Here is a 72,089-nt window from a genome sequence, read left to right on the forward strand (position 1 = left end):
TATAATACACAAAAATCAGCTCTCACAATGTCTGATTTCTACGATAAAAACAAACGTCACGTAAATCAGATAACTGACATTATGATTACGATTTTTTAACATTACCAAAAGCACAGGCCCTTCATTGTACGAACAGATGGGAATCACCGCGTAGAGGAAATTTGTAGTATAAAAGGTAGTGAACATGTACAACGAGTTTGTTCCTCTTTCATTTAAACATCCTGCGTGTCCCATTCAATGCAAAGTTCCTCTTTCATTTAAACATCCTGCGTGTCCCATTCAATGCAAAGTTGTACACCTCACATCGTATGGGGAAACTATAATGTCGCTTAAAATCTTGTCAATCGTTAGGTAAGTCTTTCACTTTGAACATGTCTCATAGACATGTCTACCTTTTTTTTAAGATTTAAAAATACTTAGTATAATTTAAGCGCAGGTTTCTTTTATTTTCTTTTCAATTATAAATCTTTTCCGTTATATATCTTAAATTATTAGTCAATCGTTAGGTAAGTCTTTCACTTTGAACATGTCTCATAGACATGTCTACCTTTTTTAAAATGTAAAGATACTTAGTATAACCTAAGCGCAGGGAAGTGTTTTTTCTTTTGAATAATAGATCATTTTCGTTGACTGACACTTGGCCAATATATGACGGAGTACGGGTCTCTCCTAAGTAGACAGCCTATTATACTGCTCTTGGATTTTACAATGAAATCAGCTATGTTAGTCATCTTGATCGTTTGTCTGTTCACGTCGTCCGTTGTTGGTCAAACATTTAATGGCCGTGGTAATGACGGAATAGATCACTGTAATGAATGGACTTTAGGCAGTGACAATGTTTGGGGGCAATGCAAGGGCAGGTGTCTTAAAGATGAATACAGGTTTGGCAGATGTTCAATATCGCTGACTTGCCCCGCTGAAGGGCCCTATCAGTGTCGATTTCATTCATTTGTTGCCTCAAACTATTTATTTTAGCTGGAAAGTAAAAGTCTAAACTTAAAAAAAAATAACGTTGCGATGTGAAATGATCGTGCCATATATATTTCTTTTGTATAATAAGTCTCACCTGTACAGTTAGATGGACAGGGCCGGAGTAACTAGGCGGCGGTCCAGGGCTTGGTCGTTAATGGTAGTCTCAACAAACTCAAAATTAAAAGCTGTTTTTTTTTTTGTTGTTGACCAAAATATGCATTGTAAAAAATAAAAGTACTAAAAGAAATTAATTTAAATTTACAAGTACTCAATACACAAGTACTCAATTTACAAGCACTATTTATCTTTGAAATTATTTTAGATTTTTTATTATATTTACCTTTTTTACCTTTACCTATCCCTTAGTCTGTTGGACCGTTGGGGCACCAAGCAAGATTTGTCGACCGTCTTTCTCCATTCCTCCCTTTTTTTTGCCTTGTTTAGAACCTCTCTCAATGGCAAGCCCGTCCAATCTTTAATGTTGTCCTCCCATCGCTTTTCTCTGTCTGCCTCTTCTTCTTTTCCCTGGTACTGTTCCCTGAAGGAATGTCTTTGCGAGCCCCGTAGATCTTGTAATGTGGCCAAAGGTTTTAAGCTTTCGTCTTTTCACAATAGTTAGCAGGTCGTCATGGGCTCCGATCGCTACAGTAACCCTGTCTCTGATTTCTTGGTTTGTGATGCGGTCTTTGAATGTGATGCCTAGGATCCTTCTGTAGCATCTCAATTCCATTGCTAGGATCCTCCTCTCAAGCTCTACATTCAACGTCCACGACTCGCAGGCATATAAAAATGTGGCCATGACCAGAGAGCGCATCAGTCTGATTTTGGTGCCGAGGGCTAAGCCCTTATCTTTCCATATTATTTTAAGTTTTGAAAGGGCTGCTGTGGACTGTGCTATTCGGGCCAATAATTCGGGTTTTGTTCCCTCATCTGAGACAATAGCTCCGAGGTATTTGTAGCTATTAACACTAGTTAGCTTTTCACCTCCAATACTGATGCCTCTTTTAAAGCCCTGATGGCTATTGGTCATAATTTGAGTTTTTTCGGCATTTATTTACATAACAAATGCTGCGGAAGTCTTGTCAATGCGCATCACCAGGTCAGCTAGTTCTTCTTCTGTCCCTGCTAGGCCGTCAATGTCATCTGCGAAGCGCAAGTTAGTAATAGTAATTCTTCTTCCTCCAATGCTAACAGTACCTTCATAGCCCTCGAGGGCATCTTCCATTATCCTTTCAAGGAAGATATTGAAGAGTGTTGGTGACAGTAGGCAGCCTTGTCTTACTCCAACTGTGGTTTTGAACCAGTCCCCAATATTATTGTTGAAGTACACCGCACTGGTGGCATCCTTGTAGAGGTTAAATATTATATTTAGTGCATTTATATTGAAACTTTCGAATGATGGTAAGTGCTTCCACTAAGATCCTGTCCAGGGCTTCCACTTACTAAAATCAAACACTGTGGATCACAATAAATCAAAAGTTGAGTCTGTAAAATAATCGTTACTATTTGAAATAATGTAGATATACTTTTTACATTTACTATACCGGTATATACATATTTTCGAAAAAAAAAATTTTTTTTTCCTTTTCAGATACATACTTGATACCGAGCATGTTTTACCAATTATTTAATTTGAAAATATTCTTTCAATATTACTTGTTACTGGGATGTATTTTTGGAGTCATACAAACGGATGAGGTTGAGGCAACACTTCTGATAAGATGGGAAACAACGTCTATAAATTATAGGTTATGTCTGATAAGGACAAAGTTATATCAAACGTAAGTAGAAAACAAACAGGACACAAATATCTTTGAAAGCTCTTTAATTTAAAATATTTCAATAGATAAATATATATGTAGGCCTATACAAACAACATAGTGTAGGATTTTACGATGACCGTGTTAAGTCACAGAAAATTTACCATTGTAGAACGGAAAATAAATTGTCTATGACAGTTCCAAGCGTGTATACATTTTTCTGACGCACCCTGTACATGCAAGCAAATCTTTTATTACATTATTATTTTGTTTTATTGTTTGTAATTATTACTATAGCTTTTATATAGCGCTACTTTAATGCGTATAGAATTCTCAGAGCGCTATGGTCCATTTACATTTGTTTCCGTGCTGCCTTTAGGTGCTCAGTAAACACAGCTCAACTCGAGTCGGGTGTCGAGCCTCGAGCCTCCTTCATAGGTAGCCAAGCCAAGCCAAGTTTAAGCGTACTCAGCCTCTAGATCACGCTTCCCACAAACTATTCTAATTTACTATATCAGTAACAAGCATATTCAGACCCGCGGGCCGCGGGTAAAGTAACATATGGCTAGTTTTAGTATAAATTAAGTAAATGCTTGACTAACCATGCCAGTGTGTCATTTTCACTCAAGACACAAAAACACTAGTTAATAACCGTTAAACGCGCAAGGAAAAAAAAACGAGGTGTGTAATTGTCATCACTACAGTACACTAGGCCTGCATGAGTCGGTCTATCTAACCAGGCTGTTAAAATCAGTTGGACACACAGGCATATTGGGCAAGAAGGGTGTGTATCTATTTCTGTGTAAAGACAGATCTACATGTATGCTTGACTAACCATGCTAATGTGTTATTTTCATGTCTGACATACAACAAACATTATTGCATAACGCGCAAATTAAAAAAAAATCGCATGGTGGTCTTGCAATCATCGACTACACACGTACAGTACACTAGGCCTACATGTGGAGCACTGTCCGTCCAGGTTGTTAAAATAAGTCCGACACACTCTTCTTACTTTTTGGGCTGGGAGGGTGTGGATTAAAATGTTGTTTTTTTCTAGAGTTAGTCATCCTAATGCTTTTAGATCTGTTTAGGCCAAACTGTAGATTTAGACCTAGATCAAAATAATAACTCTAAAGACTTGAGTCTATTAAACACTTAATAAATTATTGTTAGCCGCAAATGAATTGATTAAAACCACTAAATATTGACATAACACTCTTACCAGATTCCCGGTGAACACAACCACATGACTCAGAAATAATTCGGAACAACCCCATTTAGAATATTGCATAGAAGCTTTTGGAAAAAAAAAAGTGTTTAACAACATTTTATGATGCTACTACTTTCCAGTGCAGATATTGACTCCCAATAACTTCTACCAGCATCTTACTTTACCCTCTTCAAATGAAGACTGACAAAATAATTGTTAATTGCATCATTTTTTGTTGTTCTTCATAACACATGACCAACAAAACAGGGATGGGCGCTTCAACTGCTACCCAATGTTGAAAAGTTTTACAACTTTGTAACTAAAAAAAATAATTAAACAACTATTTTAACTAAACATATTTTTAGTTAAACTTTCGCCTTCATTAATTTTTACTAGTTTAACTTTGGCACTAGATTATTTTTTTCTAGCTAAAATCTGGTCTTACATATTTTTTTAAATTAAACTTTGGCTTTAATTATTTGTTTTAGTTAAACTTTGGCTTTAATTAATTTTTCTAGTCAAACTTTGTCCCTAATAAATTTTTGTAATAAACTTTGGCTTTATTTAATTTTAAATTAAACTTTGACCTTTATTAATTTCTTTAGTTCAACTTAAAGTTTCTTACTTTTTAGTTAACTTTGCCCATCACTATGTTTGACCCGCAAAAAAATTTAAACCATTTGACCATTTGATAACAATAAAGGAGAGTGTATGTTTAATGTCCCTCACACAACCGGAGAGCCATACAAATAATTTTTAAAAAATACCTAAGTATAATCTCTGTTAAAAGAACGAGACTTTTTAGTGAATCGGGTTAACCTGTTTCACGGTATTTTATATTTGATATGAATGTGTCGCTGAACGGGTTAACCAATATTCAGAGTCTACTTTTATTTTCGTTGCCGAATAAATAAAAAATAGTGAAAGGAACATTCTCCATGTTTGACATAGATCTAAATCCAATCCACTAGATCAGTAATGTCCAATTTAAGGCACGAAGGCCGGGGGTCGAATCCGTCTAGTATAAAAATATATCTTTGCATTTAAAGAAGTAGCCCTCTTTAGGAGTGAGGCCATTAGTGGCCTGGCAGTCTTGCACTACAGTGAATCAGGCCCTGATTTCCTTTACCTTTGCCTATCCCTTAGTCTGATGGACCGTTGGGGCACCATGCAAAATTTGATGACTGTCTTTCTCCATTCTTCTCTTTCTTTTGCCTTAGTTAGAGCCTCCATCAATGGCAGGCCCGTCCATTCTTTTATGTTGTCTTCCCATCGCTTTTACTGTCTGCCTCTTCTTCTTTTTCCTGGTACTGTTCCCTGAAGGAAGGTCTTTGAAAGCCCCTAAGACATTTTAACATGGCCATAGATTTTTAGCTTTCGTTATTTTACGATAGTTAGCAGGTCATCATGGGGACCAATCGCTGCAGTAACCCTGTCTCAAATCTCTTGGTTTGTAATGCGGTCGGGCCCTGATAGTGACTGTCTAAATAAAATACAGTACGACCTGGCTGCCATGTCACTTTGAGCCTGTTACGTTATAATTATGGGAAGTAATGTATTTTGTTTTCCCTTCAACGAATATCAATCCAACAGCGCCTTAAAATGAAACTTTTTTCATTTCAATTGAAATAATAATATTAATGTAACCTAGTCAACAGCTTAATTAAATAACCTTAACGAAAGGATTGTATAATAACCATCGCTTAAATATCATAACAACAGTTGTTTAATAACAAGTACTCAAAAAGAGTAATCAGTAATACCAACACAACTTTTTTGTTTACATCCTAATTATTGGCTATTTGCATCTTCCTTTATCTTTCACCAGTCTCTCCAAAAATTATTTTGGCTGCGCAAATTGTATGAATGAAAGTGCTTTGAATGACGTCAATGGAAAAATTGACACCGCCTACGTCACTAGGCGTAGTGCAGTACACTAAAACATTTCATTGCAAACATGAACAGCTTTTAATGAAACAATAGATCTAATTAAACATTTTCGCACCATCTTATTGTAGGCTCTATTAGTTTTTTTGTTTTTTTTTCAAAGTTAAAACCCCTTACACGACTCTCCGCAATAAAGTGTAAACAATGTATGAATATCTATAATAAGACCTCTGCAAATTTTGTTTTATTTTTTTTTCCCACAATTAATCAATCAACCTAAGTGTTTGTAAGAGTTTAATAGAGCCAAAAATAGAATACTCATATATTTCACAAGCTGAAATACAAAAAATAAGGGTAGAAAAAATATGTTAGTAGAATTTGGAAGAGCAATTCAATTTTTTAGACATTATTAAAGTACAAATTAAATTCTACGAATATTTATGAATTGTCCTTTAACAGATATATCGTGAATACCCAGTATTTCCCATGGCTACGCAGCCCCAGCTGCGACCTACATCTTAGGCCACAAACAGCGCAGACATAGCCATTGTCCGTATGTGGTCGATTTAGATTCTCTTTTCGCCAACTACATCTGTCCTCACTAGTGGATTTTCTTGTGGTCTGAAATTTGTATTCCGCGACTTCGTAAGTGACCTCCAGTTGTCTCGTCTCGCTGGTCTTTAAAGCGTTAACGTGGGGGTCCTCTGTTACGCCGACCACCTTTCAGCTCACCAAAAAACACTGGCGTAAGTTCGTCCCCACTACGGGATAAGTGCTCTGCCCAGCGTAACTATTGAATAATAAGAAATCCCTCTATACTGTCCATAGCGTTTTTTTCAAAGACATCGCTGTTTTTAGTGCGGTCTCCCCATCATATATTCCCAGTTTAGAAAGCTTTGTATAAAACAGGTTGATATTTTATTTTGCTGGTAATTTATTACAATTTATATATATATATCCACATTTTAAAATAAATATTACATTTTATATCTACACTTTACTGCTCTGACTTTTTTGATCCAAAAATGGATTTGATGAAACCTTCATTAGAATACTAGCGCTCTGTTTTTACGTCTAAGAAGGAAAGTCCGCCATTGTTACATGGTCCAAGGTCTACCCTATAACCTAAAGATTTTGTATCATCTGATGTTTCGTACTAAAGCCATTATGAATATACTAACTTCAATATAAATGTCAGAACGAAACCATTTCAGAAGTTACACTGCAAAGATTTTCTTCCAGGCCGATAATAGGCCGATAGTTTTACTCAAAAGATACTATGTTGTGATTTTTCTAGACTGTAGGAGGAATTAAGAGACGTTCTAATCTAATCACCATGTACATTTAGAGGTAACACAACATACTAGCAATCCTTCGAATTGGTAGTCGCTTTCCGACCGCTCATTTTCGTCTTTACAATAATGTTTCCAAATTGAGTTCCGGTAAATATCTTTCCAATATCAATTAAACCGAGCGAGGCTCGTCGCCTGGTACTACCAAGATAAATATAGAAACGGTAACAGGAATGTGTACGGCGGACTCACTTTTTATTGTTGGCTGGATAGGGGGGATAAGTAAAAGTGCTACTAAAATCAACGGACCCAAAATAGGAAAGTGTGTATGTGTCGGGTGGCGCTTTATGAAGCGGGTCTTCCCAAATCAAGTGGTTGTTGGAGGTTTAAAAAACATTGGGGGGGGGGGGTTCCAGATAACGAAAAAGAATAAAAAAAGCGAGCGGAACGTAAAATTTCATTGTAACAGATACAGTAAATCACGGACAAAAAAATGTGTTAGGTTAGGGGGTGTTCCGGACATAAAAACCAAAATAAAGCATAGGAACAAATCCGGCAATAATATACAAAAGAAAGCCTAGGAACAATTCCGGCAATAATAAGCAATAGAAAGCCTAGGAACAAATCCGGCAATAATAAGCAATAGAAAGCCTAGGAACAAATCAACTGGCGCAGCCGGTGCAAACTGCTAGTAACAATATATACACATAGTTATAATTTATATTTGAATAATTTCTATATTACAATTTTTTGATTTCATGTTATTCAGTTTTACGATTCTATATTAAGTATTCTTTCTTTATTTCACAGATTTCAAGACTCATTATTTAACTTAAAAACTACAACAATTACTATAAGTTATGACTTTCTTGTTAATGATATAGTTGCGAACGCTATTAATAGCAGAGTTTCATTATCGAAAAGTAATGATACTTATATCAGTTGTGACAACGATCAATTTAATAGAACCATTGTTTGCAATAGAAAAAGTAACAGTAATTTAAATTGTACTAATGAAACAGTCATACTATGGACATATGAAGATGAATACCTAAATTCCGTACATTTAAAAAATACAACAAAAGATTGTGTCAGTGGGAAGAGGACATTTATATACACATTACAAGACAGTGGTCAGTCAACAAGCTATTTACCTACGGCTGTAGGAAGCTCATCAAATTTAGCATCAACAAATGTAAACAGTCAACCAGAAAACTCGCAGTCTGATTCTTCAGGCATTATAGCGGGCGTTGTAGTCAGCATCGTATTAGTCATTCTTATAACTATTATTGTAGTCTACATAAAGAAACGGCGTGAAAAGGAGTCGCCTCGTCTCAGTGCATCTAATATTAATAACTCTAGGACTGGGAATGAATATCAGCGAAAGATATGTAACAAGCCTAACAGCTCATCAAATATAACTTCAGATATATCAACCCTTTCTACACACACCTCTCAGCAGTATGTGAACACACAACATATATCACCTAACAAGGGAGCATATTCACTATCAGAGGCTGAGTACACAGGAATAGACGACGATCTACAAAGTACCCCAGCGCCAGAAGACGACTATAACTATATTGATGATTTCCACTCTGATGCAGAGAAAGATGTGGCAATGCCTGTTGAAGACGGGTACTCAAACATAGATCCGACGACGAACGATTACAATGAAATAGACGACGGTGTAGAGATCAGGCACACTGAAGATAACTCTAGCAATAGTCTACCAGAAAGAAGGAAAGACGTGTACTCAAAACTAGGTGAGAAACTACGGTCGTTTCAAAACACGTATGGTGTTGGGGTTGATATTTGTGAAGAAGAGAATGTTGAAGATGAACTGAAAGAAAGTGAGGCGTACTTTAGTCTAGAAAGTGCGCAGCAAGACTATAATTTAGATGAAACTGTAGATAATTGTATCGATAAAGAACAAGTAGATAATGTTGTAGACGAAGTAGAAGAAGTATTAGAATGAAATGATTGACAGGAGAAGCTTTACATTTTTAAAACAATTGTTTAATGAAAGAGTGTGTGAGCGATAGATAGATAGATAGATAGATAGATAGATAGATAGATAGAGAGAGAGAGAGAGAGAGAGAGAGAGAGAGTTAAATAAACGAAAATGTTAAAATATACGTTGGACTTTTTTCTGTTCTTATAATCTTATAACTGAAATGGAAAATACATGCCCATATAGGACTCTATGAATACATATATATATGTATGTATGTAATCAATAATATTGAAGCAAACACTAAAAAGTTGATAACTTGGCGTTGTTCCAGACAGACCGACTTGGCAGAATTTAACTCATTGATTAACAAGCATGATTAGATTGAGGTACACGCTTAGGACGTAATCGTCTTCTTTTTTGAACTGACGTCTATATTTCATAAGATAAGATAAGATAAGATAGACAAAGTGAGTTGTTATAATCTTTGTAAAAACAACAGAAACAGTGTAAACATGCAGACATAACAATGCAGAGTAATAGAAATATACATTAACTTCCTAACGTGTAATAATAGATAATGGCCTTATAGAGATTGGTTTTATTCTTAACCTTAACCTTCACCTATCCCTTATTCTGTTGAACCATTTGGGGCACCACACAAGATGTTTTGACCGTCCTTCTCTATTTCCCTTTTTCTTTTGGATAGAATCTATTGCAATGGCAGGCCCGTCCATTCTTTGACGTTTTTTTCGCAACGCTTTCTCTGTCTGCCTCTTCTTCTTTTTTCTGGTACTGTTCCCTGAAGGAAGGTCTTAGTAAGCCCTGAGAACCTTGTGATATGGCCATATGTTTTATTATTTACAGTAGTTAGCAGGTCATCGTTGGGTCCAATCGCTGTACTAGTCCCTAATTTCTTCGTTTAAGGTGCGGTCTTTGCATTTATTGGTTTCATTACAAATTCATTTTATTGCAAATCCATCGGCTGAAAATCGTGGGTGAAAAAAAAAACCTGGACACAGGACCTTGAAAACGGCTCTTACAAACTGAGACCATCAAGACGACATTCGAGTGCGAATGCAGACGATAAAGTGTGTGTTTAGTTTCTGTTGGAAACGTTTTTAGATGTAAGAAAAATCTGGGGAAAAAAAGATATATCAAAAGTACAAAACGGAGATACATTATTTGGCAAAGTAAAGTAAAGTAAAGTAAAGTAAAGTAAAGTAAAGTAAAGTAAAGTAAAGTAAAGTTCCTCTATCAGACCATGCGGTCTACAGGACAGATGGTGTTAAGGTTTAGGACATCTGTTTCTTTGGCCAACGCTGAACGATCAGGGTGTCATGTGGCTAGCACAACGATCAACTGTTTTTACTTTCCTCAAGTAATGTCAGGTACCCATAAAAAATGGGTGGACTCATGGGCGCCCTAAAAATTCCGAAATTCAAAATCTCAGTCTTCACCGAGATTCGAACACAGGACCCCAGAACTGAAAGCCACTTACTTCTATTTAGACAACAAGGAACGCCTCAATCTTAAGAAGATAAAGTGTAAGGCAAAACTTATAAAGGAAACAACAAAAAAATAATTTTGATGATTATTATTAGAAAAAATATAAAGAATTAAAATGATAAGATTTAGAATTTATGCTCAAGTGTTATAACCATTTATACTTCATACTGTGGTGACAAGGCTACTATGTGTGGTCAACCCTTACACATGTGCATACTGCTAATACCAGGGAGTGAAGTGACTTGCGGGAAGTGACGAGTGTGTTGTAAACAAGAAGAAGGAAGTCATCTAGTGGAGTGGTTCTGTATATAATGTTAGCCTTGTATATTGGTTATGTTGAAATGCTTGACAATTAAAAAGGCACTTTATACTTAAAGGGACTTGTTTCTTCACACATACACTATGAAATGTTGTTGAATTGTGCGAAGAAGTTATATATGGCTATATGTACGTAAAGCCCGCTGTATCAAGTTACCCAATCAGACCTGCAATCTATAGGGTAGATGATGTAAATAGCATCTTTTTCCTCTCCCTCTCTTTTCTCTCCCTCTTTTTCTTTCTCTCTTACACACAAACACTCACATGTCGCATAAAAGTGTATCATTATGTTGAAAAACTTATTAAATTTCAAATAAAAAAAAGGCTATAACTCAATTCATTCCAATACAAATTTCATGACAAAAGATGAAGTGAAAATGTAAGGCCGTGACAAAAATGACAAGGAAGTAAATTGTCAACCAACTGCAAGCTTTTGACACCTTTATTCAAATGAAGTAAATCTAAAAATTAACAACAAAAGCATACAATTAGATTTTCTTTAAAAACTACAATACCTCCATAACACAAAGTGATAATAAGAATTGCCTTCGATTAATGAGGCAGGCAACATATCTCGTGGCTACGCAATCCCAGCTGTATACATACATATTTTGAAACTTCGAGGGCAAGCATAACCACAACTTAATGTAAAATAAAATACAAAAAAAAAGGTTTGCTCAAGAAATATATATAAAAGCTAGACACTAGACCAAAGCTACAATCGTGTAAAAGAATAATTATTTATTGTTACTTTTATTATATAGAACTAGATCTAGACTCTAGACATGCCTAAACTTCAGATTTAAACTTTACTATTTTAACTGTGAATAGACCTTGTTTTTAATGATTTAACTGTATGGAATTTAGCCCTTGTTATATAAAGGAAGAGTGATTCTTAAAGGATTACGGGCACGACATGGCCTAAATTATGCCGATGTGCCTAAACTAAAAACTCAAACTCAACTCTAGAATCGAGATGTCATCTAGATTAGAATGACGTAAAAATATAAGCAAAGCTTAAAGGAAAAATCAATAAACTGAAAGCAGCATTAAATTTCATAAACAACTCAGTACACAACGGCGAGCATGCCATGTTTTACAGCCAAATATAAATTAAGTTCATTTTGCTTTGAAAACGTATAACGGTCAAACTAGAGTTTTACCAGTGTGGCTAACAAGAAAAGTATTTAAAAATAGTCTCACAAACAGACAATACCTCCTTTAATACAACGTTTAGTGCGATTCTTTTTCTCTTTACTAATGAATGCTACCTTAAAAACAAGAGAAGATTCAAACATTGTTTGGTTCAATTCGATTATCGAACCCGTGACACCGTCAGCTGCTAGAAAATATTCATCTTCTGATTCGGCCAGTGAGGAAGGTCTATTATTCGATTATTCATTGTTATGCTTATTATATTCACATTTAGATCTAACACTAGACCTAAAGTTTTGATTTAGAACTCTAAGACCTATTCTAGATCTTCTTCTAGACCTATTCTAGATCTACTTCTAGGCCTATTCTAGACATACTTCTAGACTTATTCTAGATATACTTCTAGGCCTATTCTAGACATACTTCTAGACCTATTCTAGATCTACTTCTAGACCTATTCTAGACATACTTCTAGACCTATTCTAGATCTACTTCTAGACCTATTCTAGACATACTTCTAGACCTATTCTAGATATACTTCTAGATCTAGAATCTGGATGTAATCTATAATAGATTTACGTAAAAATATCGGCAAGGCTTATATACTTGAATAAAATTAACAACTTTAAATTTACTTAGTTATGTAATAATTACGGTAATACTTCTGACTCCGCAAATATTGGCTCTAGAGTCTAGACCTAGACGTAGTCTCCAGCCAAATTAATTTATTTTTTACTTTAAAAAATTAAAACGGTCAAACTAGAGTTTTCCCCGTGTGTCCAACGAGCTAGTAATTTTTTTCTCAGCAATATAAATATAATGTTAAATTTCTAGAAAAATCGGTAGAGCCGTTTTTGAGATCAGCTGTCCAGGTTCCTAAATCCAGGTTCCATGAAGTTTGAACTCCAATAAAGGTATAATAAAAAGAACGTCGAGATTTAATGCAGACGAAATCTTATTAACAACAACAGCTGAAATTTATTTCAATAATTTTAATCTTAAATCATTGAAGAAGTTGTCATCGTAATAAATAGAGTTGCGTGAACATGACATTTGAACAATCATTTTACACGAAGAAGAGTCGTGACACTAACATTATGTATGAAAGAGATTTCTTTTTATAAAGAAATGAATATTGATAAAAACGCAAGACTGTACTTTAAAATCAGGCGATGCAACATAGAACTTTTTGCAAGGAACATAAGCAGAAAAAAAAAAAGAATGCGAGACAGATATGATGGGAAGACACATTCAAGAGAACGCCTAGCCTGTCAATGACTCGAAATGTGTCCAAAACAATGGAGAGAAATGGAACCAGATGATCAATAGATCATCAGGCAAGTGAAGGTGAATATAGATGGAATCTTTACTTACTAAAAGAACTCTACAAGATATAGTAAATCTTAACATCTTAAATGGTATTCCCCATGGTTTTATAGAAATAACAAAAAGGTAACAAAGAGAGGTAATAAGAGCAAGTAATAAGTATGGGTTACAAATAGAAGTAGCAGATAGAAGTTACAAGTATGGGTTACAAATAGAAGCAGCAGATAGAAGTAACGAGAAAAGTAAGATAAAGTAACAGGTAGAGGTAACAGGTATAAGTATATAATAAAAGTAACAAGAAAAAGTAACTGATGCAAGAAACAGGTAGAAGTAATAGGTAATAGTAACAGTAACAGTTATAAGTATTAAGTGGAAGTATCAAATAAAAGTAAAAAAAAAAGTAACAATAGAAATAACAATGTAAGTAATAAACAGAAGCAACAGATAGAATTAACAAGGAGAAGAAAAGTTAAGGGGGATGCACAGTGAGAAAACATAGATTTAGGTCAAAAATATCGATATTTTAAAATTAATTGATTTTAATAGTTTAAAATGTCTAGAATACGAATTCCCTATCAGAATACTAAAAAAAATACGTTTTATACATCAATTTTGTATTTTAAATGTAGATATATAAGCAAAATTTTGATGTTTTGGTGAAAAATCAACATTTTGTAAGCTATAGTTGATAAGCTAATGTACGCTCTCATCCCTAACAGATGGTATCGATACAAAGGTCTACTTTTCTAGTTCCGATTATGTGCATGGTTTCTCATTCTATAAATAAATAGTACTGCAATGAACTTTCAAAATACGTCACTACCTCTTTTTTTCCCCTATATCCTCATATACACACCCACAAAGCCATATTTACGCATGCGCACCATCAAAGCTTCTATAGTTACTGTAATTACACGCATGCGCACTGAAAAAGCTTCCGTAACTACAAAGTATGCACGCATGCGCACATGACGTGAACCGGTCCTTCTTCTGTAAACTTCCATCACATCAACAATCGATTCATTATTGAAACTCAGAAATGCCAACAAAAGGTTATATGTTTGGAAAGAAAAAACGTTACTGTAAGCCCAGAGGACGACATGCTTCAAAGACAAATGCACAATTACAAAGGTAAGTCTAGATCTAGAGTTTGCTTTTTTTTTTATTTACTAGACAAGCGTGTGCTGACACATAAAATAATGACTATGAAACCTTGGCTCTTTGAGTTCGACAACGTGTTTATCCAATGAATCACATCTAGATCTAGATCTAGAATCTAGATTCTATAGACATTAAATAAATATCATGAAAATGATTGCAAACATAGAGATCTATCCTTTTATAGATCTAGTCTATATTAGGAGCATAGATCACATTAGAACTAGATAATCTCTAGAGATTAGATTATCTGATTATCGTGTATGATGATGTATTGAACAGTATTGTAGGACTTCAACTTCAACTCAAGTCTTGGTCTTAGTTGTTTTTTTTTAGATCTAGTACATATTGTCATATATAGATCTATATTACATGTAACATGTCTCTATACATTCTTTACTTTTTATGATTTCTAAAATGCATTATAAAATTTAAAATAATCTTCATGTTGTGATAGATGTGACGTGTACTTTCATACTATTGAATTTTTTTTTAAAGACCCTCTAATTTATTTTTTATTTGTTTGCAGCTCTGTTTTGGATACAGCTGGATCTGAAGCAGCAACAACACAGCCTGCAAGTGCAGCTGAGCGAAAAATATCCCTAACTGCAGTTACTAACGCTGATAACACCAATAAGAGGCTGCCTGAAGATTTCATATACGTCATGATGAATTCAATGCAATTGACCACAATGGTCTCCTTGTTGTGCTGTCCACATTGCTTTGACAACAAATTAACTATGTGCATCACACAATCAAAAGGCATGGCTCATTTGATTAAAATCAAATGCCTAAATTGTGAAACATATTTGTGGTCCGACTGGACCTCAAAAAAAAGTAATGATGTTCATCTGGATATTAATGTCCGCGCTGTCGCTGCATTAAAAGAATCTGGAATCTCGCATTCTAAATTTGATAGGTTTTGTGGACTTATGAGTATGCCCTGCATGCACAGAAATACTTATAACAATCTAGCTAACATAGTCAATACCGCTATAATTGAAGCTGGTGAAGAATGTATGATTAGGGCATCTGCTGTTGTGCATGGAAGAAACATTTCACAACCTCTAACTACAGATGAAAGAATAAGTTCAACAGGCTGTCCTGTTATTACAGTTTCTTTCGATGGGACTTGGCATAAAAGGGGCCACTCATCTCATTCAGGAATTGGCACAGTTATTGATTTTGATACTGGACTCGTCATCGACACCGAAGTCCTATCAAATTATTGCCATGTTTGTGATTCAAACTCTGCAGAACTAAACTTTGATGCCTCTAAGCATATGTGTCAAAAAAACTTCAGTGGCTCAGCAAATGCAATGGAGGCCGCAGCAGCATCCAAAATCTTTTCGCGCTCTGTGGCATCCAGAAAACTTGTTTATGGCACGATGCTGTGTGATGGCGATAGTAAATCGCATTCATCTGCCATTACCAACTCAGGATATGATGTAGAAATCTTAAAAGAGGACTGCATTAACCACATCTCAAAAAGAATGTTTAATGCTTTGAACAATTTAAAAATGTCTAACAAAAAAGAACTAAATTATAGGCTTACAAAGCCAAAAATTGAAAAAATTACAAATTACTATTCCAAAGCTCTGCGCCAAAATGCTCCCGACATTCAAAAAATGAAGCTGGCTGTTATGGGCTCATTTTTTCATATGATGAGCTCAGACCTAGATCATAACCACAGGTTGTGTCCTGATGGCGCTACATCTTGGTGTCACTTTAAGAGATCAGAGGCACTAAAACAGCCATATAAAAAACACAACCAGACCATCACATCAGAAATAGGTAAACTGTTATTTCCTATAATGAAAAGACTAACAGACACAGATCTGTTAAAAAGATGTTCTAGAATGGGAACACAAAACGCCAATGAATCTTTTCATTCCCTCATTTGGCAAAGATGCCCCAAAACAGAATTCGCAACATTAAAAACGGTAAGGGCTGCGACATACCTTGCTGTTTTAGCCTTCAATAATGGACCTGTTGGCATCAGATCAGTTTTTGACATATTAGGCATTCCCTGGACACTAAAGAACATTTCTTCTAGTGAGAAAAAGCAAAATGTCAAACTACAGCTTGTTAGAAAAAGAAAATCAATCGCATTAGTGTCCAGGAGAAAAAACTTGAAAAAACGAAGAATTGAGCATGAGCACCGGGCAGAGGTTCTAGAAGGTCCAACCTATCAATCAGGCCATTTTAATGAATAGTTTTTTGTTTTTTTTATTATCTATTATGTTGTTTTATGTAAATATTCCCTTTTTTTTCATTTTTATGGTTACAATAAATATTTTATATCATTTTAAAAACTTTAAATGCGTTTTTCTCAAAATGTATTTTTAGGTGCATGTTGTCCACAAGAATCTCAAAATCTTTAGTTCTGTATAAGTTAGACTAATAATTTTTCACATGTAGTCTATTGATAGTATATCATAGGTAATAGGCTGCAAAAATTTTCAATATGTATAATAAATTTCATAAAAAAATAAAAATAATGATGTGACCTCAGATGAAAAATGGGGTCGGAAAAAAATAAAAATTTTAAAAATTCATAAAAATTAAACCAGTAATAATTTTCAAAACAAAATTAGCCAGTTACCTATGGGATTCAAATATCTATCAGGTGCAATCAAAAAATTAAAAAAATTTTGAGTACTTTAGAATATTTTAAGAATTTTGTAAACATTGTTTATTTTCAAGATGGCCGCCATTTCCATAGCAACCCAAAAGGCTACACTCATAAAATGTGTATGGTTACTCATGTCTCTATATGTTCTATCAAGTCATGCATAAAGCTTTTCTATTTATCTGTAAATTACAAAAATTGAAATTTCATTGTGCATCCCCCTTAAGCGTAGAGGTAACTTGAATAGGTAACTTGAAGTGGTAGATAGAAGAGGTAACTTAAATAGGTAAACCGAAGAGGTAACCTGAAGAGGTCACATGAAAAGTTAACATGAAGAGGTAACTTAAAGAGGTAACATGAAGAGGTAGCTTGAAGAGGTATTTTTATAAGTAACTTGAAGAGGTAACTTTGATATGTAAATTGGATAGGTAACTTGAATAGGTAACTTAAAGAGGTAACCTAAAGAGGTAACTTGAAGAGCTAACCTGAAGTAATAACCCGAAGTGGTAACTTAACGAGGAAACTTAAAGAGGTAACCTGAAGAGGTAACCTGAAGAGGTAACCTGAAGAGGTAACCTGAAGAGTTAACCTGAAGAGGTAACATGAAGAGGTAACTTGAAGAGGTAACTTGAAGAGGTAACTTGAAGAGGTAACATGAATAAGTAACTTATAGAGGTAACTTTGATAGGTAACTTGGATAGGTAGCTTGAATAGGTAACTTGAAGAGGTAACCTAAAGAGGTAACTTAAAGAGCTAACTTGAGTAGGTAACTTGAAGAGGTAACCTGAAGAGGTAACCTGAAGTAATAACCCGAAGTGGTAACTTAACGAGGAAACTTGAAGAGGTAACCTGAAGAGGTAACCTGAAGAGTTAACCTGAAGAGGTAACTTGAAGAGGTAACTTTGATAGGTAACTTGGATAGGTAACTTGAATAGGTAACTTGAAGAGGTAACCTGAAGAGGTAACCTGAAGTAATAACCCGAAGTGGTAACTAAACGAGGAAACTTGAAGAGGTAACCTGAAGAGGTAACCTGAAGAGTTAACCTGAAGAGGTAACTTGAAGAGGTAACTTGAAGAGGTAACTTTGATAGGTAACTTGGATAGGTAACTTGAATAGGTAACTTGAAGAGGTAACCTGAAGAGGTAACCTGAAGTAATAACCCGAAGTGGTAACTAAACGAGGAAACTTGAAGAGGTAACTTGAAGAGGTAACTTGAAGAGGTAAGATGTAAAATAAATAAAAAATACTTTTTAAGACAGCTTTTATTGCGTAAAGACAGAGCACCATTCAAATGCTACCATATTTCTCAATATGACAAGTTTTATCTCTCCTTTTTCTGTATAGAAAAAAAATTACCACAAATTAATTAACTAATTGTTTTTTTTTTATTATTAATTCATGTGTATTCATAGACACTGAATAATTGTACAAAACTTGAACTTCATTGGAAAGTAGGAAAACAAAGTGTAAAAGTGTCCCCCTAGACAGACAGAAAGTCATTGAGATAATGACGCCTTTGTAAAAAGTAGGATACAACTGACGTAAAATCAATGTTAATGGTATTTAAATAAATGATTACTTGGAAAACAGACAAACAATTATCGTTGATTTATTATGGGGTAAAATTTTGTCTATTCTTCATAGTTTATAGTTTAAATTAAATTTGAGACAAATTTTTAGAATTACGTTTAACTTCGTGCGGCTAGTTTGACACTTCCTTTAGTTCAACAACCATTTCTTTCCCTAAAAGATGACTTTGAAATCGTGATCTGCATAATATCTTAATAACACTGCTGTCCCTTAAGAAACATATCTGTCATAAATACAATGTCATGACGAGATAGTAATTTAATTGTTTATTTAGGAAAACTGTTCTGAAATTCGTTCAAGATACGCTTCAGTTCACTTGCCAAATGAAAGACAAGACTTTTTGGTTCCTGAAATTGTTTCTGTCTGGGGATATTATGATAGATGTCACTTCAGAATGTTATTTTTTCTAGAAGTAGCAAACAGCTTTGCATTTTTTATTAGTTTTTATGCAACAGTATGTTAACCCAATCTACAAGACATAATAAGACGACTTTTATGTAATTTGTTTTACTAATTGCCATGTTCTAGTGTTCCGAAAACAAAAATTCATTACCCACAATAATATCATCAACAACACAAATATAATAATTTGATAAAATTGTCCAATTATTTTATCAATTGGTCGTAATTAATCAATTCTCTTTTATACAGAGACAGCTAAGGGGAGATAAGCCTTATGTAAAGAATAACGATCAAACTAGAGTTTTCTTTGTGCGGCCAACGAGCCAGTATTTTTTTTTTTCACAGCTATATACATTGACTGTTACATTTCTAGAAAAATCGTTAGAGCCGCTCTTTTAGATCAGCTATACCCAGCCTCTAGGATCCTCCATGAATGAGTTACTAGAATAAATGTATTCTTTAAAAAAAAGGGTAATGTCAGTGTTTATAGACATATCCAAAAATAATACACTAGTTTGTTTGTTTTTTACTTTGTTATTGATAGATCCTACGACTTATCGTTTTTAGAATAACCCATCTCCACAAACAATATAGTGCATTCCCCCTGCACAAACACACACAAAGGTGTTTTACATGCCTCGTAGTTGTTTTATTTCATTGTTAGGTGCCTGAATCAACGTAACACTGTCACAGAGACGTGTCCATCCTACGCATGACTAAATCAGGAAGTGATAATTGTATGTTCCTACAAGATTCAACAAAGGGGAAATATGACAAAGATTATGTCAAATGAGCAGGGCCACAGCAGGATCTATTTATAAACCAACAGAATAACAGTTTCAGTTCCAGAGTGCGGTGGAATTTCCGGGATATCAATCTTTAACTAATTAAAAGAGAAGTAAACACTTATTACAGATCACGTAGAAAATAAAGAAGATCAGGGATTCTCCAAATGTTTGTCGTCGGGTCAAAAAGAAGACTTATGTTTTCGTTAACATCTTTCTTGTCATTAAGTAAAGATATTTATAAAAAGATACAACATTCACTCATCATAATGTGAGGATACTTTCTCTTATGTATTAAAGAGATTTATTTTAAGTGTTATACATTTGGAATACTAATATTTTAAGCCGTGGCTTAGCTAGGGTTGGGGTGGGCTTCTAAATTTGAAAATTCCCCTGCTCCCCCCCACTTGAAAGGGGTCAAATGTGTGTCCATATTTTTTTTTACATGAAATATTAAGCCAATGCCCTGTTATCTTGCTATTCATGTTGTTCTATAAATTAGTGACCATATTGCATGTTTTCCAAACATTTGACTTTTATATCAGCACCTACCTAAAGATAAAAGATATCTTTTGGAGAGAGAACACAGACATTAAAACAAAACAACCAAATGCTGGCTGCCTGGTCATGTTATGTGCTTTGGAATGCCATTGCGATGGTGCTTGTTCGAACCATCCCATCAACATCCTCTGTCGACCTGCTGGAAGTTTGATGTTGAAGGAAGATTATTTCTAATGAAACTTCAGAACTAAGCTCATAAAACATGTGTGTCCCGCAGCCTTAGGTGCTCTTTTCTATACTAGTTCAAGCAATCTGGCACCTAATCTTGTTATAAGGAGACCACTATTGTGCCACGTTTCATCTCACGAGACAATGGCTCAGGTATACCAGATATGTTCTCTGTCCAGCGTAGCTGGCGAAACATAAGCAGTCCCTGGACACTGTCCATTCCTGCAGTCGTAAGAGATCCGCTATTTGTTGCAGGGGTTTTGCCATTGCATGTCCATAATTGTGAAATGTTTTCAAAAGTCTCAGTTACTTTTCGTATGTTAGCTTTGTCTTAGATACATTTGAAGGTTTAAGACAACTGTTCCGTGGAAAACGCTAAGTTTTCTCCACAGACAAAACAATTTACTCCGCCACAATCTCGCTTGCAGACTTCCAAAAGCGTGAATAACCTAGACAGACAAATCTCTCTCCTTCTCTTGAAAGTGATGTTTAAAGGTTACGTACGTCCCAGATTTGGAAAGTGATCGACCAAGCTGACGAGATGTCCATTCAAGATAATCTGTGGGCAAAGCAAGACGTTTTGGCGAAGGCCGCGATGGGTGCTATGGCACGTGGAGTTTTTAAGCGAAAGGATACAGTCACATTATATATGTTTATTTGAATATGTCCTTATACAAAATAACTATGTCTTGTATTTATGTTTTTGTTCATACGTATTTCTAGATATAAAATTGGTATCTGACATAAATTTTGGGGGAAAAAAAGGCGGTTGATCATACAAACAGATGTCGTTTACATCACCTGCACTATAGATAACAAGGTATTAAAAAATAAAAGTTATTTTTTTAAATTCTTATCAAGTTTTTGTCAATCTATATTTTTTATTTTGAGTTTTACAAAATTCTACAATCTTTCGAAAGGTAATGAAAAATTATTTTTTTTACATTTTTTTTACTATTATTTGATATACTTTTGTATAGTGTAAATATCGTGATATAGCAAGATCAGTGCGCTATGCTGCAATCTCTTTTGAGTACATCTGGGAGAAGGTTTTGGTGCTGGCTTTAGTCGCCCAAGAAAGACAACAGAGCTCGAGTCGGGATTCGATCCTCCATAATAAGTAACCAAAAGGTTTATGTCGCCTAGCTCCACATTCCACATTAGAATGAAAATGAAACTTCAAGAACTATATTCCACTTCCTAGAATGATGGTGGCTGAGCTGCAAAGCGCCTGGGTTCTTAACCGGTGGTCCCGGTTCCGAATCCTGGTGAAGACTGGGATTTTTAATTTCGGGATCTTTGGGAAACCTCTGACTCCATTCAGTTCTAATGAGTACATGACATTAGTTGGGGAAAAGTAAAGGCGGTTGGTCGTTGTGTTGGCCACATGACACCCTTGTTAACCGTAGGCCACAGAAACAGATGTCCTTTACATAATCTGCCCTATAGACCACAAAGTCTGAATGAGGAACTTCCTACATCGATGCGCATGTATTTCCTTGTATCATGAGATAAATGGAATAGGTTCAAATGACATCATTTTACGGTTTAGTGAACATAATCTCTTTTACTACTGAACGTAAATCTCGTTTCCAACGGTTCATCACGATACTACCTTCATTTAATACCATCACGAAAAACCTTGACATGGTTCCTGAAACTGTGACCGCCGCCCTTTTTCATGGTTTTCATGTAATTTTTAGAACAGTATATAAATAAGTAGACCCTTTGTCAGTTTCCAAACATCCAGTACAAGTTTAAACAAATGGTAAGTTGCATTTATCTATGTATTTCCTTATAAACCTAGTTTTAAGCAAAATAATGTCATTTTACAAAGCCTCATTAACTCTTTCTGTTTGTATGTGTATCTGTTTGGTACAAAGATTGAAGATGTTCTTTTGCACATATTTTTAGATCAAGTAGAAACTTTACAAAACAAAGGGACGCGGTTGCTAAGTGGTTAAGCGCTTTGCTTCCGAACCAGGGGTCCTGGGTTGGAGTCACGGTGAAGACTGGGATTTTGAATTTCGGAATGGGTACCTGGCTTTAGTTAGGGAAATTAAAGGTTGTTGGTCATTGTGCTGGCCACATGGCACCCTGCTCGTTAATTTTTGGCCAAAGAAACAGATATCCTGAACATCATCTGCCCTATAGATACCTGGTCTAAAAGGGGAATTTTACTTTACTTACAAAACAAAAATCGAATTAAAAATATTAACCAAAAAGTTAATTAATTATTGGTAATTAATTATTTTGTTTGGTATCAGTTCAAATTTCGAATAATTATTCAATTTCTATGACTGTACATGAATTAGTAAACAATGTTAACCAATTTGTTAATCAATTAGTGGTAATCAGTTAGTTTTGTTTTTATGTAGAAAAAGGATCTTATTCATGCAGTATTAAGTTATAGAATTATTTTTCGACTCCTTCCCACTAATTAATGTTTATTTTGTATTTACTGTCATCGTTGTGCAAGCCACAATACTAAAACCTAACTTTATTTCGGGGTAATGTCATTTGTAAGAAAAATGTTTGAATGAAAATTGTTCGCAAACGCTTTCTACATTGCTAGGTAAAAATAAAATTATCACTTTTATATAGCACAACTTTCATGCTTATAGCATGCTCAGAGCTCTATGGTCTAATCTCTTTTGTGGACCATTGGGGGGAGGGGGTATCTGAGAGAAGGTTTTCCGTGCTGCCTTTAGGCGCTCAGTAAACGCAACTTTGCTCGAGTCGGGTGTCGAACCTCGAGTCTCCAAGCCAAGCCAAGTTGAAGCGTTTATATGGTACTAAACATTTTTAAAAAGTCAATAAATCTTACCTAATTAGACGCTACTGATCATATAACCTTTGTTTTCCACAGACGGACAACAATTAAGCTGACAACGCAAGCACAAGATGATCATAGTGTGGCTGATATTAAATCTGTTTCTGCTGAATGACAATTTAGTTTTGGCCGAAGACAATGTGAGTGAGGCTACGCTCAGCTTACAACAGCTACAAAGTGGTTGGCCATTTCGTCTTGACATGAAATCAACGTTCTACCAACCGTGGGTTTTTTTTGTTTTGTTTTTTTTAATTCATACACGGTGAATTTTTAAACAAGACCAATATTTTTTTTATGCATTTTCTAAAAACAAAGCTTATGTTAAGTGTGATTGTATCAATACGTTTGGATCAGTCATGTAATTAGATGCGTGATAGATCTACATTAACAATAATAAATCTATGCGATTAGAAATATTTTTACAAATTGTTTTGGTAGAGCGGAATTTCATGCTTTTTTATTATTCTCAATGTGCTATGATTCTATAGATGTGGATAGATGTGATGGTATACATTGAATTAGTGCCCCTTATACCTTGTACTGAGAATCAGGTCATTGCTTAACTAACAATAGATAATTTTAGAACCTTCCATTTTCATAAGCCCTTCACTTGCACAGTGGTTAGTGTATTGGCTTGAGAAGCTTGAATCCTAAAATCATAATTCAAGTAGTACAACTTAAAAAAAAAAACTAAAATGCATTCCATCCCCCCTTCTTTGTCCCTCCCCCACTTTTCCAACTGCTCCAGGCAAGTGATAGCTTTTTTTTTTTTTGACATTTTTTGTGTTTTTTTTTTTTTTAATTTTGATATACCCCTACTTTTTAACCTAAATATTTGTCTTTTTTTATTTTTCACCTTTTTCACCTTAACTATTTTTTAAATACAGATTTCAAGAAGTTTTTTTCAACAAAAATAACACAAACATTACATTACAATACGAGTATCAGGATAGTTCAAGAGATGCTGTGTGGTTAATAAAAACCATTCCTACCAAACAAGACGGGAACATCAACGACTGTTTTGAATGTTCCTACGACCCATCCCATTCCAACATTAAATGCAACAAAACCCCAGTAGCTCGCGAGTGTAGCGAATATGCTAAGTGCTCTTCCGGTCCTGGGATACTTTGGTCTTCCTGCAAGGAGTATCTGAACTCTGTGCATTTAAGAAACGAGAATACAACTTGTCTTGGGAGGTGTCTTGTTTTTTACTTTCTGACAACATCCGTGAATAAGACAGAAAATATGGCAATGACGTCAGCGTCCAGTACAGGCTTTGTTCAAAGTACTTCAAAAACCCAACCGATTCCCTCAATCTCTTGGTCAAGTAGTTTATCGTCAACGCCAGTGTCGTCACTTGCATCGCCTGATTATTTAACACCTTTATCTTTGTCTAGTACAAGTCAGCCCCCCTTGAGCAATACATCACCGCAGCCTACCACAGCTAAGCTAATGAACAATGAGGCTTCCCCATTCTCAACAGTGTCGCTCATCTCGTCCTCTGTAGCGGCAAGCGTTGGCACATTTCTAATTCTGCTTATATTATTTGTCATTCGGAGAAAGAGGCGTCACGACTCACGCAGACGTGATGAAAACGTGGAGGTGACTAATACAGTAGTCAGTCATAGAACACTAAATAGCTTATCTTACGAGAACGCCTCGAATGTACACCAGCAAACTTCAAGAGCGAACGAAACAACAGCGTCATCCCATGAACACGCTGACTCAGTCATCTATACAGAAATCGCCAGATCAACTAACAGTCAATCCAACAGCGCTAACCATTTTAACGCAGACAAAGACTACATCCATGCCGTAGATGTCAACAATTACTTTTTAGTTACAGGACTGCACCGAAGTATTTCTCAGCTCGTCGAAAACGCCTGCATTTGGGGGGCTGAAACTTCTGAACGTGTCCATACAAGTGAATATTCCTCCAAAGCTGACCATGACAATGGGAGGAAACTCATTGCAAATAATGACCACATAAATACTAACGCGTGTAAAATTGATAATTGTGTCGCTAAGGTTAATGAAAAAAATTGTATAGAGAAAAAAGAAAGCAGAAAATTTGAGAATAACACTCAAAGGTATACAAATGAAGCAAATAAGAATAAGAAAAGTCGCAAAGGAAATTCAAGTGCGAGGATAAAAAACAATGAAACTATAAAAAGTAAGACTTCAGATTTTTTTCCAAGACAGAACGTGAATGATAATCAATTGCATGCTGCTGTTACGTTGCAGGCTGAGTGGGAGCGCTCAGTGCAAGAAGGTAGTGATGGTGTCAGAAAGTATAATCCTCTAGATGCCAGTACAGTAGAGGTGCATCAGTACTTGCCTCTAGCACATAAACTGGCCAATAGAAACGATTTCAAAAATGTCCTAGAAGATGCAAAAGAAACCATTTCGGGTTCGAACATAAACTATGTTGATTTAGTGGACGACCAGGCTCGTTCTAACACTGTCTCGGATCACTTATCTTCTCTTGGCCTGGTCGATGGCATGCTGAAGTTATGTCAATGACAGTGACATTGGGCCAGGAAGATTGATTAGACGTAAACCCATTACACTTTCAGAAACTTGAATTTTCTCTGGTAGAAATTCAACCTTTACTAAATACAATATAATATAAATAGTCTAACCCTAAGCATAATACGTTTAATTAGTTTTAGTTGTTTTTTTTTTTGTTTGTTTTTTTTTGTCCTAAGAAAATAAAAATCGAGTAAATAGTAGATGCCATTAAATGTACATTTCATTTTAATGCATCCATATATCATCAGCTATTTCCCACTGAGGTCAAGTGGTTGAAATGATGCAAAGTTTTAAAACGACTTTTTTGTTTGTTTTTTAATGCTCGTTGTCTTAGTTTTTATTTAGACAAAAAAACAAAAAACAATGAGAAGCGCTCTATAGCAATGCAAGTAAACTACAGAAAATATCCAATGGTTGACATTTTTGTCATCTTAAGTTAGTTAAATTTCCAACATATCTTTGCGAAATAAGATTTTTTCTAACTTGTTAGATACACATGTAGATTTGATGCACACTAGGGCAATAATCTGATCTTCCAAGGATTGACGTAGAATCCTTAATCTGGTGAACAGAAAGAAGCTTAAGTTTTGCAATCACGATGGCTTTAGTTCACAAACTGAACAATTGAATTCAAGCTGTGTACCATGCTACGTCATGCTGTTCAAATTGTCACATAAATTAAAAACATACATAGGATGAATACGTAATTGAAAAGTAAACAAATGCAAGTCATTAAGATAAATTTCACTTCTTTCTAATTTAGCTATGAGTATTGATTAATAATAATTAAACATACAATTTTTGCAATTCGTATTGGATATTTAAATTATGGTTACGGTTTTAAACATTTGCAAAAAAAAAAAAAAAGGTTTGGGATCGTCGCATAGTAAGAAATGGCAAGAAAAAAGGTAGCTAAATTTTAAATTCAATGTTTACTTAATAAGTTATGATTTTTTTTTAAATTTTACCTTACGATGTTTAAATAATAATTAGAAAATTTGAAGTTTACAATTTGAGAATAATTTAGAAAAACAAGAAAATTATTGTTCTACTTATAAGTAATACAAGTCCAAAGGCAGGTTTCGATATTTTGAGTTTTACAAAAAATGAGGGTAAAATTAGATCACGATTGCTCTTTTCGTTTTCAATAAGTCATTTCTATCTTCCGTTTATACAAAATTCTCATTTCATGCACAAACAGCTGCGATTAGTTACATTCAGTGCTTAAACACCTTTTCTCCTCAGCATTAAAATACAACTACCTAAAACACATTACGTGTAAAAACGTATTGTTTCTTATATTTACTTTCTCATAACAGTATAGGATATATTAAAGTGTGTAGAGCTATATTCATAGATCTAATACGTAAATTAAGTTTACTTAAACTCCTATCAGGATTTTAAAACCATGTGCTTTTACCTGGGCACAGACCAGCTACAAAAACTTTTGAAACTACAGCCACAAGCAAAGTTAAGACAACAATCAGCAATAAAAAAAATACATTCATATAATCAGGAGTTGGTTATCCTTGGGCAGCTTGTGAAACTCAAAGATATAGCATGGCAGAACCTGCGACTCCCCTGATCCCAAACTGTATCAGATATTTTTCGTTCCTTTCCATTTTTTTTTCCTTTTGAAATATCAGCTGCTTGAAGAGGGTTTGCTGTTTCGGTGACATCATTCCGTTCATAAATAATGCCCAGACTTTTATCGAGTTATTTGCTCTAGAAGATGAACCAAAGTCTTTCTATGGCTTAAGGAAGCCAACAGAATATTTATCGCAACTTTTGCGTGCAAGAAACCCTTAAATACTAGTAACATGCTCATGCGTTCTCTTTGTAGCATTCTAGAAAAGCTTTTTTAAGAGTCCATAGTTTTGTCTCCCTCAAGGCTTCCGGCTAAGTGTAGTCCTATTTGAGACGCGCTTTTTTTTTTTGTTTTTTACATAAGAAACATTAACCTTTAACTTAACCAAAACCTTAAATTGTTGAACCTTTGTGGCACCAACCACTCAATGTCTGTTCATCGTCGTTCTCCATTCTTCGCTGTCTTCTGCAATGGCCTGTCCATTATTTTATGTTGTCTTCTCTTTCTCTGACTTACCACATAACAAGGATGACATCTAACCCTATTGTTTTTTATTGTTATACATACGTTTCTTGCCATCTAAAACAACGATGAATGCCATTGCCTTTTCCAACTGCTTTCCCTGAACATTCTTTTTTTCTTAGTCCTATATTGCATTCCTCATTAATCTTCGGATTTCAGAGACAAGCCTTATTATACTAAACATTTGTTCATATCAGAAAGTTACTTGTTTTCAAAGAGCTCCTGTGTGTACACAAATGTTCTTTTATAAATATTAAAAGGGAGACTACTTTTCAAATTATTCTTTTCGATAATAAATAGTAGTATCTTCCCCTGTTTAATTTTTCGGAAATTCATTATCATCCTACTAAGAAGAGATATACACTATTTGTTTTCACTGATCTGTCCGTTTGTCCATCTTTTACGTTTTAATATCACAATTTAAAACATTTGTGTACACACAGGAGCTCTTTGAAAACAAGTTACTTTCTGATATGAACAAATGTTTAGTATAATAAGGCTTGTCTCTGAAATCCGAAGATTAATGAGGAATGCAATATAGGACTAAGAAAAAAAGAATGTTCAGGGAAAGCAGTTGGAAAAGGCAATGGCATTCATCGTTGTTTTAGATGGCAAGAAACGTATGTATAACAATAAAAAACAATAGGGTTAGATGTCATCCTTGTTATGTGGTAAGTCAGAGAAAGAGAAGACAACATAAAATAATGGACAGGCCATTACAGAAGACAGCGAAGAATGGAGAACGACGATGAACAGACATTGAGTGGTTGGTGCCACAAAGGTTCAACAATTTAAGGTTTTGGTTAAGTTAAAGGTTAATGTTTCTTATGTAAAAAACAAAAAAAAAAAGCGCGTCTCAAATAGGACTACACTTAGCCGGAAGCCTTGAGGGAGACAAAACTATGGACTCTTAAAAAAGCTTTTCTAGAATGCTACAAAGAGAACGCATGAGCATGTTACTAGTATTTAAGGGTTTCTTGCACGCAAAAGTTGCGATAAATATTCTGTTGGCTTCCTTAAGCCATAGAAAGACTTTGGTTCATCTTCTAGAGCAAATAACTCGATAAAAGTCTGGGCATTATTTATGAACGGAATGATGTCACCGAAACAGCAAACCCTCTTCAAGCAGCTGATATTTCAAAAGGAAAAAAAAAATGGAAAGGAACGAAAAATATCTGATACAGTTTGGGATCAGGGGAGTCGCAGGTTCTGCCATGCTATATCTTTGAGTTTCACAAGCTGCCCAAGGATAACCAACTCCTGATTATATGAATGTATTTTTTTTATTGCTGATTGTTGTCTTAACTTTGCTTGTGGCTGTAGTTTCAAAAGTTTTTGTAGCTGGTCTGTGCCCAGGTAAAAGCACATGGTTTTAAAATCCTGATAGGAGTTTTGGATAGATGTCTTATAGTTTATCTGCAGCCTATTTTTGAGTACCTGATTAAGAAAGTAAAGTCCACTAAGACAAGCTTTGTTTTTTTTTTAAAGTATTTTTTAATATACTTATTGTTTTCGTACTAAATTTTGAAATTGTACACTTCAACCTTTCTAATTGATATCAGATATATACACTACCTATTTTAATTACAGCAACAACTGAGACACGAATAATAAAATTTGCCAGAGACTTTACTTTTTTTGAGGAGGCGTGATAGTAATCAATATTTCAAACATTTAATTTTGAAATAGAGAAACTTCTTAAAAATTTATTCTCAAAAGTTAACTAGTAACACTCCCAGAGTAATGTTTATTTTAGTACCCCTCTAGGGGGCTTTATGGAGCTCTAGGGCCAAGAGCACAGTTTAAGAAATCCTGCACTATAAATCACAACGAGTCGAGCCATAACTTAAATTGTTACTCTAATTTAAAGTTGCCACTGAAATTGAAATCGAAGTAAGTTTCAGTTATAAATATTTATGGGGGGGGGGGAGGCATAAAGAAAACAAGAGGGCAATATTAAAAATGTAAAGTCTCTGAAATTGAGAAACAGAACCCTTATAAATAAAGCAAATATTTATAGTTTATTAAACAAGCACAGAGGGTAGAACTGAAGTAGTACAGCCAACTTTGAGAATCGAAAATCAAAACAAAACAAAGCATGATCCAGGGTTAAAATATTAAATTCTGCTTGTTTATCAACGTGGTTCATGTCAATATTAGCTTTAAATATGTCAGCTTTAAAAGATAAAATTGTAATTTAAAAAGTGAGTATTGTGGTTTATTATACTAATGTGATTAATTAATTATTCATAATAATTAATTGGTTGTACTTTTCGAAAAATAAGATTTAATCATCTGGTTATAACATTTCCACTTTTCTTCATGCACAGTTGTTTACAGGGTGCATTATCTAAAATATTGAAATTCCAAATTGAGTTTATGACTGACCAGAATAAGGAAGTGTTAACTATCGTATATCATTACATTATTAGTTTAGACTAAGCTTGATTTTCTTCTAAGATACATAGTCACTTTCACCAGCAATTAATTAACTAATTGGTTTAATTTATTAATTGATTCATGACTTGTCAGGTCTAATGAATAATTGTGTAAAGTTTTAACTTGATCCGAGAATGGGAAATGGGAGAAAAAAAACATGTTCAAACATTATACCAGACAAACAGAGTGAGTTGATATAAGCTTTGTAAAATAGCTTACGTGACCTCAAATCAGTGAACATCAATACTGACAATTGGGAAGACATAGCTCTAGACCGCAACAGGTGGAGAGAGACAGTGACCAAGAAAGCTATGGACAGTGAAAGTACAAGGGTCTCAGCTCAGGATGAAAAACGTACAATCCGAAAAACGGCCAGCTCCTCTACCACCGAAGCAAAAGCCACCTTAACCTGCGCTATCTGTGGACGGCAGTGTCTTCTCCAAAATAGGGCTCCACAGCCACATGAGGAAGTGTGCTCTGAGATGAACCATAGTCGTTCTACGTCTGAAGGAGGTTAATGAAGATAGCTTTTTATACAAACTAGCAGTAATTGCAGTTATTGATTTAAAAGTTTAAAAAAAAAAATAGTAACTCTTTTCTCGGCGATACACATCAATTATAAAATTTCTAGGAAAATCATTAGCGTCGTTTTTAAAATCCGTGTGCGGGTGTGACAAGTCAAAAACTCGCTGTCAGAGTCACTCTAAATTATCACAGCATTAATTATTATTTTTCATTATTTAGTTATTTTATTTTAATTATTTCCTCATCCTACCCCTGAATTCTCCACCCGCACCACCTTTTCTCCTCCAGGCTAGACTTAGTTGACCACCTTGGAGATAGCTAAGGCGCGTCCCTTCATTTATCTGCCCTTGATCGGGGAAAGGTAAACACACAATCTCTTTTGTCTTACCCGCCGGATGTCTGAAGGACGGTCGCGGTTTACACCACCTTGGTTTGAATGCAAGCTAACCCCCCCCCTTTCTCCTACGTCTCTCTTTGATCTAGGAGATTACTCGAGTCAAAGGGCCTCTCGACGCTCCCATCTTAAGTCTAATTCACCCACGTGTATGATAATTCTTAAGCCTAGGGCATTTCCTGTGTCCGCCCACATTTTCCAGGCCTTTGTATATAAGGTAAATTAAATCAAGTCGGACCCTCTCCTTCTCATTCGAGCTGAGCTATCGAGTCTGGACTATATCATTTATTCTCCCTCCTAGAGGAATACCTGGTGGTAAGCCGAACTTAATCACAAGTTCCATCTTAACATCTTAATTACTTTTGTGCTATTTCCATTGGATATCATCATGTGTATTTTGCTTAGTTCATTTATATTTAATTAGTTCATTGTGTATTTCTCACTGGCGTAAGTAGAAAACATAAACATGTGCTATGTATATATTTTAGTATTGCATTAATCTATTAATGCTACGTTGCTCAATTGATCATTGATGCAACCATGTATATATTTGTACACCTTATTTTATTTCCTTTATCTCGGTTGATCGCCTTGATGATTTTACTAGCGCACTGATACTGCGTCTAGAGAAGAGATATGAGTTATCTCCCCTGTATTGAATTATCTCCCCTTTACTCATTTTACCCTAATGAGAGTTGCGCCGCCTGAACGGACACACCATTCAAGCGCGCTCCATTGTTCTCGACCCACGGTCATATGTAAACAATCATCTGGGTCGCTGACCACCGCCCAAATCAACACCCCCCCCCCTTTTTCTTTCTCTATTTACCTGTGTTGTTCATTTGAGATTATTATTTCCCCTTCTATGTACATTTTATGTTATTATTTCCCCTTTTATGTACATTTTGATATTGCTACTATCATCCATCTATTTTCCAAATCCCATTTGTCATCACCTCCCCCTTGTGCTCTAAAGCAATTTTACCAATCTGACGAATGCACCTCAGTCGAGGGCATCGATAAGATGTATGAGAGACATGTCCTAACTTGTCTTTATTTATCCGCAGCCTCCCTCAGGTGTCTGCCTATTTATTTGCTATTTGCTGTTCAGTGTCTACTCGACGCCACTCAACTATTGCCTATTTACCTGCCTATTTATTTGCTATCGAGAACCGCCTCCTATTTGTGTGCTTAGTGCTATTCAGCACTGCACTTGCCTACTGAGATCTACTCAACTCTACCACTTGGCGCTATCGGCATTGCCCGCCTATTCGACAGCCCACCTGTCAAGCTATTAGGTGCGACGTCCCTATAGGTTCAGATCTGTGTGAGACGTCATAGCTACGCCAACCCTCTGCAACTCACTGGACATATCCTGTCAACTACGCTGCACACGGCAGATCAGCTCTGCCCGCAGTAACCTTGTGCCCACGGTAGCCGGCCACCCGCCCTACTGTGCCCACTACAGATATTAGATTTTGGGGATTGAGACTCCACAAGAACTATATCACCGGCGTCCCTCTATCCGCTACAGCGCCACCTCCAGCTGCAGAACCTTAAGCCAGGACACAGCCAGCTGCGACATCAACAGGAATACCAGCTAAGTCAGGGGACAAAGTGACATACTCTCTTATTAGGTGCAAGAGTGATGATTAAACATAGAATATACTAGAGATAGATGCAAACCCTCCCCCTTTTCATTATTATATGTATATTTATGTAAATAAATATCCTTTATTTTAACTTTTGTATCTATCTTTCATTGCCTTGTCTCGTTGCGTGTCTGCTCCCGATTCATATGCTGATAGGTTGGTGTGTCATAGCTTTAAAAATAATCATCCCCTAGACATAAAACGAGCCAAACACACGTCACATTTTCCCACCTGTCACAGCGGGTTCCGCCATTTAACCAGGCCCCATAAAGTTCTGACTTGAATAGAGATGTAGTAATAAAATAAGCATACTTACAAAGTTAGGATATTTCAAGGTTTTAATGACCCAGCCTACAAAGGCTGATGTATACAAGGGTTCACATTTTACTTCCCGTTTTATTTTTACCTGAAATTATCACATCCGTGTTGTAACATGTTAAAGAACTGACTAAGTGAAAAACAGAGAGATTTAAGTCACCGTAAGTCAATTATTTACGTTCTAACGTAGGATATCAGTCTCATTTCTCTTGGTAAGATCGTTATTATATTTGATAAAACACTAAAGTGATTGACATTTGACCTTTATATCTGCTTATGCTGCACATTTTATTCAATCAATTGCGTTAACTGACACACACATACCTACTTCTAAATATATGTACATACATACACATACACACACACACATACATATATATATAAGAGAGAGAGAGAGAGAGAGAGAGAGAGAAAGATAGTTAGATAGCTAGACAGATATAATCTTTTAGTTATTAGATATATTACATCAACGCTCCTTGCTTAACGATTCTTTTTTGGAACAACTACAGTAAGGTCAATTTGTTTTTAGCTGCCTTCAATTGTTAAACGCATATATTTTATCTTGTATAGCGTTACTTCTAGAAGACATATCTCTATGTTTGAGAAGCTTTTCAGTTCACACTTATGTAATCCAAAACCTTTGTTATCATTTTGTCAAAAAAGCTTTACTCATTGACTGAAATTCTGAATTTTGCAAGACAGCCATTCACTACTATCTTTTTTATTAAAAAAAAAATACAATAAAAATTATATTGTCTATAGAAATATTTTATTTGCTATTACATACATCACATCAATTAAGTATTGTTGTAGCCTAGCCAAAACCTGCCGCAGGACGTCTAAGGGAGGGGGGGGGCGACGGGCAGGGCTCCCATTCAATTTTATAATATACTAAATCTAATCTACTATTTTTTTATTTAAATTTTCATTAGTTCTATTGATATATTATCTAGGCTTTTTAAAAATCTAATCTAAATTACATCTAAATTACTCATAATGTATATTTTAGATCCAGATCTAGTAGGCTAGATATAGATCTCAAGAGTACTAAATAAGAAGTTTAGTTCAGGTAGATCTACATCCTCATTGTAGTTCAATTTAAAAGAAAATGCCAATAGCTCTGTTGTTAGATGTGCTGAGACATTGAAGTAAAAGCACGATATGTCTTCTTCTTTTTTTTTTTTTTCAATTCCAATCAATGCTGAAAGATAATCTAAAATAGCTCGTCTCACATACTACACATATCGGTAGATGTCATGCCGTTAGGTGTAATATATGTGTTTATCAATAATATGCTATATTAGTTTATAATCAGTTTGTTATTAAATTTACAGCAATGCCTGGTCGTCTGGTTAGCTTGGTGGACTGATTATCTCGACGGTCCCGGGTTCAAGCCCAGCTCGCTGCCATCGCCCGTCGTCCAGCGAGAGGTTTGGACAAGAAAGTTAATTATCTTTAACTTTGAAGGAATATCCGAAACATGTAAAACAGAAAAAAAAATAATTTAAACTTTTTTTACAATGGCAAATGAATCTTTAAAACATTATTACTTTTGACAATCCAAATAAATCATATCTTGAATATTCCTCGCGAAATGGCGGATCCGACAGGGATCCGACGGGACCGCCTCTGAGTTTGTGTGATAACACATACTCTGTTTGTAATCTTGTTATTTTTTTTTAAATGCTTTTTATTATTCTTCTAAATCTATTACAAATTTAATTACATAACTGATCAAGACTAATTGAGACAACTATGGTTAATATAAGCTTTGCTTTTTTTTAAGTATTTCTTTTCTTGTTAATTTATAATTTTAAAGTGTTTTTTTTTTCTTTAACAGATATTATAATATGTCGATATTAAAATTGTATAAACAAGCCAGCCATCTTTTATTGTGCCTTGTTTTTCTGGTCGAAGACGGTCTTCATGGAGAGGCTCAAAAAGCTGAAGCTGTTATTGACATACAATTGCATTCTACATCTAATTACAGAATAACATTTATCCTAAGAAACGATTCATATAGCAAGTAAGTATGTCCCTAATCGAAAAATTTGTATTATGTAATACTAATAAGGCTTGTCTTAAAGTCCAAAGATTACTGAAGAAGTGCAGTATTACCCGTGGGTACGCAGCCCCAGCAGCGACCTATATATTTTGCCTCATCCAGCACGAGCATAACCATGTCATTTAAAGCAATTTGGGGCCTAATCTGATCTTTAAAGCGTTTCTTTTGGGCACTTTCGTTATGTCGATCACCTTTAAGATCACAAAAAAAAAGACTGCTTTTGGAATACGTTCGTCCTCCATACTTGCCCTGCTTAGCATAACTGTCGGACCATAAGAAGTTTCCTTATACTGTCCATACCGGCGTTTGCAAATATATTGATGTTTGTATCGCGGTCTAGCCAACGTATGTCCATGATGGAGCGCAAACATCTTTGGTGAAAGCGTTCAAGTAGTCTTAGTTGCTTTCTGTATAATAGCCATGTCTCAGATCCATATAGAAGGGTTGAGAGAACTATTGGCCTGTAGGCATTGATTCTGTAGGCAGGCGGAGCGATTTATTTTTCCAAACTCTCGTCTGCAGGCGTCCAAACGGTTATCAACATCCCTTTAAGGCGAGGTGTTATTTGATAATATATTTCTTAGAAATGTGAACTGGCCCTTCACTTTAAGGGTCTGTCCATTTACGGCGAACTTTGGGGCTGAGTAGGTTTTATTGGGTGACTTCTGGAACCTGACTTCTGCTAGAAAGAGCTAGCCAGGTGCTATCATCAGCATAAAGAAGCTTTGTCATGACCATTTCTTTTATTTTAGTATGGGATTGTAACCGTCGAAGATTGAACACATTGCCGTCTGAGCGAAACCTGACGTAGATGGCTCCTTTGACCCAGCATTACGCCAAAGCAGATAGCAAATAAAAAAGAAGCAAGTAAACAGCCCTGCTTCACGCCATTTTCTATTCAGAAGCGATCCGACAGGTCACCATTATGTCTAATCTGGCCTTTCGTCCCACATAAAAATTCTTGAGAATGAATAGAAATGTAGTTGGGCATTCGATCCTGGTCAAAATCCTCTACAAAACAAATTATCGCAAATGACTTGTTGAAAACCTATCTGAGGTCCACAAAGGCAGCGTATAGGCTTAGGTTCTGCTCTTTGCATTTTTCTTGTAATTGTCAAAAAACAAATTTCGGCTCTAAAGCCACATTGGCTAACCAAGAGAAGTTCTCTCTGATAATTTTCTAAGGGACATTTTCCAGCGATTCCTCCAATACGTACCTTTTGTCACCAAATAGCAGGTTTTCAGCGATTTTGTATGTCCGCTTTGCTAGTTAATAGTTTGGAACCATCTGAAGATCTTATCGTCGTCGTTGTCTGGTAAGTTGGGTAATAGGTACATCTAAGCGACTCATAGAAAGAGCGTGTGTCACAAGTGTCAGCATGTCTCTGCTTGTTTACGGAAAGTTCAAGCCATTTATTTTTTAGTTCCTGGATCTTTGCAGAGTGTGGCAAGAATGTTTATCGAGAATCGAGACATATGGCTGCGTTGACATTATGGTTTGCAAGAACATAGAGATAGCATTTGTGTTTTTTCTTTAACAGCAGCTCTTAATTTTCCATATTGTTCTCACCAAACCATTCTCAATTTAGTTTACTACAGTATCCCACGACTTTGAATTATCGTTTTTAATTGGCTCCAGTTACTCACTGTATCATCGTCCCATTGGCGTAGATAAAGTGAGGAAATCCCTCGGGCCTTCAATTGAAGTGTCGGAAAATTGTTTTTATATTAAATATTACTATATTTTATATGTAATGATGTCTAATATCAAAATGTAGGGGCCCCTGAAGAGGTCAAGCCCCCTGGCCCCAAAATCCTTAGCTACGCTACTGCGTCGTTCTGAAGCTTTCTGAGAACAAACTCCATTAGTTTTCTGAATCGCTCTTGTACGTCTGCCAGTCTATAAACATTTGGCCCCTTTGCCCTTGATAAATCATCTTTTTTTACTATCTTTATGGTGACGTTCAGCTTCGTTCTAACAAAACGATGGTTCGTGAAGCAGTCGTGGCTAGGTTTTACTCTATTGTGCACCGCATATTTCACATCGCACTGTCTCACTATTATGTAATCCAACAGGTGCCAGTGCTTAGGGGATGGATGCATCCATGTGGTCTTAAAACGGATTTTTTGGTTGAGAAATTGTGTTGGTTATTGCAAGCTTTGCTTCAGAAGAGAGTTCCAACAGAAGTCTGCCTTTATCATTGTAGCTGCCAATACCATGTCTACCTAGGGCACTCGGCAAAGCGCTGTAGTCGTTCCCCACTCAAGCGATAAAGTCACCAATGATAATGAGTTTGTCTTCAGGGTCTACCTTGCACAGGCCAGCGTTAAATCATTCCTTGGTATCAAGTTCTGCCTGCAGCATGGTAGCGTAAGCACTGATAATAGTGACTTATCAAGAGTCATCTAACTGTAGTCTGAGCGACATCAGTCGGTCTGAGTGACCAACAGGGATATCTAGTAGTTTCTTCGCAAAAGATTGTTTTGTCATAAAAGCCTGTGCTCCTCGGGGCCTCTTCCAGACAAGTATAGGGTGTAGTCAGCCCACCTTTCAGTCAGTGTCTCTTAGCTCGCCAAGCATAACTTACTAAGGGCGTCCATGTCTACTTCTCTAATGCGATCCGCTGAGGGCATTATCTTTTATTGCTGTCCAGCAGTGTGCGGACATTCCAGCAGGCGACTTTTAGAGGTATCCTTTTATTGACTCTGGTCAATACTACTGCATCTAGTGTAAAGAGTGATAATGTATTATGTGAATACATAATATAATAATTACGTTACAAGTTTACAAATAGCCTTCTCGTAGTCAATGTATAATTAAAGAATAGTTAACGAAGCGAAGGGATTAATATGATTCATATACTGGAATATAATTTTACAAAGACATTGAGTGGAGAAAGAGATATTTATCATTACCTTATGGCATACTGTTCAGTGACACGAGCTTATCAGCTTCATTCTGATTTGATGATGTTATGCACTTTTAATTAAAGTTGTAATTCTAGTTAAATGTAATTTCAATAAAGTAAGTTATATATTTGTAAATTTGCCCATTACATCAAAATGAAAGCGTCATGAAACGTCTTTCACTGCTCCAATTACAGCTAAACTAGAATAATTAGTAAACGTTGGAAACGTATCAATAAGCTTTAGGGTGTGAAACGGCTTGGCAAACATGTGTCATCAAATGTTTATAATGTTAAAAAAGTAATAGGGAAGCTGAAAAGACTCAAGACGCCTGGCTCAGAGGTCTTTCAGCAATAGTGTTTAAAATGGGTGATGCTGCTCTCACACAAACTTGACACAACGATTAACAGATCTCTTCACTTTGTGCTAGGTCACATTTACTATCTGCCAGAACTTCGAAATACCACCAACATATCCCTGTACATAAAAAGCATACAAATCAGACTGCTCGAACTATTGTGGCTTTACCTTACAGTCAGTAGCGGGAAAAATCCTTGCCCGGATACTCCTTGAGAAATTGACGAACACCTTAGTAGGCAACGTGCTTTCTAAAAGTCGGTGTGTTTTCTGGGCTATAGAGGCACATCGGACATAGTTTTTGTCTTCATCTTCGAATAATGCAAGAAGCAGAAACTGGACTGTACGCTGCATTTATGATTTCACCAAAGCTTTTTACACAGTGGGTCGCGATGTCTTTTGGCGGGGTTTATCTCGGCTTAGATGCTCTCCAAGATTCATCGCTATTCTGAAGCAATTTCATGAGGGTCAAAAAGGTCAAATCAGATACAGTGGTGGTGATCTATCAGCTCACTTCTCAATAGAGAAGGGTGTTTTGAAGGGCTATCAGCTTGCTCCAACACTTTCTGCAATATTCTTTGGAGCAATGCTTAATAAAATGAGGCAACCCCTGAATGTTGCTCGGCACCGATGGAAGCATATTTAGCTATCGGCGCTTGCTCTCACGTGCGAAAAATTGAGATGATTGCAACAGAGTTGATCTATGTGGACAATTACGCTCTTCTTGCACATACCAAACAAGAAGGTGGTTTGACCATTAACGTAAACAAAATACGAAATCGGAACATACCCAGCTCCACAAATCAACAAGAATGGCCATCTCCTTAATGTTGCTGACCAATTTACCTACATGAGCAGCAGTGCCCAACGATGCGTCACTGTCCTAATAGAATTTCAAGTTGAGTTGTTTTTTTAAAGACTAAAGATTTTATTTTCTACATTTTGATAGGATTTTTTCAACAAAAAAGTTTTGAAAATTGAATATAAAAATTTATATGATAGAGATCGCTAGGTATATGCCATTGAAATGATCGAAGGTCAATATTGGAAAGAAAAAATATATTATAAATGTTATATAAATAAGTCTATATCAAGTGTCATATAAATATAAGTTGCACTGTACAATGCACAGAACTGTACATTATATAGCACTGGTATAGTAATAAGGAAGATCTATATTGGATATCTAATTGACAATTAAAATCACAGTTGTTTATTTTAAACTTACATTTCAGTAGGTAACACCTTTTAATGTTCTAAATAATAATTTGAAGTTCATGAATGATTAAATTGTATTCGGTTTTTCTTTTATTTTCTAGATTTCAAGAGAATTTATTCAGCAACAAAAATTCGACAATTACATTCAAATATCTGGATGATGGTAGTGGTTCTTACATAACCACTATTACAGCAAGTGACGATCAAAATCAGAAAGAAAATCTTTTTTATACGTGTTTCATTAATGAGTCCATAATGGCCTTACATTGTCGTAGAAATATCAGCTGTACCATACAGAACTGTTTATTATGTAACAACGGTATAGGTATAAGGTGGATGTATAACGGATATATAAGTTCTAACTATATCACAAACAAAACAGAACATTGTGATGATGGGCAAGCGATAGTGATGTACGCAATAATTGATAATGTGTACTCAATATCAACCTCAACAGTTTCATCAACAACGCCATCACATTTATCAACACTAAACTTAACGAAACTTTCAACTATAGCCATTCTACAAGAAAATACTTCGAGCGAGACAAAATGTGTCAAAGCTGAACTCAATTTGCCTTCCGTTGTGTCCGTCAGTGTGTCTGTCACTGTGGCTGTGTGTACTGCACTTTTTATTCTCATGCTTGTCATTTGGAGAAAAAGAAAGTGTAAAACAGTTTCAAATAATTCTCAAAACGGGATCCCACAGAACTATGATAACTTGCAAAGTGCTGAGAGTATACAAGGAACAGATCCAAGAAATTACACATACAATACACCCATTTTTAGTTTTAAAACTACTAATTTTGAGAACAACAATTCAAATAACACGAACGAACATACCATAAGACTGGATAGAATAACAGAAAGGGAAACAACTGTTCACACTACAATAATGAACGATAAAATAACTGCCACATTAAGCGCTGCTTTAGATTCTGAAAAGCTAAATGCGTACAACAATGTTATAAACGATACCAGAGCTCAAGATCGCTTCAGTCCTTCAAAATGCGTTGCATTTAAAAAAGACAATGTTTACGATGACATTGATCATAACCAAAGCAATGCAAAATCTAAACATCCAAGCATGGAAATTAATTACGCAAATAACGGTTACAACAATATCCTGTGACATTCCAAAGTTTGGACCATATATTTAGTTTAGTTAAGTTATCAAAACTATTAAATCTACATTTTTTTTACCAAATAATTCACATTTTCTTATGCATTTAGGTACATATCTGTAAAATAAAAAAAAAGCACAAATTAAAATCAAATTAAGGATTATAGGCAGGTAAGGATAAGCCATTAAATCCATTCATATGCAGAATGTAAAGACAGAAAGTTGGAAAATAACAAAGGACCAAAGGTAGGATGGAAAGGTATAGTGTAGCCGTAAATATATATATATTTTTACAATGGTTAATAACATCAACTACTGTTTGTAAGCAAGTTTCCAACATTCTTACCTCACATAGACTCGACTAAACATCTTTTAAGACATTTACAAAACTCGGTTTAAGTTTATTATTAAATACATACATCTTTACCATAGTGCGGACTGCAACTCCGACCATTCACCAGTGCTAAGCAAAATCAAACTACTTCTCAAGAAGGCTTACACTTCCACTCAACCCAGAACTAGGCGAATTAACGTCAACCATGTAGGTGACCCAGAGAAGTGTGCACTCTTTGGCGAGCTCCTGAACAGTTCAATCTCCTCGTTAAGTGATGAAGAAGACATCTCTATCAGAAGGGAAAAATTAAGAGATGTAATCTACAGTTCGGCAATCACCGCCTTTGGGCCTCAAAAACACAAAAATGTAGACTGGTTTGAGGCGAATCTAGCACTTATGGAACCTTGCATCGAGAAAAAACGATCTGCACACCTCGCTCAAAAGACAAAGCCTAGTCCAAAATCTTTGGAGGCCTTCAAAAGTGCTAATAAAGAGGCGAAACAAATGGCTAGAAAATGTGCTAACAACTTTTGGAGGGATACCTGCAACAGAATCCAAGACAGTCTCCACTCAGGAAATAGCAAAGCTCTATTTGATGGAATTAAAGCGGCCCCTGGGTCCAACAGTGTCTAAGCCTGCCCCCCTTCTATCCAAATCAGGAGAAAAAATTACAGATCAAACCAAGCAACTAGAACGATGGACAGAACACTACCTCGAAGTCTATGCCACACAGAATACAGTAGACGATGTCGCCCTGGCTTATCTACCAGATCTTCTAGTACTGGAATGCCTAGATGAGCTTTCGAGCCTTAGTGACCTCAAAAAAGCAATTAACTTCATACGAAATAGAAAATCTCCTGGGAGTGATGGTATCCCAGTGGAAGTAGTGAAAGTCAACGAATCACTCCTGCTCCCTGAACTCTATATTCTCCTCTGCCGCTGTTGGGAAACAGGTCATGTCTCACAGGACATGCGTGACGCAACTATAGTCACAATATACAAGAACAAAGGGGATCGGAGTGACTGCAACAAGTACAGGGGTATCTCTCTCCTCAGTATAGTGGGAAAGATCTTTGCTAGAGTGGCACTATTCAGGCTGCAAGTGATAGCTTCTAGAGTCTACCCAGAGTCTCAGTGTGGATTCAGGAGTGGTAGATCCAGTATATACATGATTTCTTCTCTACGACTACTGCAGGAGAAATTCAGAGAGAGAGAGAGACAGACCCCTTTACATTGTTATTGTTGATCTGACTAAAGCTTTTGACATGGTCAGCAGAAGTGGCCTTTTCAAACTCCTGAGGAAAATAGGTTGCCCTCCCAAACAACTGAAGTTCATTGAGTGTTTTCACGAGGAAACTAAATGTACTGTCAAATTCAATGGAGCCCAATCAGCACCTTTTGAGGATTGCAGTGGTTTCAAGCAGGATGTGTGCTCGCACCTACTCTGTTTGGCATTTTCTTCTCCTGTCTACTGCATTATGCGTACAACGACATAAACGAATGTGTGTTTCTCCATACAAGATCCTCTGGAAAACTATTTAATGTATCAAGGCTGCGGGCAAAAACCAAGGTTAGGAAGCCACTCGTGAGGGAACTCCTGCATGCTGATGATGCAGCTATTGTGGCTATTGTGGCTGATTCTGATATTTAGCTACAGTCCCTGGTTGACAAACTATCTGCTGCCTGCCAGAAGTTCGGCTTAAACATCAGTCAAAGCAAGACTAAGATACTTGTCCAAAACACAAACACTGCACCTCAAGTAAGCATTAATGCCTAAGGTGGATCTTTAAAATAAGATGGAAAGATAAGATAACCAATGAGGAAGTGCTACAAAGAGCAGGGTGCCAGGACATCCGCTCTGTTATCAGCAGCAGACGCCTTGGCTGGCTTGGCCACGCTCGTAGAATGCCAGTAGGTCGACTTCCACAGGACATCATGTATGGAGATCTAATAGAAGGCAGGAGAGCCGCTGGTCGCCCACTTTTACGTTATACGGATGTATACGACATGAAGCTCTTCAAAATCGACACTGGCAACTGGGAAGAGGTGGCACTGGATAGATCCACATGGAGAGAGCATAAAGGAAGGGTCACAGATTGCAGATGTCATACACAACAGAAGCAGAAAGAAGAGGGAAAATGCAACGGCGCCTGGTGATTATATATGCCCTACCTGCGATCGCAGCTGTGTATCAAGGACTGGCCTCTTTAGTCACACAAGAAGTTGCAAAGGGAAAAGATCATCTATCGAGACGTAAAATGCCACAGAGACATCTTTACAATAATTTGGATTTGACCTCTTGACCCTAATTTTAACAGCCTTATGTTACATAGCCTGACAATCACTTACCTCGATTTAGATTATCGGGCACTGTTCGGCGCACATATCCATGCAAGCTCTATAACAGCCTCATGCGACTACACAATCTCATTCCTGGGACGTTTTGTTTTTGTTTTTTCATTAAAAAATATGAAACAACTTATTATTGATAATGAGATTTAGGGAATTTTTTGGCAAGAAATTAACATTTAATATTGGTGAATAGAGCAATATCGAACAAATGTTTAGCTTTAAAATAATTTACATTTTTATAATCCATAACAATCTATTATATATACCAAGATTTTTCAAAGTTATGCAAGAAAATTTGATGGAACATAAATCAGAAAACCAATTTTGGAAATCATAACTTTCTATTGATACATATTTTTTTTTTGTATCAATGATAGAAATGCATCATAATTTTGTTCTACACTTTTAAGCAAGCAAATTAAAATTAATATACATTAAAATTAATTTAAAACATTCGTTTATCGATAAATCGCTTTTCATTAAAAATTCAAACACCCTAATATCAATAATTAGACGTTTTAGCATAAAAATAACTGTAATATAAGTCTCAAAAGCGATGTTAGACATTTTTGGTGTTAATTTGGTTCTTATTAAAATAAGTGGATAATGTGACTTCTTTATCATCTGCTAGATTGATGAAATTATTTTTTATATTAGTCATTACAAAGAATCACATAGCAATATTTTTACTTTATAAGTCACAAGAAAATCTTTCTAAGGTAGTCTAGATCTTAGTCTAGATCTTAGCTAATTAAATGAAAGCAACAAGTACATTATTTACTTTGAGAGGAATCGCGTACAAAATATATTGAAATTAGATTTTCAATAGTTTTTCTAGTTTTGCGACCTCAATATTACATACCTCAATATTACATACGAAAAGATGGACAGATGGAATAAATAGACCAAATTTATTTAACTAGACAACCCACGGCATAGCATACGCCGCTATTTTGCAGGGCCGGTCTTAGGGCACAGCAACCTATGCGACCGCAGTGGGCCCCTCACTGTCATAGGCCCACGCTAATCGCTAAACCTAAGTTTAAATTATTAGATTAAACCATTATAACTTATAACAGATTTCCCGAGGCCTCCTGACAATTTATCAGAAGCTCCTGGAAATCTCCTGAAATTGCAAAATATACGAAAAAGTCCTGAAAAACGCAAGCAATTATTAAAATCTTTTGAAAACGCATAAAAATGTCCTGAAATATATAGTCCGAAATTGTCATTTTGGGCTGTCATTCAATATGGAAAACGCCAACCCTACGAGTGATAAAAAACGGCATTATGCAATACACATAATTGTGAAATCTTGAGAATGAAGGTTCTCGCACCTCAAACTAATGAAGAATTAGTTGAGGTCAACAATTCTCGTAGATAGATTGAAACATTTGGTAAATCCTACTATTAACCTTATTCTATGTAGAAAACAGAATTATTATGATATACATATGACTTCGATTCACGCAAGGCTCGTGAAGTAATTCTGTACCTAGAAAAGAATGAATAAAATGCAAATACGAATTTATTCTCTAATACAAATCTTAATTTTCACTTATTATCCGTATCCCTATCCATACTAAGCCCTGTGGAATCCGTTTTGCATAGGGCCCCACAATGGTTAAGACCGGCCTGCTATTTTGTGAATGGTGAATACTACTTGTTCTCCCAACCCCCTCTTTTTTTTTTCGCACATAAATTTACGTGGGGTAACTCTAGTCTGACTTGCAGAAATAAAAGAGTGATCTTTCCTTTACTTCTTGGTGTCCAAACTGTTGAGCCATGAAGAGAATTATATGTATAGATAGATAGAGGCTTTCTCCTACGCTAAAAAAAAAAAGATTATTTGAGACTACTAGTGTACTAATGTATTCTCCTGTGTAAACAGTCGGCACACTACTGCACGAACATAATCAGTGTATTATACTTATTACTAGTCGACCGGCGGCGTAGCATACGCCGCCATTTTTGCCATAGTCCACTGCAACCTATGCGACCGCATTGGGCCTCTCACTTTCCTAGGACCGCACTTTCATAGGGCCCGCGCTAATTCTAGGTGTATAAATTATTAAATTAAACCATATTATAACTTAAAACAGATTTTCAAACTAATGAAGAATTACTTGAGGTCAACAATTGTCAAAGATAGATTGAAACATTTGATAATTCTTGCTATTGAGCGTGATCTATGTAGGAAACAGAATTATTATGATATACTGTATGACTTTGCTACACGCAAGGCTCGTAAATATTTCTGTACGTAGTAAAGAATGAATAAAAAGCATAGACGAATTTATTTTATAATACAAACTCTTAAATTTCACTTATCTTATCCGCTTCGCTACCCAAACTTGGCCCCGCGAAATCCGTTTCGCATAGGTCCCCACAATTGTTAAGTCCGACCCTGCTTTTTAGTGACCTGTAAATATACATAGTAGATTACTTGTTCTCTTTCCATGACTTCTTGGTCACAATGGTTAAGTCCGGCGCTCAACAGTTTGGACGAGCAAGAAGTTAAGGAAAGATCACTCTCTTATTTCTGCAGATAGTCAGCCCACGAAAAAACAAGATAGCAGGGCCGGACTGTTGTAATCAAGAAAGATCACTCTTTTTTATTTCTACCTCGCGTAAAAAAGAATGGGGGGGGGGGGGGGCTAGTAATCTACTATGTAGGAACTATCGAGGCCACAGAGAGCACGGCTCTGGAAAAAAATAGGGGGGGGGGGGAACAGGTATTTTTTACCCTTCGCTACAAATGGCTGCCTGGTCGGGCCAGTTCTGGGCGCTGGACTGTCCCATACACCTTCGTCCTGCGGGAGGTTTGGACTAAGAAGTAAACTATCGTCAACTCTGAAGGAACATCCGAAACATGTAAAACATTTTACAAACAAACATTTTACAAACACTACATAGCAGCGCCGGACTTAACCATTGTGACCGAGAAGTAATGGAAAGATAACAACTGTTGAGCGAAGAAGAGTATTATATATATACATAAATAAATATTGTCAGGATACATATCGACATGACCTTTTGCCTTGCTAACTCTGATACTTCAGGCCACGATATTGACAATCTCTTTCACCCACATCATATATTATAGGCAAAACGTACAGGATAACAACCATATTTACTTTATTATACTATTATTATTTACAATTCCTATTATTAGCGTGAAAATTCTTCATAAGTTATAAAAAATGTAATTTAACCTGGAGGTCTAGACAATTTACATCTTTAACACATATACGTCAAAGGTATCCCTGTATGTATTCATTTAAGTTTTAACTTAATAAATAGACGATCAGGAACACTTTGCTTACAGTCTTGTAAGTCTGTACCTAGCCTATTTACAAACTAGAATCTTCAACATTTTTCTATAACATATATCTAGATCAAGTATTATAGTCTGACATAATATCTTTCAATGTCCGGAGTTGTATAAGCAAACTAGATTTTTATATTCTGAATAAATTTATACTTGTGGTTAACTTGATTTTTTTTTTCGCGGTCGATTGGGAAAATTGGGGCGTATAAAAAGAAATTCATTTTTTTTAATCTACCATTCTTTAGTTATTAAAAGCAAATTAATCGCTCTTGTTCGTCAGCATCTTCATAAAGGAGGAATTGGCTTTAAATAATTCATTTTTTTTATTTACTTGATCTAGATTTTATATCTAGCTATTTTGAGATATAAAATCATTCTCTGCACAAAACGTAGTTTACACCCAACATCCAAAAAAAATTGTGTTGTGCAATTAATATCTAATACTGTTCAGTTTACAATCTACTATGTATTTGTAAAATGCACTCATTATTTGATCAAGAGATCCCTTAAACCGTCGAACAGATCCGCATTAAATTTTGTAAACAGGTTCCTCCTAGACGCTCAATAAGAACAGTTTTCGAAAGGTTCGCAACTTGAGCACCGCTATTAGCGAAAAACTGGAAGCTTTCCTTTAAACCTTTCCAGTATACATGTAAAACTTTTTTAAAATATCACGAAATTCGTATTTTTAAAGCAATGTTTTAGACAATTAAGAAATTAGAGATTAAGACATTAAGAAACTGGAAGAGACACAAAATAGAGCAGTGAGATTCTTAATATTTGACCAGAGTAACAACTTTAGTAAAATCACTAAATTTTGAAAGCCTTTAGCATAGAAGACTTAAAAGTAAAGTAGTAATTATACATAAAATAGTTAACCAGAATCTTCCAATATAAAAACAAAATGTAATAAAATACTGAGAAAGACACAAAAATAAAGGCACATTCCTCGTTCCATATGCTAGGACAAATTTGTACAAATGCTCCTTCTTCCCATGGAATGGGTTGCCTGAGCTAGCCAGGAAAACCAGCGACTTGGCAGAAGTTAGGTCATTGGTTAATATGCATGACTAAATGCATGACGCGTAGGGCGTAATCATCTTCTTTTTTTTTTTTTTTTTTGAAGTAACATCTGTATTATATAAGTTAAATATAAGATATGATAAGATAAAAGATAAGTATTTCCACTTTACATTTCCACTTTTCTTTAGACCAAACCAATCCTAATAGCATTAGGTCTAGAGTGACTCTAGAGCCTTTTTTTTAAAGAGAGAAATAGAAGGAGCAATGAATGTAGTACTTTGTAGCAGTCAAAAAATAGTAATCCTAATAGCATTAAAACAATGAGTCTAGAATATCTAGATCTATCGACATTTCGCTACATTCAAAAGTAACACAATTTTGAAAAGAGGTAAGATAAAGTATTAAATAAATAAAATCTAATTGATATTTTTTTTTTATTTAGAGAACAATTTTTTTTTTAAAGCTTAAAAGGGGAACGGGAATGTGGCATTCAATTGTTACTAAATATTGATGCGCTCTTTTGTGTCCGCTGCACTTTATGAAGCTCGTCTTCTCAAATTAAGTCAAAAGTGAGAAATGACGATGCACAGGTTAAAGTAAACAAAAGGGGGTTCGGTTGTGTGTGTGAGAGAGAGAGAGAGAGAGATGCAGACGAAAAGAAAGAAGGGGCCGTACATTTGCGTTGTTGTAAAAGTGTTTTATTTTTGTATAAGAAAAAAAACATAATTTAAACTGTTTGCTTTTAGAAAACAAATAGCCTTTGCACCTAAACTGTGCAAGCTGCAACATATCATAAATCCATATCTTTTCTAGTTTCTGAAATGTGATCGTGACGAGACACACCAACAGGCCATACAATACTCTAAAAGGGGGGGGGGCGCAAAAGCGAAGTTTAGACAAAACGGATGTTGGTTTGCATGTGCACAAAATTTATTGTTTATCTAGATTAGGTTACAGATAACGTCAGAGCAGCGTAAATTATATGTTAAGGTAGTGTGAAACAGGAAGCATGTCTGGTTGGAGAGCCCTGCAAGGAAAAAGATGGACAATATCAAAAATTAGTATTCTGCCTCAACGTGGCGCTCGTGGGGAAACGACCATTAGAGGAAGTGGTTAGGCTAAATGAGTAGCAAAACAAAACTTCCGTGGGGATGATCACGGGTTGGCGAGAGCTCACCCACTGCACGGAGCGGGGTTGAAAGAGAGCCCTCACGGCCCTGTCGATAATCCATACGCCGTTCCTCAAGGGTCCGTTTACACTAATGGCGAGTCCTCCACGGTTAGCTTGGTACAATATAAACAAATGACGGAGGTCCCCGGTGCACGCGGCCTTCGGCCATATCTAGCCCATGCACCCGGGGTGACATGCATCGGAAATAGTAATGCTTTACATAGGTATTGACTTGGGTCTCCTCCAGACAGAACGGTGGTTCACGCAGGTTTCTTTTTTTTTTTAATTGTTTGATGCTCAAACAGGTTTTTTTTTTCAAACTTAGAGCTCGAAGAGCCTTCGGCTCAGCTCTTAGACAATCTAACGGTAAATACCAGAAATAAAGTTATTTAAACTAATAAATAAATAAAATTGCATTAAAAAAATCAATTTGTCTTTACATTCTTGGAGTTTTGTTTGGATAGCGTAAGAAAACCAAATGGCTAGATTTGTGCCTAAGTTATATTAGAGCCGATTAAACAGTAGAAATATTGTTTTAAGAAGCCGTTAAATATTTGCATGAGTCTGAATAATCAATAAACTTGTACATGTCGTGGCGTATACTTTGACCTAGTTTCCTCTCACCCGTGTCTTTGTAGAAAAGTCAGACGATCTCTTTCACATGTAAACGTTAGCCTGACCTAAATAATAGAAACAAAAATGTATACATGAAGTCAAGGTTGAAAGAGTTTAAAGATAATCACTTATCACTGTGTTCGCAGTCAGTGTGACTGTCTCTGTCTTTCTGTGTTTTCTCTAAGGAACTGGAATAGTAATGACACGTGTTATCCTTTTCGTATATTCGTACTGTCCTCTATTGGTCCGTGACCTGTAACTGTGTTTATTGTGTGTTACCTCATTTTTAAATGAAGACGTGTTTTTTTTTTTGTTTTTTTTTTATAAAGTGATTCTCAAAAGATCTACTTTTAGCTCAATTTATTGCAATTTATTTTTCCTGATTCTAGTTAGACCTTTGCTTCTGTAATTTGGAAATTTTGAATTTTGTGCTTTGGTAGATTCACACCGACTGTAGTGGCTACTTTTTATGCAACTTTGTTTCACTGTCTTTGTATCGTTATATTTCTAACTGTACTAATTACACAGAAGCAATAGCCAATAGCCTATTAGGATACATTTATTCGTAAAGTCTCCTAAAGAAACGTTGGCTAGAGATTTGCTTGCAATTTGACTTGTCCCAAAGTAACCGAAACCATTTGTTGTAGTAGGCCTTAACACTGACCTGCAACGTCGCAGCCTGTGGTCAGTGTAGACCAATAGTTCGCTGCTGTCGCGTGCGAGTGAAGTTTTATTTGTCTAATAGTGGTGTCTTTAGGTTAGGGGTGACCAACCTATGGTGCATGTTCTAAAAGTGGCGCATTGCACAATTACAATTTGAGCATTTCTCCCAGAACAAAAAAATCAAGGAAAGGCCTGCCAGTCGAAAAAAAAAAATAATTTATAGAAAATGTTTACAGTCATTTAATTTACTAGCTATTACGACGCCCAAATTTGATCGAAATGTTTATACAACTGATCAAACCAAAAACAAAAGAAAAAAAACACGTTGATTTCATGTAATTGTTAGAACCGAATAAGCCGTGTGAATATGTCTTATCTTTTATTTTGTTAGACTTTGATTTTGTTTTGTTATTAGCAAAAATGATAATAATTTCAACGTTTATAAGGCCTTATTGGCCTAAAACTCTAAGGAAAACCCAGATGGTCAGACACAATGTAATGCACAAATTGTAAGACAAATTTCCTTACGGATAATAAAGATTATTATTATTATTATTATTATTATATTTGAGGAAGCAATATTATGTCAAGGAAATCATCAATTAAATAAACTAAACTAAGCTGTCAATGACTAGTAGAATTACTGAAACTCTAATCTTGCTTAAGCTTGCGAGTAAGCATTTTCATTCACTGTTTCACGGTTTTAAAGGTACTTAAGTACATATGTGTCTAATCAGGTTAATATTTCGATACGGGTGTCGTTAATGAAATTCTGTGATTTAATGCCATCGCAAGATCGAAGTTATTGATGTATAGCTCAAGGGTAGCCTAGGAGCACAACTACACCTCATCCTCTACTTGGCTCTTATCCAATTATTTTACCGCTAATTTTGGCATTCCAGTATTCTTACCTTCGCTAATTACTGATTTATTCGGGCCTGCCTGCTTTCTTTTTTTCTCGAGGATCAAATGCCTAACTTGCACAATTGTTGTTATTTGTTTCAGATAGTGTATCGTATCCAGATCATGTTTTGTTTTAGATATGGGGTCTGTTTGGTTGTCTTCCAGAAGTTAACAGAAGTTGTGTTGCGGGCCATATAATTCCCAATATCCGGTTTACTTCCACTGGCAGAAAATGGGCCTGCCACTTTTCCATTCTTTGCACTTTTGATGGCCTTGAAAATTTCCTCCTCGTAAATGGCCGTTCCAACTGAACTTAACACACAGGGCCGGCCCTTATAATCGCGGTTCTCTATGTGAAACAGATTTCAGGGGTCCCAGTCTAGGAAGAAAAAAGGATAATTAGTGAAAATTAAGATTTTGTATTTGAATATAAATTCGTCTTTGCATTTTTTTTTATTTTTTACTAATTACAAAATCATGATCAAATTTTACGAGCCTTGAATGTAAAGATATACAGTATATCATCAAAGTTCTTTTTCCTCAATAGCAAGAATTGCAAAATTGTTAAATCTATCTTCGTGAATCGTTGACTTAGTTTGAGGCGCGAGAAGCTTCTTTCACCAGATGCCAACTTTACGGGTATTATATAATGTTTTTTATCGCACGTATTATTGACGTTTTCCTTATTGAGTAACTCCCATTTAATGAGTTTTCATGTTAATTGACTTTTTAGTATTTTTTCTTTTAATTTCAAGAGATTTCCAGGAGCTCCTGAAAACCAAGATTCCACGGGAACCCTGTATAAGTTGTAATGAATTAATTGAATAATTTAAACCTAAAATTTTTGCGGGACCTATGAAAGTGCGGGGCCCAATGCGTTCGCATAGCTTGCAGTGGCCTAAGGCCGGCCCTGTTAACACATACTCATTCAAGGGCCTGAACTATTTCTTGGATAGCGTTAAAATGCACGACGTTCTGTTGCAAGCCCCTCAAAAAGAAAAAAAAAGATCGTGTTTTCTTGATTAAAACAATACATAGTTATATATCCTATTTGGCAGCTAAATCGTAACATAACAAGGCTAGTGGACTCAATATTAGGACAGAAATGGGGCAGTTAATGCTTAGGTAATACCTAAATCAGTGTGCTACATTGAGTCAGATTCTAACACGCTATTGATGCAAAAACTGCGTTGAGAGGGAACAAAATCAGTATAAATAATTACCTCTATTGTGCGGTTAAAATTTAATTTAAAATCTTAATTCGTTTCATAACTGGTAACGGTTGATGTAACAAAAACGTATATATATATATTCTGTGGTATTTTACGTCTCGAGAGACGATCTTTTCCCTTTGCAACTTCTTTTGTGACTAAAGAGGCCTATCATTGATACACAGCTGCGATCGCATTTTCACCCTTCTTTCTGCTTCTGTTGTATATGGCATCTGCTATCCGGTACCCTTTCTTTTATGCTCTCTCTCCATGTGGATCTATCCAGTGCCATTCTTGCCAGCTGCTGGTGTCGATTTTGAAGAGCTTCATATCGCGTTTGCATATATATATATATAGAGAGAGATAGAGAGAGAGAGAGAGAAAGATAGATAGATAGATAGATAGATAGATAGATAGATAGATAGATAGATAGATAGAAAGATAGATAGATAGATAGATAGATAGATAGATAGATAGATAGATAGATAGATAGATAGATAGATAGATAGATAGATAGATTAATCTTTGCTCTTTAATATTTTTAAGATTTCAAAAATACTCTAATTTGAAATAAAAATCTTATCATTTAAAAGCTAATAGTAATTTAAATGAAACGTGTTTTTTTTCCTTCTGCAGATTTTGTAATATGTGTCACCTAATGTTACATAAGCAAGTCATCCAGGCTATAGTGTATCTGATGTTTTTAACCAAAGGCTCAAATCATACAAATACTCAAGAAGATGAAGCTATTATAAGCATACAGCTGCAACCAACAAGTTCTTACTCTTTAGTGGCTAGCATAAGAAATGCTTTGTATATCATGTAAGTTTTGTATTTTTCCTAATTAAATATTCGAACAAATTGAATACACACTTCATTGCTGAAAATCCATTGTCCACCTAAAAAGAATGCTAAATAAATATGAAAAGATGTACATGTTTAAATAATTGGAAAGGGAGATTTCGCCGTGCATAAGTTCGTGTACTTAAACTTAGTTTGTACGTCATAAACCAACGAAATATATTTAAAAAACAAATATTTAAAAACAAAACTAAAGCTTATCCAAACAGAAGAATGCAACATTTACAGCCTTATATCTCAATATCGTTAGAATAATTTCTCATTTGCATATAAAAAAAAGTAAAGTTCCCTTTCAGACCTTGTGGTTTATAGGGTAGATGATGTAAAGGTCATCTATTTCCGAGCCCTACGGTTTACGAGGGTGTCAGGTGGCCAGCACAACGACCAACCGTCTTTACTTTTCCCCAACTAATGTCAGGTACCCATTAGAGCTGGGTGGACTCAGAGGCGCCCAACGATCCCGAAATTAAAAATCCCTGTCTTCATCAGGATTTGAATCCGGGACCCCTGGTTTGGAAGCCAAGGGCTTTACCATTAAGCCATCGCGCCTCGTTTGTATTTCAAATAATATTAATTAATTACAATAGCTAAATTAATTAATTGGTCCATTTTTTTATTGATTCATTTTTTGTTAGGAACATTGAATAATTATGCAAAGTTTCAACTTGATAGAAGAATGGGAAGTGGGAGAAATGACGTGTTTAAAATGTGTACCAGACAGACAGGGGCAGATAATACTACAGTGTATTACAATAAATAAATATTGTTAGTCTAGATCTATTAAAATTAATTATATGATTGATTCAAAATAAATAATAACAATTTTTTGAGTGACATACACCCATACATATATATATATAATATATATATATATATATATATATATATATATATATATATATATAAATACATGCACATATACATACCTGCATACATACATGCATACCTATATACACTAATGCATACGCCTTACTTTCTGCATTATAATTTAGCCTACTACGTGTATCAACCTTACAGGGGGAACGCTATTCCCAATGTTCATCAAGAATCATATGCTTCTCATGTGTCTTTTAAATTAAACATTGCATATCAAGAGAGCAAAAAGAGGCTGTGATCTAACACAAACTAAAAGTCAGTCTCTGACGGGTACCTGACATTACTTGAGGAAAAAGTAAAGGCGATTGGTCGTTGTGATGACCACATGACACCTTTGTTAACCGTAGGCCACAGAAACAGATGACCTTAACATCATATGTTACTATAGATCACAAGATCTAAAAGGGGAACTAAAAGTTTTTAAATGTCGGTCCCTATATGGCGTCAATGGGTTCCTCTATTTATTGATTCTATGTTGTGTATCTGGAAGTCAGAATGTTCTAATTGTTTAACTGATGATGAAATTATTTTCACAAGTCTTAAAAATGTTCCTTTTTTTTGTTTCTAGATTTCAAGAAAGTTTATTTAACAATAAAACATCGACAATCGCATTAAGATATTTGTACGATAACGAAGCCTACGTAAGCTACATTGAAATGACTGAATATCAATATCCGAAAGACTTTCTATATTATACGTGTTTTGTGGATGAGCCTCTATTGAAAATTCAGTGTCAAAGAATATTAAATTGTACCATACCAAACTGCATGTATTGTTACACAAGTATAGGTATAATTTGGATATATAGTGGATATTTAAGTTCTAAATATCTCGTTAACAAGACAGCACGCTGTGATAATGGGAAAGTGATCGTCTTGTACTCAACTTCGTCATTTTCACCAACAGCTGTGCTGTACACCTCTACATCAGCAGCTGCCCTGTCAACACACACGCAAAGATTGTATTCTACCTCCACTTCAACAATCGCATTATCAACACCATCGTCAACAACCATAAGCGTAACAGAAAAATCACCAGAGGAGTCATCTAACAACGATACAAAAATTGTCAATACCGGTGATGCTGTCAGTATGACTCTCGTTGTGTCCGTCAGTGTGTCTGTCAATGTGACTGTAAGTTTAATATTTTTTGTTCTCATTTTTGTCATTTGGAGAAAAAGAAAGTGTAAAAAACATACAAATAGTTCTCCAAACGGGATCCCACAGAATTGTGATTCCTCGCAAAGTCCTGAAGGAATAAACCCAAGAGATCACAAGCATAATAAACCAATTTTGTGCTCAGGATCTATTTATTTGGACACAAATTCGAATAACACTAACGAAGATCCTTTAGCACTGACAATAACGACAGAAGGTGAAAAAGAAGCATCTGTTTATTCTGAAATAGACAATGATGAATTAACTGAACAGTTGAGTGTTGTCAGTTTAAATTCTGAAAAACCCAATGCATATAACAATTTGATTGCTAATTCCAGATGTAATGAGCACCTAATAGATTTTAAATATCCTGCAGTCAACAAAAGAAACGAGTACGACGACATTGATTATAATGAAAACAATTCAAAATCTAGACTAGCTTTCCGTGATCGAAAAACGAATTCGGAGACAAATTTAGATGCTGCAAACGATGATCTCTCAACACTGAAAATTAAGACGGATCGTGAGACATCTGTTTATACTGAAATAGACGATTGTGATTTAACAGGTCAGTTAAGTGCTGTCAGTTTACATTATGAAATGACACGTACGTACAACAATCTACAGGTTTCAGCTAGTTTAAATGTTGCCTTCAACAATGCAAGTGAAAACGCTGACACAGATTATTACCACAACTATGCAGAGTTGAGAGATTCAAGCCTGGAAACTAACCATGTGGATAAAGGAAACAGCAACATTGACAAACCTTGTGTTCCGATAATGTGACAATGCTGAGTTTAGACAGAAGAACCAATTACCAGAGAACACAATGGCAGATAAATATGTTCAAGTTGACCAAAGTTCTTAAAGTCTTAATTCTAACAATTAATCCAGTTATCACGAGTTATGTTGACCTAACAAGAAATCCAGTAAACATGTACTAAATTCTAATTTTAAAATATTTGCTCAAAGAAAGACTGGCAAAATAAGCTTGTTTTTTTTTTTTGTATTGATTCATGTGTTTTTTTTTTATCGACAGTGACTAATTGTGCCAAAAAATTCATCTTGATCCGAGAATGGAAAGTGAAAGAAAAAGCGTAAAAGATGTGTACTAGAGAGATATGCACAAGACAAAGAAAGTTAAAATTGTTAAAACTTAAATAAACCTATTTTATGGTGGTAGAGGTGTAAAGGTAGATATATAATTATATAATTTTTTAGAAGCCGCTACGGGGAGTTTTAAAAGAAGTTCCTAAGTCACTGGAAGCTTAAAAAGTATATCTCAATCAAAGCTCAATTTTCTTATTTAGTCTTCTTCGAATATGTAACAAATACTTTTAAGAAACAAAACTTATATTAATTGAAATTGTATCAATTATAAATAATTTTCTATAGATCTATGCTAGCAATAACAATAATGTGACATGACATTGAATATATTTTTAATTGTTGTTTTTATTTAGCGCAATTTCTCCTTATAGCGTGCTTAGTGCGCTATGGTCCAATCACTTTTGTGCTTCTGTGGTTAAAGGGGTGGAGTTTATCTGGGAGTAGGTGTTTTTCCACTGAGCTATTCGTGTATTTATATAAAAAAGGTCTTTTTAGACTCTTGTTAGATACTTTTTTTTACGACCTTTTTCTCTATACAAGGCTTAGCTTCCCTTGCCTTAGTTCATTTTCTATATTTAAAAAATAAGAAATTACGACTAATTGATTAATTATTTGATTATTTAATTTGTAATGAGGTTAGCTTCTATATTGTAAGAGTAATAGCCGCATTTGTAACACTCATGTTTACAAAACAAAAATAATTCATTATTTAAATTATTCTAGATGAAACATATATTTCTTAGATTGATATATACATTTTAAAACAATTTTGATTTCCTTCAAAAATGGAGATTATTCTTTCTTAAGACAAATCTGTTGCAGGAGTGCATAAAATGGCCAAAAGAAGGTTTAGAATTCGAATTCATCATGATTACAATTTGAGGCCTACACCACACGACCAGGAGACACCCGCTTAGTCGCTAAAGATGTTGTATCAACAAACAAAATATTTCATGTCTATGTTTCTCAAGACAGTTTATCTGGAAACACAAACTCAAGATCAGCCCCCGAACTGGTCCACCCATAAAGGTAAAAAGGCAGGTTTCAATATTTTCAGAAAGAATATCAGAATGAAATTCTATCAAAACAAATGACAGAGAAGAATGGAGAAAGAAGGTTGACAGATCTTGTGTGGTACTCCAGTGGTCCAGCAGACCAAAGGCTAGGTGAAAGTGAAAGTGAACCTGGCCTAACTAATGTCTTATAATGAATATCTTATTGATCTAATTGTTTTGAAAAGGGTCAATCTTTTATTGAAATCCTCAAATATACAACATTTAAAAACAATATCTTTTAGTTAATTATACTGTTTCTCCATTCCACAACTGCAGTTCACGCGATAATATGAAAAACTACTTATTAATTGTTGTTTTAAATTATGTCCAACTTAAATACATGCTAAATAGATTTTCAAAATCATCTTCAAACCAGTGTTATATCGGATTTTCTTGTAATCAATATCTTTAAATTTCTTCCTTTGTTCTTTTTTTAACATGTTCGAACAAATATTTGAAATATTTAGCAAAATTTTAAAGTAAAGCATTTAATTTCCTTAAACATCTTGTCTGATTTCGGGTCTTGTAGTAATGACTAGTTTTGTGAAATTCATCCAGCAAATAATCCAAAAATATAAACAATACCATAAATTCCAACTCCTCTATTTTATTCAAAATGTTTATGGTTAAATTTCTTCTTTCGTCTATCTCTGTATTATCGAAATGCATCGGATGCGAAAACAAATATAACTCCACCATAACTAACAAGTACTGTACTTGTGGCTATGGAATGTCTACTCTAGTCTTTAACTTTTGAATACTCATTTGATAAATGAAAACAAAACTGCCCATCTATATGTAGATAAGAAAATAATGTATTATTTATTGAAAATTTCAAAAAATAAAAAGTATGCATCTTAATATCAGTCAAATAATGCTATACTGCGAGAGTCACAGAAAGACTATGTCTATCAGATGGAATATATCTAGCATAATTGTTAACCCTTAATATTATTACTTGCTTACCCTTTTATTTGCTAGACATGTTAGCAGCATTTAAATAAAAAAGGAATGCATTAAATATTGCTCATTTAATGCTTTTTAAAATTACAATTTGTTAGATAAAATTATCAGGTGATGAAAATATCAGGGGATGAAGTGACCGGGGGATGAAGTGACCAGGGGATGAAATGACCGGGGGATGAAATGACCGGGGGATGAAGTGACCGGGGGATTAAATGACCGGGGATGAAGTGACCGGGGATGAAGTGACCGGGAACCTGTTTAACTATCCATGAATAGGAAAATCTGGTGAACTGATAAATGTATTAATTTACCCATTAATTAAATACCCTGCAGTTCTTAAATTATCTAAAATGAGTCTATTACTTTATGTGTCATGATTGTTTGTAAAATGTTTTACATGTTTCGGGTGTTCCTTCAGAGTTGAAGATAATTTACTTCCTAGTCCAAACCTCCCGCAGGACGACGGAGTATGGCAGTGAACAAGGTATGAACCTGAGACGGTTGACAAGACCAAACAACAATCAAGTAGCTCTATAAAGGTCGCGATGAAGCAAGAAAAAGAAAAGTTACTCGTTGTGACATTCCCGGTTAATGATAATGACTTTTCATTTTCACATGCAGTTTTGACGAGTCATTCCTATTGTTATCTTTCTTTCCTTTTTTAACCGAGGAAATCTATTTCTTCAAAATTATCAAAGTTCGAACAACTTTGAATGAAAGAATAACATAGAACTACTTTAAAACAGAACAGTAGCAAATGTAAAATGTGTTTTGTCGTTTTAGATCAAGGTAAAAGTCAATATAAACATTTACAAGGCGAAATAAACATGTTTCGTAAAGCCTTTAAATTTACTTCCTGTTTCTGTTTTACCAGGAATAGGACATCCTTGTTTTCAATTACATAGATTCAATTACAATATTAAGATAGCACGGAGACTGTTGAACTCTATCCTAGTCTTCATGATATGAAATGATATGAAACGATAGTTAGGAAGTTTCTCTTTAGTAAGCTATTTGATAATGTTTAATTCAGTAGAGGTCAAGTAGGTTTTTTTCAAGTAAAATAATGCCTGCATCACAAACACAAAATAAGCTGTTGCTTTACTAAATTTAATATATATATATATTCATGGGTGTAGCCAGGGGGGGGGGTTTGGGGTTCAAACCCCCTCCGAAATGAAATCCCCCCACAGAGGGGGGGGGGAATCGGAATTAAGTGACTGATTTTTTGCTTTGATTTTGTTTATTTTAGGTGAGATTTTAATACTAAACCATCACTTGCCCCAGCACAAAGAAAGGGATTTGAGTTTAAAACCCCCAACCAGGGGGTTTTGAGTTTAAAACCCCCTACCAGGGGGGTTCGAGTTTAAAAACCCCTACCAGGGGGGTTCAAGTTTAAAACCCCTACAAGAGAGGTACGAGTTTAAAACCCCCCTACCAGGGGTTTCGAATTTAAAACCCCCTACCAGGGGTTTTGAATTCTAAACCCCCTACCTGGGTTTTTTTATGTAAACTCCTCCTCTTCTATAAAACAAAACCCCAAAAATGCAAACGAAAATCCCCGAATTCCAGGAGCACAGTTAAGGAAGATTTTGATTTTAACACCCCATTCTAAAATTTACGATAAACCCCCTCTTCAACATAAAAAAAAAGCTAATTACGCACTCAAAATGTTATGAGCGTAGCCAAAGGGGTTTTGAGTTTAAACTCTCCTCCAGCGGGGTTTGAGGCTAAAAAATACATCTTCAGTGTAAGAAAAAAAGCAAATTACGCACTCAAAAAGCTATGAGCGTTGCCAAAAGGGGTTTTAAGTTTAAACCCCCATTCAGAGTGGTTTGATGCTAAAAATACCTCTTCAATATAAAAAAAAGCAAATTACACACTAAAATTATTTGAGCGTAGCCAATCCAATCGGGGGTTTTGAGTTTAAACCCCTCTTCTACAGATGGCTTTTTTTTAAAGTTTAAAACCCCTCCAGATGGTTTTGAGTTTAAGATCCCCCTACAGAGCATTTTGAGGTGGAAAACCCCCAACAGATGATTTTGACGATAAAACTTCTCTTTTCGATATAAAATCTAAAGCAAACTACAGTCACCTAATTCCAAGAGCGTATTCAAGAGAGGTTACACATTTTTACCAGTGGCAGGGCTCCATTAATAAACTGCAGTGAATAGTCATCTGCCGAAATTGAAAAACACTAAATGTGGCTCAACAAAGATGGCTAAGACAGATTTTAGGAGTCAGTTATAGAGATCGGGTCTAATTCAAGGAAATTCCATGCCGAACTGGGAGTCGACCCCTTTTGAGAGAGCGACGCATGAGGTTTGCTGGACATGTTCTTCGACAAAATGAATTACGCATAAGAAGAGTTGCAATGATATCCTAGTACAACTAGGCGCGGGAGGGTCTAAGTCAGTAAGAATAGCACATTAGGTTTTTGAAATAAAACTTTTTAATAGCAGAAAAATGCATTGTAGATACCTCAGAATATGCATTTGTTGGCTTTCAATACCAGAAATAGTGCTTTGCGGCGGGGCTTCGCCCCGCGCTGGAGGAGCTCCTAGCGCTCCCCTAGACCGTCTTGCTAGAAATGTCGGGGAGTCTACAATTTTATGGAAACAGCTTGACGGCAAATGCGCCGAACGGCGCGGAGGGTCTAAGTCAGTAAGAATTTCGCGAGGGGGGGGGGGAGAAAAAAAATCCACCCCCCAATACCCCCCCCCGAAAAAAATCCTGGCTACGCCCATGATATATATATATAGCCTATATATAAACACGAACGACGGTATGCAACGTTATGTTCTGCATTTTATTTGGTGGGTTATTTTGGCACTAGATGTTCTCACGATAGTGAAAAAATTAAATATACATATGTATAGATATGTATATACATATGTGTTATATAAATATAACAGCATTTTATTTTAAGGTGAAGGAAGAATGTATACTATATATGTATACTATATATATCAGTGATGCCCAAAATACGGCCCGCGGGCCAGATCCGGCCCGCTAACTGGTTTAATCCGGCCCGCCGAAACGTCGGCACAAAGTGTAGAAAATCCGATCCCCCTTTCCTAAAACATGACCTTTAACAATGGTACGTTTATGAAATGGAAAGAAAATACAAGTGAACTCTGAATGTAGAATATACCAGGAAAAGTTGAACGGATCTTTCCCAGGCACGACATGGCCTAAATTGTGCCGATGTGCCTAAAATCAAAATTAAATCAAATCACGGATCTTTCACTTTTTTGTGGAATAGAATAATAAGCCAACATATTTGATTTGTAAAGAAAGTAGCCTTAAACAACAACAACATATAAGCAGCATTATAAAACAGATAAGAAGGCATTCTTGGTTTGAGCCGCGAATAAAAAAAATGTTAAGTTACGCTTAGAGATGGAAGGATTTATGGGAACATTGAACAAAAAGAGACAAAAAAAGAGTCGTCAGCTAGCAGTTGCTTACATTTTAAGCATTAAGCTATTTTCCGACGCGTAAAAAAAAGATAACTTTTAGATATCCCATTAATTAATGTAAGTGCTAGGTCCTCAAGTTTCTAATCAAATTGTTACAGGTCGATTTCATTTTTGTTTTTGTACCTTTGCGGTCATGTGGCCCGCGACACGAGTGTCAGAAATTAAAATGGCCGCAGGTCGGATTAGGTTGGCCATCACTGATATATATCTATACATACATATATATACTAGCCTGACATTACCCGCGGCCTGCGGGCCTTAGTTTGTGTTTACTAATCTATAATCTAGTGGATTGTATTTAGATGTATGTTAAACTTAGCTTATGATCCTTTTAAGTTTTTCTCTTTCGCTACGAAAATAAAACTAGTTTTGCGAAAATGGGTTTATCTGAAGCCGATACATTCATATCTATTAAAAACGAAAGGATCGATAGATGAATAAGATATAAAGTGCTATTAAAAACGGGTTTACCCGATTTGTTAATTGAAAGGGAATATAAAGTAAGTCAGGACGTCTAAATTCTCAGATATAAGGAACGAATTTATGTAAAAATGCTTTTGAAACACAAAATTGAAGGTTAATTTTATGACGTAATCTATTTTCATTTGTCAAAGTAAAAAACTATCTGCGCAAAGTGTAGTTCTTAAAATTAGATCTAGATCTAGACACTTTCGATCTTTTCTCATGGCCTAGATTGATGAAGTTATAATGCTTTACTGTTATTATTATTTTTTTTTTTTTTTATTTTTTTGCACTTCGAATAAAAACAAAAATTTATTTAGCCCATACATTTTAGTTTCAATTACGTTGAATGGGGAAGGGCCTGCTCTAAAACGCCTTACTCGTCATTCATAGATAATGTTGGCTAGTGAATAATTGTATATACTTGTCTTCTGTCAACATTGCTCAAAGCTCTAAAAATGAATTCTATTTTAATTTTTGGAATTTCAATGAAGCATTTCTATAAATAGCTATATGTTTTAATTTTTTTTATATTTATATACAAATGCACTTAATGCTAATCAACACCATATTTAGATGCACTATTCTACAAAATTGTTATGCCTTCCGTGTTGTATACTTTGGCCTGATTTGTGTAAAATCTGTATGATCGCTTTCGTAGGTTTAACTGTAATGAAACTAAATCTAGGAAGTGTTTAGTTTACACGTCAACAAACTGTAAGTTAACACCTCTTTTTGTCTTTATCTATCTATCTATCTATCTATCTATCTATCTATCTATCTATCTATCTATCTATCTATCTATCTATCTATCTATCAATCTATCTATCTATCTATCTATCTATCTATCCTCCTATTCCTTTATTTATCTCGCTCTCTCTATCTAATATATAAAGTAGAGTGTTTGAGAAAAAGCCGCTATTTGGTTAGTGTAAGATTTTCGTCTGTTTGTCTATTACGCTCAGATCTTTAAAAAAAAAAAAAATTCACAATGCGTTGCGGCTTGCAAAGTTTAGGTGCAACGGTTAATTTTTATTTTTTAAAAACAAACTGTTTTGTTTTTAAAAATAAATTATGCAAAAGATTTTACATAAAAATACACCTCTTTTAAAAAACAATACATAATTGTAAGGGAGAGTTTGTTAACATAATGTTTATTTTCTGTATATATATATATATATATATATATATATATTATATATATATATATATATATATGTATGTATATATATATATATGTATGTATATATATATATATGAGGCTGCATATAATTATAATATTATAATTAAATTATAAGATAGATAATGTACAAGAAATGTTCACAACTAATATATGAATACTAATTACCTGTCTTTTTTTACTGGTACACTAACTACTAAAATTAAAATAGGACATATATGTCTCTTTTGAAGAACTAAAATGATCTTTGTATATAAATGTTACGCATTTCTGTTAAACTCCACTTTTAATGCAGCCTCATTCGTGCAGTAGCGTGACAGCCGCGGCAGCATTTTATCAAATTAGTCTGCTTAAATATTCAAATATATTTAGAATCTTTTTTATGTCATAGTTAAACCGTCTACATTTGTGGATTCTGTCTGTTGGTCTGTAGGACTTATTGTACAAAAATATTGACAAATTGGTGCTCATGATTGTAAAAGGAGAAAGTAATTTCCTACAAACGATTGCTGAAAATCACTCATTTGACTTATTTCACAATTAATTTTCTTTCTGAAACATCACAAAGAATGTTCCTGATTTTGTTTTGAAAAAGAATTGATCTGTATTATTTGAAAATTGTTCCTAAAATTTAAATAGTGTTTAGATTTTTTATGAAAATTCTGCTTAAGTAAAACGCTTCTCTAATTTATAACAATCAATTTACTTGCTAAAACTTCGCCAAAAATCATAATCGAAAATTAATAGTTCCGGTCTAACTATGTTGTGTGACGTAGTGGAATTTTTTCTCCTTTGACGTCATTTTGGAATGATTTAATTTTTTAAAATGTTACAAGAACTCGCACGCTAAAGTCTTCAGTGTATTTTAACCCTGGTCTAATTTCTCTTATTAAAAAAAGACATTTTAGTCTAACTAAGCTGTTTAACGTATTGAAACTTTGGTCTTGTCCTAAGACGTCATTCACAATATTTCTTATGTATCCTCATTTAAAAAAACAACTCATTTTAAAAAATACATTTTATAAAACCTTGCTTATATAGAATGAAAGTTTATAAATAATTTTGTATCACTTGTGCTCTTATTTTTAAATAATAATATACTAGACTAATACATTAGCGCGTACCGCACTTTTCATGCTTATAGTAAAGTGTACTATAATTTATTGCTTTTGATTGACCGTTTTGTTTTGTGGTTGGGGTGGGGGAAATCTGGGTGAAGGTTTTTCTGTTACCTTTTCAAAAGCAATTTTAAAACAAATTAGTTGAAACGGAGAAATTCATTTTTTAATGTCTAGAAATTACTATTTTGTGGTTCGTGATGCAAAATTAAAAAAAAAAATCTTAACAATCGTTAGTAATAATGTGACCAGAAGATGTATATCCTATCTTGTTATATTAATTTCTAAAAAAACAGACTTAGCTTAAAAAAAGAAGATGATTACGCCCTACGCATGTCCCTAGGTCAATCTAGCATGCATGTTAATCATTGGTTTTCTTGTAGGCTCAGGCATCCCATTGCTCTAATAGCAGCAGAGAAGAAGGAGTATTTGTTTAATCGAATTATAAACTATTCACTGACGCTCCCATTGATCTTTTTTTAGTCATAAAATTCATTGTTAATTATGTGCTATATAATGATCTATAATAAGAAAAGATGCAATATTTTTTTTCCGTTGACTTACAAGAAAATGAAAATGCCATTCTGTCACATTCTACGTCTATTACATTGTCTCTTCAGCGCTCTCACTAAAATCACACCAATAAAGTGAGCACATACATTCAGTACACAAATCTACACTTTAAACATTAAAATCAGTTGTCAACAAAAAAATGATCAACTAAGAAGCACTCTGAAATATATATGCTTAAAAAATCAATAAGCAATTACGTGTATGTATGAAGACATACAGATACGTATATTCTATACCATAGCCTCTAAAATCTAAATCGTAATTTTCCTATCAAAGATGAGATGTTTCTGTTGTTTTTAGTTTTCTGAAAACCAATGATATTTCTTTTACTGATCTTAAAATGTATTGTAATGCCCAAGCAAATAAGAGAATAACAGTCCTGAATCCAGACCTATGCTTGCCGTCCAAATAAATCGAAACATGGGAATATTTTCGAAAATCAAACGCGATAAAATATTTTGATCTTTCAGAAGTGGGCATAGAATGTTGCATTCAGATCCAGCAACGTTGCTGATTCCAAAAGGTGTCGGGGTTTTGCCGTTCATTCTAACCTAACAGCTGCGTTTTATGGGAGACAGGGTGGGGGGAAGCAAAGTGGGGATACTGCTGTTCACACTGCTGGGGACGCTGAGATCAGTATTCGTTCCCTGACTTACTGCAGACCTACCAAATTTTAAAATAAAAAGTAGCCTTCAGAATTTTTTAAAATAATTTTATTTGACATATTGAATAAATAAGTTTCTTTCTTTTTTTTACAGATAGTACAATATGCTGACATTAAAACTGTATAAACAGTTAATACTTTTCTTGCATTTTGATTTTCTCATCCTAAACGCTATACACGGAAATACTCAAGAAATCAAAGCTGTTATTAGCATACAACTGCAGTCAACAAGTTCTTACTCAATTGCTGTTTCTATAAGAAATGATAAATATAACAAGTAAGTCTTCTACCTATAATTGGGTTAATTTAAAAAAACGAAATTAATGAATTATTAATTTTTAAATATCTATATGTCTTATAACTCTTAGAACGATAAATGACCTTGAAAAGATTTAAATTTAACATAAACATAAAACTTAAACATAACAGAATGCTTTTCTAGCTTGTGCATATGTACTAAATAGGTATTTAAACAATACATTAATAGTAATAAAAAAAATAATTTTAACAGCAACTCATTGAGTCAACCCTAGGTTCCGAGGGTTTGTAAAGAAATACAAGTAAAAAGGTGGGTTAAGATATTTTCAGAAGAAATATTATAAGCTTTAAAAAGAAAACTACGATCTGACGACACTCCATACTAAAATTCCAATTTAGCAAACGTTTTTGCGATCACTCATTCCAATTCATAAGTATCCCATTAATAGAGTGGCTATCAAGTCTGCCCTCGGGCAGACGTGAGAAACGATTTCGAATTCAGGTCGATTCCCTTTATTTTAATGCTTTTAAAAACCAATTACGGTAAAATCCCTTTCTTTCCCCCTCCCCCCCCCCCCCCCCACCCGATTTTCCCAACTGGTCCAGATAAGTGATAACATCATAGCGTATTGAGAAAGCAAAAACAATAAAAAAAATTTAAATTATTATTAGTCGCACAGATTTATTGCTATTGGTCTAAATCTATTACGAATTCAATTACATGACTGATCCAAACTAATTGCTCCAATTTCATTTCGTATAGCTTTGTTTTTGTTTTTTTCAATCACTCGCACAAGCTTTTAACAACAAAAGTCATCTTTAAAAATTAGAATTTGTAGGTCATAAACAATTTTTTTAGATTTTTAAAAATAATTTTTTTTTTTACAAAGCGTATATCAACTCACTTTGTCTGACTGACTGTATGGTAAAACTTTTGAACATGTTTTTCTCCCATTTCACATTCTCGTATCAAGTTCAAACTTCGCAAAATTATTCATCGTACCTGACAAGACATGAATAATAAAAAATTAACCAATCAATTAATTAATTATTGCTTAATAATTAATATGTTTCATATCGAATCGAGGGGAATACATGCTTCTTAATGAGAGATAAGTATGTATATCTGGATTTAATCGCCTTATTACGTTTAGGCAGGTTTTTTCTTCCTCTTCTCACTCTTGGATCAAATAAAAAATTTACATAATTATTCATAGTCGACGACAATACATGTAGTCATCCATAAAATTAACCAACTAGTTAATCAGCACTTATTAATTATAAGTGTTTTATATAGCATAAATGGAGTTAAACCCTAGTATTTTCAGATAAATGACAGAAATTGGCGGTACTTTCCCTTACAGAAGCTTTGTTTTTAAGAAAGTAATCTTTTTTTTTTCTTTTGGTTGTTTATTTTACAGATTTCAAGAGCATTTATTCAGCAACAAAAATTCGACAATTACATTCAAATATCTGGATGATGGTAGTGGTTCTTACGTAACCAACATTACAGCAAGTGACAATCAAAATCAGAAAGAAAATCTTTATTATACGTGTTTCGTTAATGAGACTATAATGGCCTTACATTGTCGTAGAAATATCAGCTGTACCATACAGAACTGTACGTCATGTATCACTAGTACAGGTATAAGGTGGATATATTATGGATATATAAGTTCTAACTATATCACGAACAAAACAGAACATTGTGATGATGGGCAAGAGATAGTGATGTACGCAATAAATCAAAATGGCTTCTCGATATCAACTTCAACAACATCGTCGCAGTTAAAAACAGCTAGCGTAACAGGAACATCAACACCACCACCACACTTCACAACAATGAACGTAAGAGAAACATCAGCGAATCTCACATTACCAGAGAGCTCTTCAAAAGATAAGGCAGGTGTCATAGCAGGTGTGACTGTCAGTGTCATTATACTTGTTACAGTCGCTGTTCTCATTGTCTTCATGTGGAGAAAACGAAAATCTCAAAAGGATTCCAGCTGTGGAAATGATTCTCAAAACGTGAGTCGACAAAACAATAACTACGTCCGTAGTCCTGAAGATGTTCGCGACGTAAAAAAGGAAACATATAACAAACCAATGTCTTCAACTACATATTTGGAGCAAAGTTCAAATAATCTCAACAATGATCCAATAACAATAACTATTAAATCAGAGCCTGAAACATCTATCTATACTGGTATTGACGATGATGTATCAACAGCTCAATTAAACGTTTTTAATTCAGATTATGAGAAGTCCAATTCGTTGGATAATTACACAACTGCCAGAAGAAGCAATGAGCAGCCTGAGATATCTACATGTACATTTAGCAATGAAAACGATTACAATGTGATTGATTATAGTCAAGGCGACACAAACTTTAGGGATTCAAGACTGGAAACTATCCACTTTGACGACGGGTACAGCAGCGTTGACATGCCTCGTGAGATAACTTCTGGTAACAATGCCGACTTCAGTCCAGAGATCCAATCAACAGTGGAGACAGCTGTAGATAAATGTAGTCAAGTTGATCAACATTCTTACAACGGCAATCATAAAAATGTATCTAATTATATGAACCTTCCTAAGGACCTAGAAAACACGAAAGAAAATAAGAGAAATGTTTACTCAAAGCTTAGAGAAAATATTTCCAAATTTAAAGACACGTATGGAGATTTGGAAACTTTCGCTCAGGAGGAGAACGATCCCTCACAGCCTTCAGAAACTGACACATATTTTACACTTGAAACAGAACATGTCAGCACTGACACTAATAAAATTGAACTCGTGGATTAACGTTTAAAAAGTATCCAAGTGTATTTTTGTATTGTTTCGCTATTCTTATGTAACTGAGTCTGAGTTATCTGTGTGTAAATATGTACATTTCAAAAATACAATGAACAAATCTGAATTAGTGACATGAATTCTACCAAGTAGGATATGTGACTGAGTGGTGAAAACCGATTTAGTACCTATCTAGGGGGCTTGAGTTCGAATCCCTACTATAGGTAGCAGGAAACCTTCTCTCAGTGACCCTCTCACTCCCTTAGTTTACAAAAGAGATTGAACTATATCTCACAAAGCTCATTGAGCGGTGGCGATACCACATTCTCAGAGATGAATGTATGCTTACCTAATCAAGTCTGAAGGAGTAATCAGCTATTAATGGGGAAGATAATACTTTACAAACATCTTTATCTTCGTCAATGTTAAAAGTGGAAACCATGCTCCTAATTTACTGTGAAGGAGCAGCTGGATTCATATCACAGACTTGTTATTTTAAAGTCATTTTAAAATAACGTTTAAGTATTACCGATGTACGTGTTGAAATGTTATTGTTTATGTTTAAATTGCATTTACATAACATTAAATTATATTTTATCGACTCCCGTTTTGGGGGAAAGCACTATTGGTTTTGTGCTGCTTGTCTGTTCGTCTGTCTGTCACGGTTAGCAATAAAATGCTCTACATTTTTATTCATTCTGTTATTTGCCCCTTGTATTTAATGGTTTCAGAACAACTGGTGTGTATAGTGTCGGTGTCAATAGTCCATATCTAGTTCTGAACTTTTAACATCAGACATTGAGTAATAAACAGATATTTCCTCTATTCACATTATAAACGAGAACATTGTAATAAATGACGAAGACAATAAAATGATGAAATATTCATGTTCATAAAATTTTATTTAATTGCATATGAAAAATAAAATCAATTACAATTCTGTCACAGGTTGTATGTAGAATATATTATTTTAGTAGCAGTACAATACCTTTCGATACAACGAAATATAACTCATAAAAGTAACTAGTATTTTTACCCTCAATTTATACCATTTACCTCCCTTTGAAAATATAATATCAATTTCTTACAAGGAATTAAGAATTGTGGAAAGACATTTAATTGTACACAACAGTAATTTGAACATTTTTAAATGGAATAAAACAGTCTTATAAATTGTAATGTTATGTACAATGCACAATTATAAAACAAAAAGACATTCATGGTGGATTATAAATATTGTCAACATTATATAGTAACTAGCCTGGCATTACCCGCGGCCTGCGGGTCTAAGTTTGTGTTTACTAATGTAGTGGATTGGATTTAGATGTATGTTAAACTTAGCTAATGATCCTTTCACGTTATTTCTCTTTCGCTACGAAAATAAAATTAGTTTTGCGAAAATGGGTTTACCCGAAGTCGATACATTCATATCTATTAAAAACGAAAAGAGCGATAGCTTTGTTAAATGAATGGGATTATAAAGTGAACAATTAAACGAAATAATTTTTAGTACGCGATTCATGACTGAATATAGATCTAGGCCTATCTCAACTCGGCTTCGCAGCTTTTGAAAACGAATGTGGTCTCTTAAAATGCTTTAGAAAACCAAATTTGAATGCTTATTTGATCAAAATATGAAATGAATGGGACTATAATTAGTATGTTCATGTGTTTAAGTATAAAACTATCTGTGCCAAGAGAAGTTTTATCATCTTAGAGTTGAATTAGTTTTAGATCTAGTGATGGGATTAAAAAGTAAACAATTAAACGAATTAATTTTTAGTACGCGATTCATTACGGTATTGTCTAATGAAAGAATGTTCGTCAGGAAATCTGTAGTTACATATATAAGGAACTAATTAATGTAAAAAATGCTTTTGAAACACATAATTGAAAGTTAATTTTATTATATAATGAAATCAAAGGATCTTCTTTTGTATTTTCATGTGTCAAAGTAAACAACTATCTGCGCAAAGTGTATTTCTTAAAATTATATCTAAGTCTAAATCCTTTCAATCTTTTCTCATGTCAACATTGAAGACATGGCCTAGATCCATAAAATACTATAGCTTTAATAGAGTCGGACAACTTTATTTTTTTTAGGGTCTTAAGTTTGTTTTAGGGCTACAATACATACACTAAGGTCTAAGTTGGTACCCAAGAAACATTCCTGCCAAGTCTTATGAAGATTGGTCAAGCGGTTTTCATGTCTATAAGTAACATACATACACCTCACATTCTACTTTATAGTATAGAAAGAAGATAAACTAATTTTCACTGTTTGTAAAACATTGATTTTTTAAAATGTTTCGGATGACGCTTCAGAGCTGAAAATGTCTACATCCTTGTCCAAACCTCGAACAGGAAGATAAAGCATGGCAGCGGTCAAGTTTTAAACCTGATGTGGAGATATTTGGAGCGATATAATGACAACTAAATCAAAGGATAAGGGAGCAATAAAAAATGGAGGGTTGGGAACATATTTGCAATAACTAAATAGACTTCCCATTGTCAAGTACACAATGTCAAGTACACAATGTCAAGTACACATTGTCAAGTACACAATGTCAAGTACACAATGTCAAGTACACATTGTCAAGTACACAATGTAAAGTACACTATGTCAAGTACGCATTGTCAAGTACAAATTGTCAAGTACACAATAGCAGGTACACAATGTCAAGTTCACAATGTCAAGTACACAATGTTAAGTACACAATGGCAGGTACACAATGTCAAGTACAAAATGTCAAGTACACATTGTCAAGTACACAAT

General features: G+C 34.9%; 6 protein-coding genes across 11 annotated transcripts in view; 5 read left to right on the top strand and 1 right to left on the bottom strand.

The window, feature by feature from the left end:
- The first annotated feature begins 216 nt into the window (after nt 1-216).
- LOC106066911 (uncharacterized) lies at nt 217-9,262 on the top strand. 2 transcript variants are annotated; one of them, XM_013226014.2, is made up of 3 exons: nt 217-351; nt 2,564-2,753; nt 7,935-9,262. In XM_013226014.2, exons 2-3 carry the CDS (start codon nt 2,584-2,586, stop codon nt 9,100-9,102), a joined length of 1,338 nt encoding a protein of 445 aa, XP_013081468.2. In that variant the 5' UTR covers nt 217-351; nt 2,564-2,583; the 3' UTR covers nt 9,103-9,262. The 2 variants fall into 2 exon arrangements, with proteins under 2 accessions (XP_013081468.2, XP_013081469.2); XM_013226015.2 differs by lacking the exon at nt 2,564-2,753 and having other exon boundaries at nt 232-351.
- Nucleotides 9,263-13,856: 4,594 nt separating this feature from the next.
- On the top strand, nt 13,857-16,866 carry LOC129921794 (uncharacterized). The gene is made up of 2 exons (XM_056004657.1): nt 13,857-14,517; nt 15,074-16,866. The coding sequence occupies exons 1-2, from the start codon at nt 14,426-14,428 to the stop codon at nt 16,758-16,760; spliced, it is 1,779 nt and encodes a 592-aa protein (XP_055860632.1). The 5' UTR covers nt 13,857-14,425; the 3' UTR covers nt 16,761-16,866.
- A 5,490-nt stretch (nt 16,867-22,356) lies between these two features.
- LOC129921791 (uncharacterized) lies at nt 22,357-26,047 on the top strand. Its single transcript, XM_056004647.1, has 3 exons — nt 22,357-22,451; nt 23,553-23,739; nt 24,404-26,047. Exons 2-3 carry the CDS (start codon nt 23,588-23,590, stop codon nt 26,037-26,039), a joined length of 1,788 nt encoding a protein of 595 aa, XP_055860622.1. The 5' UTR covers nt 22,357-22,451; nt 23,553-23,587; the 3' UTR covers nt 26,040-26,047.
- Nucleotides 26,048-33,438: 7,391 nt separating this feature from the next.
- Nucleotides 33,439-44,060, top strand: LOC129928930 (uncharacterized). Of its 4 annotated transcripts, none has more exons than XM_056045457.1 (4): nt 33,439-33,698; nt 34,821-34,916; nt 35,327-35,512; nt 40,135-44,060. In XM_056045457.1, the coding sequence occupies exons 3-4, from the start codon at nt 35,337-35,339 to the stop codon at nt 41,162-41,164; spliced, it is 1,206 nt and encodes a 401-aa protein (XP_055901432.1). In that variant the 5' UTR covers nt 33,439-33,698; nt 34,821-34,916; nt 35,327-35,336; the 3' UTR covers nt 41,165-44,060. The 4 variants fall into 4 exon arrangements, with proteins under 4 accessions (XP_055901432.1, XP_055901433.1, XP_055901430.1 ...); XM_056045458.1 differs by having other exon boundaries at nt 33,439-33,647; XM_056045455.1 differs by lacking the exon at nt 34,821-34,916 and having other exon boundaries at nt 33,440-33,698.
- A 6,042-nt stretch (nt 44,061-50,102) lies between these two features.
- Nucleotides 50,103-70,258, top strand: LOC106058295 (uncharacterized). Of its 2 annotated transcripts, none has more exons than XM_056004376.1 (3): nt 50,103-50,177; nt 66,357-66,539; nt 67,942-70,258. In XM_056004376.1, exons 2-3 carry the CDS (start codon nt 66,367-66,369, stop codon nt 69,323-69,325), a joined length of 1,557 nt encoding a protein of 518 aa, XP_055860351.1. In that variant the 5' UTR covers nt 50,103-50,177; nt 66,357-66,366; the 3' UTR covers nt 69,326-70,258. The 2 variants fall into 2 exon arrangements, with proteins under 2 accessions (XP_055860351.1, XP_055860352.1); XM_056004377.1 differs by lacking the exon at nt 50,103-50,177 and adding an exon at nt 63,357-63,444.
- Nucleotides 70,259-70,385: 127 nt separating this feature from the next.
- LOC106058294 (uncharacterized) overlaps nt 70,386-72,089 on the bottom strand; it is a 12,464-nt gene continuing 10,760 nt past the window's right edge. The window contains exon 3 of the mRNA XM_056004378.1: nt 70,386-72,089. This exon is cut by the window's right edge and continues 4,953 nt beyond it. The gene's annotated coding sequence lies outside the window, so the exon portion shown is untranslated.

This window comes from Biomphalaria glabrata, chromosome 11, assembly GCF_947242115.1.
Source record: "Biomphalaria glabrata chromosome 11, xgBioGlab47.1, whole genome shotgun sequence".
Taxonomy (NCBI): domain Eukaryota; kingdom Metazoa; phylum Mollusca; class Gastropoda; family Planorbidae; genus Biomphalaria; species Biomphalaria glabrata.

What these genes read in the sequence shown, in the direction of transcription:
- LOC106066911 (XM_013226014.2), top strand. Translation starts at nt 2,584, where the DNA reads ATGTTTTACCAATTATTTAATTTGAAAATATTCTTTCAATATTACTTG. An exon ending in AGGACAAAGTTATATCAAAC is followed by an intron (nt 2,754 to 7,934) that starts GTAAGTAGAAAA and finishes TTTATTTCACAG; the next exon opens with ATTTCAAGACTCATTATTTA.
- LOC129921794 (XM_056004657.1), top strand. Translation starts at nt 14,426, where the DNA reads ATGCCAACAAAAGGTTATATGTTTGGAAAGAAAAAACGTTACTGTAAG. An exon ending in ACAAATGCACAATTACAAAG is followed by an intron (nt 14,518 to 15,073) that starts GTAAGTCTAGAT and finishes ATTTGTTTGCAG; the next exon opens with CTCTGTTTTGGATACAGCTG.
- LOC129921791 (XM_056004647.1), top strand. Translation starts at nt 23,588, where the DNA reads ATGATCATAGTGTGGCTGATATTAAATCTGTTTCTGCTGAATGACAAT. An exon ending in AAATCAACGTTCTACCAACC is followed by an intron (nt 23,740 to 24,403) that starts GTGGGTTTTTTT and finishes TTTTAAATACAG; the next exon opens with ATTTCAAGAAGTTTTTTTCA.
- LOC129928930 (XM_056045457.1), top strand. Translation starts at nt 35,337, where the DNA reads ATGTCGATATTAAAATTGTATAAACAAGCCAGCCATCTTTTATTGTGC. An exon ending in AGAAACGATTCATATAGCAA is followed by an intron (nt 35,513 to 40,134) that starts GTAAGTATGTCC and finishes TTTATTTTCTAG; the next exon opens with ATTTCAAGAGAATTTATTCA.
- LOC106058295 (XM_056004376.1), top strand. Translation starts at nt 66,367, where the DNA reads ATGCTGACATTAAAACTGTATAAACAGTTAATACTTTTCTTGCATTTT. An exon ending in AGAAATGATAAATATAACAA is followed by an intron (nt 66,540 to 67,941) that starts GTAAGTCTTCTA and finishes TTTATTTTACAG; the next exon opens with ATTTCAAGAGCATTTATTCA.